The following is a 61,971-nucleotide window of genomic DNA, read 5'->3' as shown; positions in this document are numbered from 1 at the left end:
GAGCTGTCCAGCTCATTCGGTGCTGAAAGGAACCGGATTTGCTCGGGTTCCTTAGAAATCGCCGTCGCAGAGATATTAGGTGCGAATCTCTCTCTCCAAAATATTATTATAATTGGTTTGTTTGTTCTTTTAACTTCAGCTATCAGTCTTCCCAGACCTTTACTCTACTCGAATTGTGTTCGGATAGGAAATTTTCTTGTAAGTAGCAGCACATTCTAGAATACGTAATACACTGCGGTTACAGTTTTATAGCTTGCAACAATACTTTTTCCAGCAAGATTGAGAAAGAATTCAGCTAGGACCAAACGGCACGGGGATGGCTCCATCCCAGATTATACCAAAATCTCCTCTTCTGGAATTCAGTGAGGGGGAAAATGCACGATTATTTTTTTTAAAAAAAATGTTCCCAAACAACAAAATCACCGGGTACACTTCCATGCTTCCCCCCTAAATCTTATAATTTGGCATCCAAAGGTAAAACAGAGGTCTAGACTGGGAAAGGATTTTAAAATATGGGTGTTTGTTGTTGTTGTTTTTGCACAGAAATATCAGTGGCCTCTTATTCTTTCCCTCTGTGTGAGTGAGTGAGTGTGTGTGTGTGTGTGTGTGTGAGAGAGAGAGAGAGAGAGAGAGAATGAAAATTGCGTTTCCTGGAGCGCAGAATAAGAAATTAATATGCCCCCCCCCGCATCTAAAAGAAAACTATTGTTATAAATATGGCTTTAAAAAGGCATAGATTTTAAAGATTTGATTTTAGATGCCTGAGCTTCTCCAGAGATCTGTGTGTGTGTGTGTTTTAAGAGAAGGCAACGCAGTGCTCCTATTATAAGTGGATGCAAATTCAGCAATCAATGAATAAGAGGACAGAAGAAAATGTGGGCATATAGTTCATATTCCAATTTAACCTAATTATGAAACAACAGCAGACGCTTTGCAACTCTGAAAGCCCTCCCAGGGAATCCGAGGCGGCTCCTACATAACTCTTTAAATGGAGTTGTCACATCAATTTGAATTTTTTTTTAAACTCCCTTGGATAGAGTTTAAAACACCATTTGGTTGATTAATTGTCTTTTATTGATCAATCTGCTATTTGGCAGAGGGACACTGTTCGCTGCATAGATTTCAATACATTTCCCAGTCATTAGAAGACACCAAATACTCTTGATTCTTTAAAATATATATACATATACACACATACTGTATAGATACACACACACGCATATACTGTTTGATCCCCGCCTCTCGTTTCAAGAAAAACTGAGCAAGAAATATATATACAGTCCCATCGTTCACTCTGCGGAAATGAAGACGCCTATAATGCAATAGGAGACCCTTTTAACAGCAGGAAAATTGCATTATATCAGTTTAGTCTTTCCCCCCTTCTCCTCCTTTGCAGGGCTTCAGACAAATCACTTGCCCGTTTTTAATGAAATGCAAGTCAAATTTACTGAGAGGCTTAAAAAAAACCACCTGACGTGCAAATCAAGTGATTTATAAAGGGGGAGAATTATTTCTCCATCCTAAATTTCACTGGACCAGATTTGGGGGGGCAACACTGATTGTTTTTAAGGACAATAAAAACCTCCTGCTATTTAATATTTCTCTTTCCCTCAGACTCCAGGCAGACACCATATTTCTCTCCCCTCCCCCCCCCCAACTAATCGAAAGAGGAGAGAGGTTTCAAAATAAATAAAATATACCCGCCCTCGACTAATGGCCGAATTGCTATATTTAAAATATCTCATATATAAACACACACCACATATCGATGTCCCAAACGTCTTCGGAAGCTCTGTTAACAGAATATATTTTTAAGAAATGAAGAGATCATTAGAAATGCGAGCGTGTCAGACAGACGCATTTATTTTTTAATTCCACAATAGTTTGAATTTGCCACGAAATTCTTTTGCACCAATCATTTGGTCTCGAATCACAAAACACTGTAAATAATCTGGGCAGAATGAGCTGGGGTGGAGTTATATATATATATATATATATATATATATATATATATATATATATATAATTATTGGTGGTTTTTCTTTTTTTCTTTTCCAATCAAGAAATCCAAGTCTCTCCGAATCTATATCTATATATCTGTGTTTGAACTTTGGGATGAAAAGAAGAAGAAAATATGATTAATGCAGGAGGCATCAGAGGAGGACCTCGGTGATATTTCTCCCCAGGAAAAATCTGCCCACGCTGGCAATTTTCGTCCCTAAGTGCTCTTTTTATAGGAGAACTGCGGTCTCTCTCTCTCTCTCTCTCTCTCTCTAAATGTATGCAAAATCTATTTAATGGAGATCTTCCTCCCCGCCCCCCCCCCCACTCCCAAAAAAGAAAAGAAAAAGAAAAAACAGTTTACATTTTCAAGGTATAGAGAGATACAAGTTTATAAGCACCAGGTCGATTAAAAAGCAACTCCTCACTAATACGCCTCCCCTCCAAATTCAGCACAAACAGGATCCATCAGCTTACACAAAAACAGCCGGTCAATACTGGCTTACTCGAGAGCAAGCCCCGCCATCCGGTGGCTCCACGCCCAGGATCGGGAGCCTGCTTTTTAAAAAGGCTGCGGTCCTGATCTGCGCTCTTACCTTGGGAGTAAGCCTCCCTTTGGACCGCAATGGATCTTTTTACTCCTGAGTAGGCGAGCTAAAGGATTGCACTCTTAGGGCTCAGATCCCAGGCCCCTTTGCCTCCCTTCCACTGAATTCAGTAGCGTTACTTCTGAGTAATCGGGGTCCCCTGCAGAGGATTCTGTCGCACCTGGATGGGGGGATATTGAATTTAAAGCCATAGCTTTGTTCTAATGGGGTTGTATTCGAGGGAGTTTATTCATTGAAGTGAATGGTCAGCCATGTCTGTTAATTACTCTGAGCACGGCCAGAAATGGGTGTCCTGATTCTTATTACTATTACTATTCTTACATTAATAGAAGCGACCACGACTGGGAAAAAGCCAGACACAGTTATTCAGAGGGGCTTAATGGGTGTTTACTGGCTTAAAGTGTTTGTGTGCATGTATATACAACCATCCTTACACGTTGTTGTTGTATTTCAGAGTTGATCGAGGCCACGAAAGGAGGATTTGAACCCACGACTTTCCCCTGCCACTAACTTGCCGATGAACTATGCCCTGTTAAAAAAATTAAATGGGAATGAAAATTCCCCCCAAAGGTCCTTGCTGGATCAGGCCCTAAACAGTGACAGATTCATAAGACATTGGAGGGGGCGGGGGAGTCGGTGGAGTTTACTCCAGAGTAATTCTGCTTTAGGCTCGCAGCTGGAGGGGTCCTGAAACGGCGTTGGAGCCGCGGTTGCCAATTTCCCCCCTTCCCACAAGCCTCTCCGCTCCCATACCCTTTTCGCAGGGCCTCGATCCGCAGCAGTTCGTGTCGGACTTTCCTCCCTGCGGAGAGGCTTCCTTGCTATAGACCGAGCTGCCAGTTATAAAGGAACACAAGAGCCGGCCAGGGCGTTTTGTCCTGGTCAGTTGGCAACCTTGAAGGCAGTCCAGGCGTCATATTCAGGGGAGAACCCTATTTTTCAAGCGCACTCCCATCGCCTGGACGGTAGCTCCTACTCACGAGGCAACGGGGGAAAAGATCACCATCTTGCTATTATTATTATTATTATTATTATTATTATTATTATTATTATTATTATTCCTGGCAGCGGATTCCCGTGCCTTTCCCATCTGCCTAGCAGGCAGAAATCCAACAGGTTGCAGCTGCCCTCATTCCCCTTCTGGGCGGGGATGCTCACCTGTTGAATTTGCCTGTTACGAGGCTGTGAGACGCACAGAGTGGACACAACGCAGTCATTCTAAATCAGATTTCCGGGGCTATTTTTGACCCCAGCTGTAGAGTCCAAAATCTATTTATTTTAATTTTTAGAAGCCCCCCCACCCTTTAAAGAGCGTTAATTGTTCATAAGCGTTCTGCTTTTGAACCTATCTAGTTTTTGGAATTAAAAAAAGAAGAAGATATTTTAAGGTTATTTCGAGGTCCCGATTTTAGGGACACACATATAACTCTTCTGATTCATTCATTACTATAGCTCCCCGTTCACTTTCACGGTATGTTAGTCCTACTCAGAGTAAACCCACTGTAATAAATGGATTTAAGTAACCTGGTTGATTTCAGAAGCGCTACTCTGGAACGTGGTTGACAAAAACAACCCCAAAACATTAAAACGAGCGGACGTGACCAGCTGGAGTCCATTCATTTCAAAGGACCTGCTCTATCTATTAGATACAAGTAGGTCTCTGCCTCTAGCCGCTTACAATCTTAACATTCCTCCCAGGGGAGTCCACGCGGGTCTGCTTTGTTTACAAGACGCGGGGTCGAGATTTGCTTATCTCTGCATTATATAGGGCAGTTTAAACACATCAGTTACTTGAATACCCTCCAATCCTGACTAGTCAATAAAAGCAGAGATCAATAACGCCTCGGTTTTATTACGGAGAGAGGCCCCCGATCCACCCGTGCATGTTTTCACTCGGAAATAAACCCAGCCAGGTGGGTTTCAAACAGCCACCCCGAGGTACATCTTTCCCTCGACAGATCCGCCACGGAGGAAAGGCCTTCTTCTTTCTCCCCACAGGGGGCAAGCCTGCCCAATGGGGTCTACTCGGGAGTAAGCCCCTGGGCGACGGTCCAAGGGCTACTCCCGAGTAAGGGTGCGCTCAGGACTTCGGCTCGGGTGCTGCCAGGGCCCCCTTAAGGGAGACCCATGGGAACGGATTCGGATTTACTCCCGAGTAAACAACCGCAAGGACCGTGGGGCTTATTTAAGCGCGCAAGGGTTTGAGTTGGGCGGCAGGGAACTCTGTTCAGCGCCACCCTAGGAAGGTCGATCCACTGAGATCCGTGGGGGTTACTCCCAAGAAAGGCAGCCTAAGATGGAAGCTGCGGTCTCTGCCCCGCTGCCCTACACAGTAAGAAGGCAATTTGCTCTTGGGTTTGCAGGGCGGGAGACATATATTTAAGACACATTGTGCCATAGCGTAATCTCTTACACTAACCCATTAGGGTTCCCCTTGCAAATATAAAATTCGATAAAGCACAATATATTTTTCATTAATAGGTAGCGCAGGTGTCAGGATTGGACCTGGGAGAAAGCAGCGTCAGCCGTGAAGCTCCCTTCCTCCAACCGTGGCTCAGTCGCTTTTCCTCTCCTACCTCACCGGGCTGTTGTGGAGGTCAGATGAAGAGGAGCAAAAGATGGGATAGGAATGCAATAAATAGATAAATCCAGTGGCTGTCCTGCTCCTCAGAGGAGACCCGTTGCAGTCAATGGACACGATCCGCTTAGGCCCAGTCATTTCAAAGGGTCCTCTCTTAGGAAGAACTCGCTTGGCTACAACTCAATATATTGACTGACAAACGCAGCGCCGGTTTACGGAGCGACGTGGCTGGTGCAGCAAAGGTCCTCGCCCCGCAACGCCTACAGTCGGTTGAATTAGCAGGGGGAGAACTCGGAGGGGAGGCGATCAGCCTAAGCCAATGCACTTACATTGTAGGACTTGGCAGAGGGGGGGTCGCTGCGTTGGTTGCGGCAGAAGCAACGAAGAGCCTTGTGTTAACCCTAAGGCGGGCGCATTTTATGAGGTTATTATGTTTCCAGGGCTTCCTCGGACGCATGGAGCGTTAACTTGGTTTGAGAGATAGAGAGACAGACAGACAGACAGAGAGAGAGAGAGATAGCTGAGGCTTTTGTGTAAACCGCCTGGTCATAATGAAATAAAACTCAGGAAAAAATGGCATTTATTAACATGGCCGTTTCCCCCGTCTCCCAAAGAGTTTTGGATATCACCAACACCTCGAGTAAGAGAGAGATTTCTGAACCGGGGTCGGGGAGAAATCCACTCCTAAACAATTCGGGTGGTGGGTAGGGGGGCTGGCCTGCTGCCTGGCTTTTATAGGCCTGCGTTGCTTAATTTGGGAACTGAATCCCACCTGAGAAAGAGCTTTGTGCGTCCCGGAAGCTTGCTTACTCTTCCCTGCCAACAACGCGCATCCGCGGAGACAGGACTGTCTTTGCTTGGCGCTGATTCCAACTAGCTGGATGTTTTTAAAATACTGCGTGTTCTCCGAAAGAATGGATGAGCCCGTTTTATTGTTTATCTCAAGTTCCAAGCACGCCATAGATCCGGTAAGAACCTAAGCCTTGCAAAGTAGACCCTTTATTAACAACAACAATAATTCCTTTCCATTGCAGCGCAGAGGAAGACGCTGAAACAGAGTCTGGCCTCGGGTCATTGATCTGAGCTTCTCCTTTATCCTAATATTACCTTTTTTGGTAAATATTTTTAATTTCATTTCACATTGTATAGAAATATCTTAATGCTACTGATCAAATTCCCCGACACCCCTCATAACTAGAATAATTTGCCCATCTCCTTTAAATCTATGGGAAATTTAATAATAATAATAATAATAATAATAATAATAATAATAATAATAATAATAATTTTTATTTATATCCCGCCCTCCCCAGCCGAAGCCTGGGGCATCGCGGCAGTTTTGCCAGCCGACGTGCTTCCCAGTACAAACATATGGTGAGAATTCTGAGTTTGCATGCATAGGATCGCCACGTAGCGCAGCACGATCCTATGTATACTCTCTTGCAGGTTGCTACTGCATGCCTTGGAGACCTCCTCCCTTTACTTAGCGTTCTTAGGATCGCAGCCTGGCGCTGTGATTTACCATCTAGAATTACGAAGTCCGGAAATAGCAACGCCCACTTTCCTTTTTAAGAAGCCTTAATCAAATAAGGGAATAAATTATCTCCAAGCACGGGAGGAAATTTTTCACAGCTCCTAAACCTTCGGAGAACGACGGATGTGGCTGGTCTGTGTCTCTGTGTGCGTGCGCGGGGGCGCGCGTTTCTAAAGAGGGAGAAAATAATAATAATAATAATAATAATAATAATATCTAAACCTGATTAAACCTAATCAACATTATTCAACCTATTCCCAGAAGTATCTCCTCCATGAAGTTTCCCTCGCAGAGAAAAGGAAACGGAAGAAAGGGAGATTGAATTAAAATCCCTGGGTTTGCCAACGCCTTGACAGGCGGAAAGGAGAGAGAGAGAGAGAGAGAGAGAGAGAGAAAGAGAGAGAGAGAGAGAGAGAGAGAGAAGCGGCTGTGAATCATTTTGCATTTAAAAACCGCGAGCGCCTTTTGCAAAGGGGGACGGATTTTTGCAGAGAGTCGGCTGGGTCCCTCCGCAGCCGCCGTAGGCGCTCTCCAAGGTGCTGAGTAAGCGGTGAAATTAACAATCTCCCTTTAGCCAAAGAGGGAAGGAGAAATGAAAAAGGAAGGTGAGTCCACGGTACTCCACTGGGCAGTCCCGTAGGATAGCTCTCTCCCTCCCCTTCTTTTTGCTGGTGTATTTCCACACACCCACACCCACACACACGCGAGATCCACGATTCTTATGGGAGTTTAAAAGTTGACTTTTTTTAAAAAAAGGAGCATCCTCATCTGTCCCCCCCTTAAGTATAAGGGGAGGGGGTTAATTCACAAGGTGGGCTTTTCAGGTGCAGCTCTCTCACACACAAACACATATTAAAGCACAAAACCTTCACATCTCAAGGACTTTACGCTTCTAATTTTGTCTGTGGAGATATATATATATATATATATATATATATATATTTAATTAAAAAAAAGAGAGATGAATATGTTTGGAAGCAGAACTTGGCTTGCAGCCTGAAAGCAGGGAGGAAATTCTCCTGGGCTTCTAACTGAATTTTCTCAGGGTTTTCTTCCGAGTAAATCTGCAATAGGTCTTTCTGCTTTGCTATGATTTTAAATTTTGGTTGGAGGTTTTTTGTTTTTTGTAAGAATCTCCCCTTCTCTTACCTGGGAGCAAGCGCCACAAAAATCAGTGAGCCTTACTTCTGAGTAGACTATATTCATGTCATGTTGCAACCTAAAGCGCAGGATTCTGAACCACAGCATCACACCTCCTTCTCTATCTAAAGCCCTGAATAACTGAAACAGGTGTGCTTTTAATATGTGTCTTAAGGGGGAAAGAGGATCTGAGTAGGTTCCGTGGCTCATATCCACCTTTCTTTTTTCCACCCCAAACTGGCAGGTCAGAAACCTGTTCAGTACCTTTTTGTTTTCCTGCATTTATCTCCTTCGTTTCTTATTGATTGCAATGTGTGCATAACACACACACACACACACACACACACACACACACACACACTGGGCAGAGGAGAAAAAAGATAATTTGATTAAAAGCGTTTGAGATCTCCCCAATTAGAAGACAGGAAGGAGGTGTCTGCTAAGGCAGCATGAAGTTACATATTGGAGGAGGCTCTGGGAGATATTTCCAAAGTAGTAGCAAAGGGGCCCTGTCTCTCCTCAACCTCAGAAGTAATTTTAGAAGGGTGTGTGTATGATTCTATAATTTCTGACTCACATACACAAAGTATTTTCCTTTCCGCAAGTTTCTGCATGCAAGAGAGAAATGAACGACTCTCCCTTTTCAATATCAGGAGCAATTTAAAAGGGAGATTGTATAACTCTCACCCACAAACACACCACTTTCCCTTTCAATGTAAGTGTGTGTGTTTGTGTGTGTTTGTGTTCGAGAGACAATTCTCCCTTTCTAAATCAAGAGTCACTTGAAAGGAGTGTATATATGAATCTGTGTTACGCACAGATTAAAAAAACCCGCAAACCTCACCTTTCTGAAGCCCCGTTTTTAAACCAACATTTTAAAAATGCCAGCTTTGTTTATTTACAGATCAATCAGAAGGTATTATTCAGCCACAGAGCTGTAAAATGCTTACTAGCCTTGTCTCCACCCATAAAACGCCGTTAGGTGAGCCTTCCTGGCTCTCTAGTCATCCATCCATTTGCACACTCATTATAAACGCCAAATCACAACTAGCACTAGTGATTCCCCACGAGCTAATTCACAGATTCTGTAGAAAGGGAGGAGGCACATTATACTAATAAAATATGGCCTTGTTTTAGAAAACTAATTTGGGTGGGATAAGGTGGGTGGGCAGAAGCAACAGAATGAGCTTTGAAACAGGTAGAATTTCTTGGAAGAGATCACCTTGTTGATTAGGGATGAGCTGGGAGGAAAGTGTGTGTGTGTGTGTGTGTGTGTGTGAGAGAGAGAGAGAGAGAGAGAGAGAGAGAGAGAGAGAGAGAGAGAGACTGAGATTGTATCTCCCTCTCTTTGTTCGCTTTCTCTAAAGGAGACCTACAAGATAATGAAACAAATTAAAGGGATGCTATCTTAAGAGTTGGATCCAGTACTAACCCTACTCAAAGTAGACCCATGAACACAACTCATTTCCCATGGGTCTGCTATATGGGTAGAATTCATTTGTATACAGTTCTGGAACAATTAGCTTGGGGACCCAGCCCAGTCTGTGTTCTGTATTGTAAGACGCGCTTACCAATTTTAAAGGAGTTTATTGCTGTTGCAGAAGGATGGGAGAGATGCTCGATTCTTCACCCTGCTCTCAAACCAGATTAGGTCAGCCCCAATGTATTGACGGCTGAATATAAAATATGACAATTTTTCTCCAATGCTTCAGTTCTCAATAGCAGGGAGATTTTTCCTGCCCCTTGCAAGTCAATCTGTTTGTCTATCAATGATCTCCCTCTCCGAAGATTTTATTAATGCAAAAAGAAAAAAAGGAAAGAAAACCCTGCCTGGAAATTAATTTAATTGTATTTGAATGCACTAAGACTGGCACCGTGTAATCGGAACCCTGATTGGCTGGGGAAATTTCATCAAACACACACACAATTGTGTCGAAATGGATCATCAAGGGAAATCAATAGGACCAAAAACACACACACAACATTTATGAGTGCCGAATTAGATTTTTGGACACTTCCCAATCCTGAGAAAAGCCCAGGATTTTCTTCAGTGTGTGAGAGGTTTGCAAAGCCCCTGAAGAAACACAGACACAACCAGTAGTGTGGAAGACTGAATTTCCTCCCATTCAGGTCTCTGCTTTTTGTTTGGTGAGATATATGGTTGACACCTGTCCTGTCGCGAGAAGCAGTCAGAGATTGTACGCAAAGTCCCTTGAACTGTGGCTATGCCAATGGAGATTATTTGTTCTCTTGCTGGAAAAATGCAACCAGCCTCCAGCCATGTTGTAGGGAGATGGTCTTCTTGACCCATTGTGAGAGAGAGACTGGGGAAGAGGAATGGAAGCAGGTTTATAATCAACCTTAGGAACCAGCCCAAATCCAGAAAGTGGATTTATTTGTGTGTCAAGGGAGCAAATCTGAGTGGAATGACTCAAGTGATGAGTGAAAGGAGCTTTTCACATGCTCAGAGACCCTTCCACTATTAAGCTCCACTGATGTTGAATTCAGTAGGTGTTTTAACTGTGTCTCATTTGTGGTCTAATGATTTAAAGGGGGGGAAAGGGGTGTGTGTGCAGGCCTACAGTTAAGAGTATAAGAAAAGCCCACTGGATCAGGTATATGGCCCATTTAATCCAGCATCCCATTCTCACAGTGGCCAAACAGATATAATAATAATAAGAAATAATAATAATAAATTTTATTTATACCCCAGCCTGAGCTGGGCTCAGGGCGGCTAACACCAGTAAAATTACAGTAAAAACATAATAGGGGGAAAAAACACAATTTAAAATACAGGTTAAAATGCAATTTAAAATGCAGCCTCATTTTAAAAGTCAAAACCATAAGGGGAGGGAAACATAAGTTTCAGACTGAGTCAAAACCGAAGGCCAGGTGGAACAGCTCTGTCTTGCAGGCCCTGCGGAAAGATGTCAAGTCCCACAGGGCCCTAGTCTCTTGGGACAGAATGTTCCACCACGTCGGGGCCAGTACTGAAAAGGCCCTGGCCCTAGTTGAGACCAATCTAACCACCTTGCGACCTGGGACCTCCAAAGTGTTGTCATTTGTGGACCTTAAGGTCCTCTGCGGGGCATACCAGGAGAGGCGGTCCCGTAGGTGCGTGGGTCCTTGGCTGCGTAGGGCTTTAACGGTCAAAACTAGCACCTTAAACCTGACCCTGGACTCCACCGGGAGCCAGTGCAGTTGGTAAAGCACTGGATGAATATGATCCCGTGGCAAGGACCCCCTGAGGAGCCTTGCTGCAGCATTCTGCACCCGCTGGAGTTTCTGGGTTAGCTTCAAGGGCAGCCCCACGTAGAGCGAGTTAGAATAATCAAGCTTGGAGGTGACCATTGCGTGGATCACTGTGGCCAGATCAGGGCGAGAGAGGTAAGGGACCAATTGCTTGATATGGCGGAGATGGAAAAATGCCACATTTGCTGTGGCTGCAACCTGCGCCTCCATGGAGAGGGAGGTGTTGAAGGTCACACCCAAGCTCTTGCCCCAAAGAGAAAACCACGACAGGACCTGAGCACCAAGGTCCTGCAGTTCCCAGCGACTGATATGGACTCAGAGAATAGCCATTGTGACTGGTAGCCACCGATAACATTCTCCTCTTCCACAAATTTGTCCAATCCTCCTTCAAAGCCATCTAGGTGGCTGGGCCATCTCTGCCTCCTGTGGCAGGGAGTTCCACTGTTTAACGATGTGTTGTGCTATCATCGTCGCTGACCATTGGCCCATGCTGCCTGCTGGGAGTCCAACAACATACGAAGAGCCACAGGTCGCCCAATCCCTGCCTTGGGCTGGAGAGGCAGACGATGAACCTGTGTGGCTTGTGCCCAGCTCCACGGTTACTATACATCACTGGAGAGAAATGCATTTTTAAAATAATAGCACTGCAATTAGCAGTTGGGGGGGAATGAAAATCCCCCCCCCCCCGTCTGTCCTGACAGATCCAGATCACCAGCAAACCCCACAGTCTGTGAAGCTCCCTGCTTTCTACACTTCCTTTCTCTTCCAATCATTTCTGGCTCATCAGCATGTTAATGAGAAGCTGTCCTAATTAATAGTTTCCATCAGGAAAGCAAGAAGATATGATGCTTGCTGTCGATCATTTCCCCTCTCCTCCCCCCACCCTCAAAGCCCCCACCCCACCCTCCGCTCACTCCATTGCGACCAGCTAATGAAAACAAATACTCTTGATGGGTTCATTTGACAAGCCAATTTAATTATTCCCTAAACCAGATATGAGCATTTCCAGAGTGGAAACGCCGGGAGATTCATTCATCTCACCCTTCTCCTTCTGCTCCTCCTCCTCCTCCTCTGCCTGGCGGTATTTGGCGAGGAGAAAGGTGAGTTTTGTTTCCTGTTAGTTTGGGGATGTGGTCATGCAGGTGTTTCCAGGCATGACAAATACAGGTAGGCAGGTAGACGCAACTTGCGTACGCAGGTGATCGCCTGCATTTTGCTCAGACATGTGCTGGTGTCAGGCAACGTCAATGTGTGGGAAAAGCCTTAGCTTAGTGGCAAAGCATACGGAAGGCCCCAGATTCAAATCGTGGCCTCACAGAATTGTAGAGTTGGGAGGGATCTAGTCCCACCCCATGCAACGAAGGAACCACAGGTAAAATCCTTAAGACTGAGGGTAGAAGCCGCCCCGAATGACAGATCTGCACCGCAGCCCCACTGACACAAACAGGAGCTGTGCAAGATTGAACAGGTGGATCTCCAAGGAAAGGGACGTGTACCTGTTGGATTTCTGCCTGTCCAATGGCTACCAACAGCAACTCTGCCTGTGTGCTGCTTTTATTGACTCTGTGTAGATCTAGACTGCTATTGGGCTTTGCATTTCTTTTAACCTAGCGCTGGCTCCTGTTTGTACTTGGTATTTTGGTTAGCCGGACATTAGCTAGCTTTCAAATTCCAAAAGCATTCTTATTTCAGGGGAAGGGGGAGTTTGCCGTAAAATGGCAAGGCAAAGAAACGTGGCACCGTGGCATTGAACACTTAATCTGAAACTCAGATTTTGAAGTGTCTGTCAAAATGGAGAGTGGTTTGCTCCTTATTGAGAAAACCTGGCTTGTGGTTCTTTGGTTAAGAACCAAGCACCCAAATGTTCATCTACCTGTCAAGAATGCATCTGAAGGCTTTTATCCAGGTGGCAGACCTAACTGGATGGAGTGATGTTGTAAGAAGAGCTCTGCAGCTGGATCAGGTCAAAACCCCATCATAACCCAGCAACCTGTTTCCACAGTGGCCAGCAATATTATTCGTCTCCACTTGTGCTGCTCACCCTCCGGTATTCAGATAGACTGCCCTGAGCATGGAAGTTCCATACAGCACAATGGTCTCCAAGGTGAATAACCGCCTAATTACCTTTTTGAAAGCAATTTGAGCTGGCATCTTGTGTCTGGGAGTTCCACAAACACATTACATTTCGGGAAGAAGGCTGCCCTGGGTTTTATTTTTATTTATTTCTGATCATTTATATACCGCTTTGCTGAAAACAAACAAACAAACTTCAAAGCAAACCAACCCAACCTCAAAGCGGTCTACAAAAAGAATAAAATGATGGAATTATCAGTTTAAAATAAAAAGGCCAGTTAAAAGCAACCATTTAATACATTCCAGAATGAGTTAAAATCAAAGATAAGCTGGAAAACCAGATTAAAACGCGTGACCTCATCCTGCAGATGTAGTTAGGCGTGCCTAAAGAAGGTTTTTAGCAGGTGCCGAAAAGAGTTCAGTGAAGGCCCTTGCCTGGCGTCAAGAGGCGGGGAGTTCCAAAGGAAATCAGCCATGAATCAGCCTCACCAGCTGAGTATTCTCAACACGGACCAGCAGCACTTCTCCAGGTTTCCAGGCGGGAGACTCTCCCGGACTGTCCTACCTGGGAATGCTGGGGTTTGAACAAGTGGCCTACAGCGTGCAGAATGCTTGTTGCTGACCTAGGTTTCTAGTCCTCATGGTTCTGAATAAAGGGCTGGTTTTAAGTAGGAACACAGGGAGCCCTACCTGGACTGCTTCCCCATCACCCGCCACACCTGTGGCCCCAGTTCTCAGAGAGCCTCGGGTGGGGGCTGCATGCCCACAGAATCCCAGGCAATGCGTGGGGGTCCTTTGGTGTGGTGGGTTGACAGATCCCTGTAGCTCTAGGGACCCCCCCTTCACATCTGTTTGCTTCCGCCTCCAGGATTCCTCCAGCTCTCCTGGCCTGGGGGTCCAGAGTTCAAGAGGACGGGTCAGGCCAAGGGGCTTTAATAGCCCCCCGCCAGATGCTGCCCACTGAAACCTCTGCTTCCACCACCATGGCCCCACCTGGCCTCTGCCTCTCTCCCCACACCACCCAAATCCCAGTGGCAGTGACCTCTGGGTCTCCCGCTTGCCCGCCCAATCGGCTGCCCCTCCATCCTCGATGCAGCGGTCGCCTAGGCAACCGTATCTGACCCCGGCCGGCTCCAAGGACCGCCCTATCGATTGCCAAGATAATAAATGGACAGCCAGCGACGTGCCCCTTTCCAAACAGCCAGGCTACCTCTGATCCATGTTTTACTCTTTTTCTGGTGAATCTCTTTGATGGGGTCTCGGGGAGGTGTTTTTTTTTTTCCCATCCTCTGTGTAGGGAGGAGAGGTAATTGGGTTAACTCTTTATGAGCTCCAGGGAGGGAGAGGTTTCGGGTAGGCCGAGGTCTCAAGGAGATGCCAGAGGTCATCCGGAGGGTCTGCGAGATGCTTGGGAACCGGAGCACGGAGGCTGCGGAAGGCATTAAAAATGCCTTGCCGGATTTGGACCAGAGGCGTGTCCTGCTTCTCACGGTGGCCAAATGCCTCTAGGAATCTAGGTAGACTGCCTCTGGACCTGGAGGCTCCATAAGAGCATCAAAAGAGCCTTGGATCAGGGCCCATCTAGTCCAGCTAACCATATGCCCCAATTGGAAGCCCACAAGCAAGACCCAATCAACTCTCCCCACTTGGGCTTCCCAGCACCTGATATGATTTACTGCAACAGTAGAGGGAGAATATAGGACTATTGGCCATTATTGATGGAGAACGGCACTGCAGAATCCAGATTCTGAGGGATGGCTGTGTTTCGGTATTATATATTGTTTCAGAAAGTGATAGGTAAAACTGCTTTTAAATGCAGAATAAATCAGATTTCTCCCCATCTCAAGTGGGCTCCTATGGGCCCAGTTACAGTGGTACCTCGGGTTACAGATGCTTCAGGTTACAGACTCAGAAAGCTAACCCAGAAATAGTACCTCAGGTTAAGAACTTTGCTTCGGGATGAGAACAGAAGTTGCACAGCGGGAGGCCCCATTAGCTAAAGTGGTGCTTCAGGTTAAGAACAGTTTCAAGTTAAGAATGGACCTCCAGAACGAATTAAGTTCTTAACCTGAGGTGCCACTGTACTAGAGCAGGGACAGAGAACAGGCGGCTTTTTAAGGTTTCGGTGGTCGTGATTGCTGGCAACATCAACCTTGCTGTGTGGGAATCTCTCGCAGATGACCGCAGTGCCTGGAGACAGGCAGGTCGGACATTCATAGCAGTGACCAGAGGAGGAATGACCGCTGGGAGGAGGGCAGAGAGAAGAAACGCCGTGGGGCACCTGCAGCAGCAGAACCGGACACCTTCATCTGCACCCAGCTGCAACATAACATGTCTCTCCTGTATCGGTCTCTACAGCCACAGCAGGCGCTGTAACTCCAATGGTTTGACTTCACCTCCGAAGGCACACTCCTCCATTGTCTCACGAGACAGACGGATGCCAGCGACTACAACTCCCATTGGCGGGTGGAGCAGTTTGGCGACTTTGGACACTGGACATAGCAGCCTTTACAGATCACCCCTCCCTCTTTAGAAACCCAAGAGAGAGCAGCCTCCTTGGCAGGACACTAATAATAATAATAATAATAATAATAATAATAATAATAATAATAATTATTATTATTATTATTATTTATACCCCGCCCATCTGGCTGGGCTTCCCCAGCCACTCTGGGCGGCTTCCCAAAAAATATTAAAATACTGTAATACATCAAACATTAAAAGCTTCCCTAAACAGGGCTGCCTTCAGATGTCTTCTAAAAGTCTGGCAGGTGTTGTTCTCTTGGACATCTGGTGGGAGGGCGTTCCACAGGGCGGGCGCCACCACCGAGAAGGCCCTCTGCCCAGTTCCCTGTAACTTGGCACATCATTTATATGGGAGAGCGGCCCCCCCAAATCAGGATGACCAAGGATAAATCTTGGAAGAAATGTTTGACGGGGCCGTGGCACAAATGTTTGCCGCTCTGGGCTCTCCGAGATGCTGGTTCTCTCCCCTTCTACTGATGAGCAGGCTGCCTCCCAGAGCTGTTGAACTAGTGGCCCTGTCGCTTCTCGCCCCGAAAGTGGGCGAATGGCTGCTACACGATCCATTAAGGAAGAAAAGGACCGTGCTAAGCACTTAATTTGCTGTGTGGGGATGAGCAGCCCTCGTCCATTTAGGCCTCGCCACTGGAGGGGGGGTGTTGGAGCCCCGGAGTGGGGTGATGTGGGGAGGAAGGGGGCCCCAAGCATATGACCAGAGTGGCACTCTGGAGATGAAAGGGGCAGCCAGAAAGGTAAGCTAATGGACGGCTCAGGAGAAAAAAGACAGGGTGCCCCCCCATCGCCTGCAGGAAAATGGCACGAGGCCCACTTCAAGGCCCCACTTCAGCCGGCTCCGAAGGCGAAGCGAACATCAAAACTTGCCCTTCGAGAACAAAGCCCTCTCAGAGGCCTTTTTGTGGCTGTTCTGAAGAGCTTTCCAGAGAGGCCACCCAATCAGACGCTCTCTCTTCCGCCTGCTCTCTCGAGGTCTCTTTCTGTCTCCTTCGCTGCCTCCCTGGAGTTTTTTTCATCCCTTCTCAGCGCCTGCTCTTCACGGACACCCCCTGCCCCCTTGCGATAGTGGCAAGAGTGTCGGGACAGATGCTTGCTTGTTCCCTTGCCACCAAAGCAACCTGTTAACTCCAGGCGAAGGATTTTGGGTACTTCAGCTGGCCCTGGATGCTGCAGCCTGATTGCTGGATTAGGACCATTAAGGGGAAGGGTAGGCAAACTAAGGCCCGGGGGCCAGATCCGTCCCAATCGCCTTCTCAATCCGGCCCGCAGACGGTCTGGGAATCAGTGTGTTTTTACATGAGTAGAATGAGTGCTTTTATTTAAAATGCATCTCTGGGTTATTTGTGGGGCATATGAATTGGTTCATATTTCCCCCCAAAATATAGTCCAGCCCACCACATGGTCTGAGGGACGGTGGACCGACCCACGGCTCAAAAAGGTTGCTGACCCCTGGTTAAGCGGAACATGTTGCTTGCCTTGTTAAAACAGCATCGTTGGCTGGGGGGCCATTTCCAGTCACTAGTCAAAGTGCAGGTTATGACCTGCCAAGCCCTTTGTGGCTTGGGTCCAGGATACCTGAAAGATCGTATCCAGCAATGTCCAAAGTCCATTTCGGGGGCCTAATCCAGTCAGTCGGTTTAATTTGGCCCCTGTGGCAGTTTATTTCCTGGAGTGAGATCCTAAAAAAACCTCAACAACTCCAACCCTAAAAAATGGTCAACGAATGGTCAACAACTTTGGTCGGCCCCCACGACCCTTCACGTCATCAAATCTGGCCCTCTTTGAAAAAGGTTTGGGGGCCTCGACAAACTTGCCCGTGCCAAGATCCTCAGGTGAACACCCTTCTTTCAGTCCCATAAGCATCAGAAGCACAGTTTGGGGTGACAAGAGAGGCAGAGCCTTTTCCGGGGCTGCTCCCGAATGAAATTCCCTCCCAAGAGAGTTTTGCCTGATTCCCTCCTTTCCTCCTTCCACCTACGGGCCCAGACCTTCCTCTTCAAACAGGCCTTTGGAAACTGACGTGCAAGCAATGCTGTGAGGGAAGCGGTACTTTAATTGCTGGCTTTAAATGTGTTTTAATGTATTTCAAGTAGGGTTTTTTTTGTTTGGCTTTGCATTTAAAAATGCGTTTCTAAATGTTGTAAACCACCTTGAATCCCAACTTGGGAGAAAGGCAGGATATGTATGTATGTATGTATGTATGTATGTGTATATATATATATGGAATTGCCATCGTCTTATGTTCTGCATCTACAGTCGGAGGCAGGATACTTGCTAGGATCTCCTCTGCACATGCTCAGAGGCAAGTTTGCATGCTGGTATGGGAGCGGCCGAGGGCACTGCTCGTTTCCCCCCTTTCTATGAAAATGTTTAATTGCACCATTACTCCCCTTTTAAAAAATAATAATAATGAAAGTGTTTAATTGCTCAAAGCGGTTTCCTGCCCGCTGCTCAGAGTTTCCCACTTTGGCTCCCCAGCCTACTGTCTCCGTTGACAAGGGACAGCCATGGAAGCAATGAAGGCGGAGCCAATGCAGAGCCCGGAAGATTCTGATTGGCCGGGGGAGGAGCTGGCTGCATTGGCTGCTGGAAGGCCAAGACACGATCTGGTGAGGAGGTGGCGCATACGGTGACAAAATTTGGGAGCATTATGAGTGGAGCCTGGAGGACTTTGTGGGCGGAGCTTGGTAGAATATGATGAATTTCAGACACACACAGTGGTGGTACTAATTGGGCACAGATTTGCTGGTAGACAATCCCCGTTTCCAAAAAAAGTCTCCTGATTTTGCCATTTAAAAGCAAGCGAGCATATTGCGAACCTGTGACTTTAAGAAGCCCAATCGATCAGCAGCCAAAGGGATTGTGACCTCTGAGTCGCTGCGAGGTTAAAGATCAGTGGTCCCTTCTGTTGCTGCAAGGGCCCAGAGTCCCCACCAGATGAGCTAATTAGAGGCACGCTTTTGCTCAGAGGGAGGGGGAATAACGAGGAGGTGACACGTTTGTGTGCGTGTGAAAGAGAGAGACAATGTTCAAAAATTTTTAAAACATCTGTGCTTTTCCTGCATAGCAAAGCTGATTTGAGACACTAGTATCCAGAGGATATCAGTGCCACAGATCCCATGTGCATTATGTAAGGACAGGGGAAGGAATTAAGTTCAGCTTGCACTGAGAGGCAAACTTCACCCAAGTCATACTTTTCAAAGCAAGACATAGGCAGCATCCTTCGAAATTTGCACGCCTCCAGATTTTGCAATGCAGCTCTCCGGCGGAGATGTAAAAGAACATATTTGAAGTTTGCATATAAATGCCTGCACCGGTGGAAAATGTTGTGCCGGAAGTGCATTGCATTAGAACGAATTGTTTTGCAAAGGAAAGGTATGTCTTAGGGGGGAATGCATACAAAAATGAGTATGTTAGGAGGAATTCACACTAAAGTGCTGATTGTTATCATCATCGTCATCAGTGATTTATTCATTGCTTTCCAGACCACTGTCTCAAGGAGATTTGCAATAAGATAATTTTAAAAAGCAGGTGAAATCACGAAAACAAATACATTTAAAGCAAGACTAAAAGTCTAACAACTGGGCCCTTGTGGTACAAACCCAACTTTCACGAGGACGTTAAAAATATATATAAATCACAAATTGATATAGAAATGTGGAGAGCTAAGAGTGGAAAAACAAGAGACTGAAATGGATTGATACTCTCGCTCCCAACTCCAAGGTGAAAATAATCCTGACTCTTCTAACTCTCTATAACTTGCAGACAGAAAAATCAGTTCTACGTGCGCCCGTGTACACATGGATTTTTAATCATAACAAAAAGCCTCGTTCGCTTAAGAGGGAACAAGCCAGCCTGTGTAAATATAGCTATACTCTGCATAAGAGGAAACTAAATTCAGGACTGGGCAACGTCTGTGTCAGCGCTCTGAGGTATCCATATTAGGCATCTCTGCAATAGATACCCTTGATTTCCCTGATTTGTTCTAGGCCTGGGGTAGAAAAGGCTGTGAGCTCAGCACAGCACCGAGATGTGTGAGCTCAGCACAGCACTAAAATCGCTGACGGGGAGACTCACCCTTCCGGCCACCTGGGGCAGTCCAGATGTTTGGGATTACAAGACCCATCAGCCAGCATGGCTGGCTCAGCACTAGGTTGGCAAAGGGCGGCTTACAGATTTGTTTTGTTTTTCCTTGCAAAAAAATAATAATTCCACCATGAGGACTGGAGACTTACATTTCACTTGCGGGGGGAAAGAAAAAAAAGACAGGAAGAGTTTCGGAGAGGGAGATGTGGCCTAGTCTACACATGTAGCAGAACAAGGTAGCAGAATCAGGGACTGTTGCTCAGTTAGTAGAAAATCTGCCTTGCATTCAAAGTTCGTGGGTTCGATCCCCAGCTAGGCTGGGAAAGATTCTGTGCCTGAAACCCTGGAATGCTGCTGGCAGTCAGCGCAGACAAGCTGAGCTACTTGGACAAATTTGGCTTGCTCTTATATTACACCCCAGGGATGCGGGTGGTGCTGTGGGTTAAGCCACAGAGCCTAGGACTTGCCGATCAGAAGGTCGGTAGTTCGAATCCCCGCGATGGGGTGAGCTCCCGTTGCTCAGTCCCTGCTCCTGCCAATCTAGCAGTTCGAAAGCACGTCAAAGTGCAAGTAGATAAATAGGTACCGCTCCGGCGGGAAGGTAAACGGTGTTTCTGTGCGCTGCTCTGGTTCGCCAGAAGTGGCTTAGTCCTGCTGGCCACATGACCCGGAAGCTGTACGCCGGCTCCCTCGGCCAATAAAGCGAGATGAGCGCCGCAACCCCAGAGTCGGCCACAACTGGACCTAACGGTCAGGGGTCCCTTTTACCTTTATATTACACCCCATTCTATCGTCTCGTGATTTGAGCCCCTACTCCCTCCTACATCTGTGTTGACCAGCAGGCCTCACTTTTGCAGCCCAAATATCCGTGCTCATAGGGACTAGAAACTTGAATGACGGGTACTCCCTGCAGACTCCTGCAGACGGGTACTCCCTGCAGACTCCTGCAGCAGAGGAAATGCAGAAGTGTTACAGGCGCACCGTCTCTTTGCAGCCCCACAGCGCCGCGGCTAATCCTGAAATATGCATATAGGATAACGAGAGACCCCCTTATGGCTAACCTCGCCCTGTGGCGGGCGAGGTTATCTGAACGAAAGCCTGAAGCTCTGTAGAGTTAAAGGGGGGGGGGGAGGTTGTAGGGCAGAAAATACATGATGAAAAGAGGGGAATGAACCAGCAAGAGAAGGAATACTCATCCGGAATAAACAGTGTCTGATATTGATTTAGGCCTATGGTTAGGAGGAAGAATGTGAAATTGCCGCGGAGTCCTGAGTGGACAGCAGGCTTTGGCTGAGCTGATCAATAGCCCAATACATCAGTCGTAACCATGGAAACCCAGGGCTGGAGATGGGGTGTGGGTAATGGAGGTGTGGGGAGAGGAAAGGCCGCGGGGCGGGTGGGGGGGGGAGGAGGCAGAGAAGAGAAGCTTCATCCAAGCTTCTCAAAGAACCCTATTCCTTAAGGACAGGTGTTTGTATGAACGGCAAGAAGCAGGCTATAGGGAGAAAGAGTGGGAGGGGGTGAATGATTTTTGGGGTGGGTTCTGCTCCCCATTCCTAAACTGAATTTTTAAAATATATTTTGGTTCTGCTTCATGTGATATAGGTCAAAGAATATATAAGCATTTCAGATTGGGGGCTCAAAGGACATCAGCTTCTGGGTTTCACAGAACTCCTCGTCATGACCTGCAACAAGCATCCTGGGAGGCCCAGAGTCTTGCCCATTTGTATCCGGAGCTAGACATAATGCTGGTTGGTGCCTGAGCTTCTAAAAAAGGGAGAGACTTTTCAAGCGGGATACAAGCTTGCCCAGGAGGTGTGCTCCCCTGGCCTTGAAAGCTGCTATCCCACCTCACTTGACTGGAGCACCTAAGTTGGGGGAGACTCTATAGGCAGGTGCAAAATCCAAACTCTGCAGCCACATGCAAAAGCGATCGGGGTGGCTGCTCCTCAACTTTGAGGCATGGATTGAAAGAGGACTGGGCAGGAAGCATTGCTCTGTCCACGACTGTCACCTCAGGAACGGGCAAATCTCTTGTGGGTGGTCAATTTCATCTCAGGGGTGGTCAGTTTCACTTGGTTTCCATTTCTCACCTTTCCAAGCTTAACTGACTTGCACATTTCTGCATCAGTTTGTTTTATTCATTTCCTTCAATTTAGGTGAAGGTGACCCGGAAACTACAACTAATCCAGAATGCAGCAGCTAGACTGGTGACTGGGACCAGTCCAAGACCACATAACCGCCAAGACCACATAACACCGGTCCTGAGAGATCTGCATTGGCTCCCAGTACGTTTCCGAGCACAATTCAAAGTGTTGGTGCTGACCTTCAAAGCCCTAAACGGCCTCGGCCCAGTATACCTGAAGGAGCATCTCCACCCCCATCATTCTGCCCAGACACTGAGGTCCAGCTCTGAGGGCCTTCTGGCGGTTCCCTCCCTGCGAGAAGCCAAGTTACAGGGAACCAGGCAGAGGGCCTTCTCGGTAGTGGCACCTGCCCTGTGGAAACCCTCCCATCAGATGTCAAAGAGATAAACAACTACCTGACATTCAGAAGACATCTTAAGGCAGCCCTGTTCAGGGAAGTTTTTAATGTATGACATATTAGTGTATTTTTGGTCTTTGTGGAAGCCGCCCAGAGTGGCTGGGGAAACCCAGCCAGATGGGCGGGGTACAAATAATAAATTATTATTATTATTATTTACATAGCACTTGGGGAGACCCTCAAAGTGGTCTACAAAGATTTGCAATGATGGTGACGATTTGCCTAACACACACCATTTTTGCCATCGGTTTCCCCTAACACGACTCCATTATTTTCATTAATGTTTGCGGATTTTAATGCACACTTCTTAAGAGATGCTGTTTGTGTACACATTTTTCCGGGATGTGTGTAAAACTGCAGTGTAAAATTCAGAGTATGGCAAATCTTGAAGGAATAACCGAGATTTTGATCAGTGATTATTTTGAGGAGTGCAGATGAGGCAGGAACTCATTTTTCTCCCCCATTCCCACCGGTCGTGCTTCCTGCATAGAACCTCCATGCTCAGGAGCAGTATAGCAGTGAAGACCAGATGCTTGGGGACAACCAAGAGGGAGGATCTGCTTCCCTTCTGGTCCGCTTCCTGAAGGCATCCGGTTGGGCACTTTTGGGGGGCGGGGGGGGGGGCTGTAGGGAAGGCTCCAGGATGCGATAGACCTTCCTCCTGAACCAACAGGGCTCTTTTTAGAGTAGGAGAATGAGTCACTGCTAGGAGCAATCTGAGATGGTCAGTATTTAGGGAACTGTTTTGGTCACGGTGGTTCTTTAAAAGCTTAATGGATGTTAATGGGAAGGGATCTACATCAACAGCAGGATTTGGGCTTTTTTAAAGTTAGCGGGAGCTGAGGGGATGACTTGCAGTGGGGCCTCCCCACCTAAGTTCCTCATAACTGCCCATTCTGTGATTAATCTCAGGGAGAAAGCTGTGGGTTACAATGGGAATTTTCAAAAAGGTAGTTGCAAGATTTTGGGGGTGAGATTTTCATGGGGGTCACAATCGGGGGGGCGGAGTTTTAACTTCCCCCCCTATTGCACTTAAGGGGGCGGGACTTGCACTTATTTATGTATTTATTTTAACACTGCCAGCCTTGCACACATTCCTCATAATGTGCACTTAGGCCCTGAGCATCTCCCGTTATTAGGAATCAACAGTAATCCGTAACAACTGTACTCATATTTAGAAATGCCACAACTTGAGATTGCACCCGCTTAAATAAACCTCAACCTATCAACCGCATGTGGCGCAGTCTGCAGAACTGCACAGAGATTTGAAGGACAGAGATTGGTTTTGTTGCTCTTTTATCATGCATGCATCTGTTGCCCCCCCCCAAAAGGGGGCGGAGAATAAACCCACCATTGTTGTGGAAGAGGCATTGTCCCCTGTGTGAGAGAGAAGGCAGGGAAGGAATACCTCTTTTTTAAAAACAAAAGGTATTCTACCTGCATGGCAGAGTAGAGGCGTATACCTCTTCTAAAATGGTATTGGAAGAGGCATTCTCATGTCTGTGGGAAGAAGGAATCTTTCTGCCCGTTTTGTTTCTGTTTACCGCTTCCTTTTTTAAAACAATATCGATTTGTTGACCACATTAAAAATTGCAAACATAGCAAAAAAGAAAGAAAACAAAGAATAAAAAATGTAAAGCATCACGGCCAGGAAGGACAAAAGTACAAAGACGTGGGACGCAGCTCTACAGGGATAATCAAGTATTAACTTGTGGAAATATTCCCTTTACAAACAATAAGGATATATTTTTTAAAAAAAGTATTCTTCACCTGTGAGTTCCATCGTTATTGAGAACAAAGGTTCTATAAAGTCTTAAGAGAGCCAGACGTTTGCATATACTTCCATAAATATAAGATGGTGTTGGAAGAGGCCTTCCTAGTGGTCGTGGGGGGAGGTGCGATGCCTCTTCCAAGGTGGTGTTATAAAAGGCATACCTGGGTCACAGGGAGTACCTGTTCCCATACATTGCTTAAAAAAATACAGTTTAAAAAGAAAAATGTGTACTTTGTTTTTTCAGACCCACCACCTACTTAATCTCAAGCAGCTTTCAAGTTTGTTGAAAGAGTTTTAACTTTTTGCTATTTATTCGCAAATCACCTCTGTATCACACTTCACACCTTGAAGCAGGTGTGTTTGTGTCTGTGTACACACACATATTTATTTTCCTCCATTTATGTTCCACCTCTTTTTCTCCAAGGAACTCAAGGTGACGGACAAAATCCCCCCCCCCCCATTTTATCCTTACAGCAACCTTGTGAGGCAGGTTCGGCTGACATACACACTTACCTAATATATCGTTTAAGCGTCGTAGCCTTGCATTGCGATAGGCCTTGAGCCTCTGTGATAATAAGCCATCGAAATTTCAAAATCGGACAACGTACTAGCGATCAACCCCAGTTGTTGGGTGCAGATATCCACCCAGGACTACTCAGCACCCCTGAAAGTATGTATTCGAGGTGCTGAATCACATATAGGTTTGCCCAAGTGTGTGCTGAGGAAATAAGTAGCTTTGCTCCCCAATAATATGTCCCCACAAAAATGTAGGAAAGACAGAGAGATGTATAAGTAAATGTACCAGATGCCATAGAAGCCTCATGTTGCTACCATTTCCCCCCCTTACCCTGCACTTCAAATCTTAAAAATGGCCTGAAATTTCACAGCTGAAGCATTACCTTCCCCCATAGGCACGATGTCAAGGAAATAAACAACTTTCTGACTTTTAGAAGACATCTGAAGGTAGCCCTGTTTAGGGAAGTTTTTAATGTTTGATGTTTTATTTTATTATTATTATTATTATTATTATTATTATTATTATTATTATTATTATGTTCCTCTGTTGGATTTTTGCAGATTGAGTCTCTCCCTCAGTCAACAACTTTCTATCCCAACCAGGCCTTGCAGGACAATTGTTTCTGGGCAACCTGGCTTGACGCAACCCCTGCAAAGTTTTTTGGGGGCTCTCGCTTGGAAATAAATCAGCGGCTCTTGCAGCAGGAAGAAGGACGCCCCCTGCTGACGGCCACAGGCAAAACCTCTCTCACCACAAGGCCTACCACAGCAGCACTTGTGAATGCGATCCCAGGAGCCGTGAAGCCACACATACCAAGAGAAAATAAGAAGAAACGAGGGCGTGCACCATCTGAACTATGCAAGGATGCTGACACGGCGCAGTTTAATTCACGTGGCTCAGCCAGCCCCCCTTCCCCTCCTGTCACCCCGGCAAAACCACCCACCTACCTGGGCCTGGGATGAACCTGGAAGGAGACTCAGCAGCGTGGGACTGGCTGGCGGAAGGCAATGCGCAGAGGATCCAGGTGGAGAAGAAGGCTACAAGGCCGAGGACCGACAGAATCCGGCTTATATACGGCAACGAGGCTAGTCTGCCGGTTCATCTCCACTCATAAAAAAACAAAAAACCAACCCTAATGTTTAAACACACGCAGACAAATGAACACACACTCACTCACTTGGTCCTCCCGGCAAATTAAAACAGCTCCGGCGTGGGGCGTGCGTGCGAGCGAGTGAATCTTCGAGACCCAGAAACATATTGCAGGGTTGGTTATTGATTTTCATTCTGCCCCCCCCTCCACCCCATCCCCTTCTAGCAGATCAATGCAGCCCCAATCAATAAGCCGAGCAGGAGATTCACCCATGTGGTACACACTGGAACACGCTCGCTCTCGTTCTTTCTCTCTCTCTCTCTCTCTCTCACACACACACTCACTCCATATGCACGCCGAGAGAGAGAGAGAGAGAGAGAGAGAGAGCTGGAGCTCCAGATGACAAGGGCACACTTTGGTTTTTGGAGACGTGCCGGTCCCACGCTGGGAAGAAATAATAATAATCCACGCTTCCACAATTCCCAGACAAACAGGAGTCTGCTTAATTGACACAAATGTGAGCAGTGTAGGCCCTTCTATCCCAGCGAGGGCCATATCCTCACACTGCACAGTGGATCTGGGGCACCATTAAAACAGCATATTATTTTATACCCTGCCTCTCCTCCCTAAGGAGACCAGCAAGGTGGCATTGTTCTCTCTGTCCCCGTCCCATTTTATTCCGAACAACAACCTTGCAAGGTAGGTTAAACAGAGAGAAAGTAACTGAACTGAGCTCACCCAGTAAGCTTCATTGGGGGTTTGAACTTGGGTCTCCCCAGACTTTGCCTGATACTCGAGTGTCCAGCTTCGTGCCCCCCAGATATTGTTGGACACCAGTTTTTTCCTTCTTCAAGGCATACAGTGGCTGGATACATGATTTTTGAAGGTGTTAGGGAAATGGAATGGGGGAAACAGTGTACAACCACCTTGTAAGTTGTTTTTAAATGGTGGTAATGTGTGCTTCTAGACATACTTTAAAAAGGGGGTGTTTCCCTTTTAAACATCCACTGGGAAAACAAGACGGACTTAGTCCCATCTCTTCTGATAACTGAGATGGGCCAGTCTTTGGTGGCTCTGTCTGTTCCTACCAGAGAATCAGTCAATGTCCCCTGACCCGTCCATTGTTAAGTCAAGGTGTTAAGGAAGGCCTGTTTGAGGTTGCGGCATCACGGATGGCTCCAAGGAAGCTGCTTCCTCCTGTTTGCCCTGGAAAGTCAGTTGGGGCCTCCAGCACCTCTGCTGCAAGCACCACGGACAGCTCCGAGAGAGAGACACTTTCTCCCTGGGGAGTGTGACAGCCTGCCCTTTCCCAAGCTCCACCCTCATGGCCCCAAGACTGTGGACCTTAAGGAACCAAGCCTATTATTATTATTATTATTATTATTATTATTACCCCACCCATATGGCTGAGCTTCCCCAGCCACTCTGGGCGAATTCCAACAAAATATTAAAATACAGTAATGCATCAAACATTAAAAACTTCCCTAAACAGGGCTGCCTTCAGATGTCTTCTAAAAGACAGATAGTTGTTTATTTCCTTGACATCTGATGGGAGGACGTTCCACAGGCCGGGTGCCACCACCGAGAAGGCCCTCTGCCCGGTTCCCTGTAGCCTCACTTCTCGCAATGAAGGAACAGCCAGAAGGCCCTCGGAGCTGGACCTCAGTGTCTGGGCTGAATGATGGGGGTGGAGACGCTCCTTCAGGTATACAGGACCGAAGCCGTTTAGGGCTTGAAAGGTCAGCACCAACACTTTGAAATGTGCTCGGAAACGTACTGGGAGCCAATGTAGGTCTTTCAAGACTGGTGTTATGTGGTCTCGGCAGCTGCTCCCAGTCCCCAGTCTAGCTGCCGCATTCTGGATTAGCTGTAGTTTTTCAGTTTTGTCTTTCAGTTGGAGGAGAATGAGGAACAGGATAAGTATCACTCAGCTGGGAAGGAGTCTGAGACAGGAATCTGAGCTTAAGCTTCTTGGATTCAAGCACTGCCTGTCTGACGGCCACGTCTGCCCAACAGCACAGGGAGCAAGTTCAGCAGGAGACCCCGTAGAAATCTCTGGGATCCCCAAGTGGGAGAATAATGTGATCCACTGCACATTTTCCCGCCACACTTAACCTAATTCATACTTAGTTTATCTTTTGGTTGCTATTTTGTTAACGCCATTTATATTGTTTTATATATTATAAATGCTGTCATGATTTGTTAATCATATTATGTGATGTTTCCTTTAATTCTGATGTTTAGCTTATGTTCTATTTGTTGCTTTGTTTATAGTATTTTATAGGTTGTAATGGTTTTACTGGTGATTTTTTTCCATTATTCTGTATGATTTGTATTGTATTTGGGATGTTCTATGTATGCTCTACCATGTTATTCTTATTTGTTGTTTGTAAGCCGCTTTGGGATTCATTTGAGCGAAACGCAACGTGTAATAAACCAAATCAATACAGGAGCCAAAATACAGCCATCCTTTGAAATTCACGCTTCTCCGAATTTTGCAATGCAAGTGCTTCAGAGAAGCAACATGTACAATAAGTACAAATACAGGGGTGTGCATATAAATGTGTAGATTAAAGAAAATAAAATTACAGAAATGCATTGCGTTGGGGAAACAGCTTTGCAAAGGTATGTCTCTCAGGCTATATTGACAAGGGGGGGAGGGAATGTACATCATGATAAATCTTCCCTGAAATTCTGGTTTTGAGAATTAAAAAACAAATAAATTCCAAACTGATGTGGAAATGTGGAGAACTGAACTTTAAAAGAGTGAAAAATTGAGAGAAGCTAAAATTGTCAGAAATTGATGGAAATTTGTCAGATATCGGAATCTCCCACAAAAAAATCAGAATGAATTATTATGCAATAGTTGGCGTCGTCCGATCTCCCAGCAAACAAGCACTCAATAAAACAGGTCGTTTATTGTTCTTTGTAAAATGGGAGCCTTTGCTGTCCTGACCAACACAGTGCTAGATTTGGCTCACACATCTCACCTGCCTTGTGGGGTGTTGGGTGGAGGATTTCGGCAGAAAACTCCTCCGAGATGATAGATAGATTTCCCACCCACCCCAATTGTATTGATTTAAAGAGCCATTTCAAGCAAGTCTTCCAAACTATCTCACCCCCAAGGATCTTAAAACGCCTGACAGTTTTTATTTGGGCCCTCAATCTCTTTTAAAATTTGTAGTAGTCCGCAGCGCTTGCGTGTTTGCAAAGCAGGGAAACAAACGACCAGATTAGATTCAGCCGAAGGTCTCCTGGTGAGTCTATCTCTCGGTCTCACTTTTCATCTGTTTCAAAACTCATGCTACGATTTCCTACATGGAAGGAAACACACTCCCATGTCGGAAACAACACACAAACTCCCACGTATACAAGTAAGGATGGATAAATCTGTCATGTTCTGTTTACTAAGTTTTTCATTTCTCCAGTCTTAAATTCGGTTCTCCACATTCCTGCAGCCATTCTCAGTGGAAAAGAATTCTTCTGAAAATTTCCCACTGTTTTGGTGCAAATTTCTCCTAACAAACAAATTTTTGTGTGCAGTTTTGACTGAGATACACATTATTGCAATTGCCCCAATAGACTGGATCCTTGTACATTATTCCCATTAGCGTATTCTTTTTCGTTCATATTTCCCACTAATATATACATTTTGCACATGGTGTTTTGTTGGCTAAGTGCATTACAAAATTCAGAGAAGTGTGGATTTCAAAGGATAACTGTGTTCTGGGTTGAGAAGTGCAAATGAGGTAGTTTCTCATTATGATGCAAACAAATCAGATTTCACCTCCGTCACTATGTACAAACCTCATGCAAAACATTCTGTGTGTGAGGGGGGGGTACGTCTTGGAACAGAGAACTTACTCTTTGCTCATAACACTAGAAGTAGTGTTATGAACGCTGGAAGCTTCACGACAGATAAAAGAAAATCTTTTGTTTTGTTTTTCCAAGCTAGATTTTTATTAACATATAAAACACATACATATACATTTACACAATACACGTACACAACACACTACCTTATTTTCATAACATAAAACATACCTACATTACTCTATATAATACCTACCTATACTATACATATCAACCTACCTACATACCTACCCCACACAGACACCCACCAAGTGACTTGACTTCCAGCCGTTCTTATTACGCTACTTTATTTTTCCAACTAGCTTAAACACATTTCATTATTTCTTTAATCTCTTCTTCTATCTTGACTTTACTCTCGTTTTACTCTAATCATTTTCTGGATTCACTCAGTATCTGTCAGAAATTCTACTTTTTCCACATAAATTTTGATGTATTCCTTAAAGATAGCCCCCTCCTTATTCACTTTTTGTACCATATCTCCTCTTATCCTCCCTGTTAGTTCGGCAATATGGAAGTACAGTGGTACCTCGGGTTACATATGCTTCAGGTTACAGACTCCGCTAACCCAGAAATAGTGCTTCAGGTTAAGAACTTTGCTTCAGGATGAGAACAGAAATTGTGCTCCGGTGGCGCAGCGGCAGCAGGAGGCGCCATTAGCTAAAGTGGTGCTTCAGGTTAAGAACAGTTTCAGGTTAAGAACGGACCTCTGGAACAAATTAAGTACTTAACCCGAGGTACCACTGTAAGGTAAAGGTAAAGGGACCCCTGACCATTAGGTCCAGTTGTGGCTGACTCTGGGGTTGCGATGCTCATCTCACTTTACTGGCCGAGGGAGCCGGCGTACAGCTTCCAGGTCATGTGGCCAGCATGACTAAGCCGCTTCTGGTGAACCAGAGCAGCGCACAGAAACGCCGTTTACCTTCCCACCAGAGCGGTACCTATCTACCTACTTGCACTTTGAGGTGCTTTCAAACTGCTAGGTGGGCAGGAGCAGGGACAGAGCAACTGGAGCTCACCCCGTTGTGGGGATTCGAACCGCAGACCTTCTGATCCGCAAGCCCTAGGCTTTGTGGTTTAACCCACAGCTCCACCCGCGTCCCAATATGGAAGTATTCCATCATTTTAGATAACCAGTCCATTTTAGTTGGAACGCTGCTGCTTTTCCAATTACACACAGTACACAGTTAAACTATGGCACCCACTCCCATTGGAGACAGTGATGGCTACCAACCTAGACAGCTTTAAAAGAGAGTTGGACAAATTCATGGAGGAGGCGGCTATTGATGGCTACAAGCCACGAAGGCGAAGGTCCTGAGCACTAGTCGCTGGGAAGAGTGTGCAGAAGGGCAGAGTTCTCTTCTGTTTGGGTCCTCCTTGCTCCTTTTGGACAGGCATCTGGTTGGCCATTGTGAGAACAAGATGCTGGACTGGGTGAGACATTGGCTTGATCCAGCAAGGCTCTGTTCTTCTGGAAACTCCAGGTCCAGAGGCAGTCTATCTAGATTCCTAGGCTCTATGGGGCACATGAGCGCTAGAACAGCAGGATGCTGGAATAGATGGGCTCCCATTGCCCTGATCCAGCAGGCTTTTCTTATGATGATGTTGTTGTTGTCGTTTAGTCGTGTCCGCCTCTTCGTGAGCCCCTGAACCAGAGCACGCCAGGCACTCCTGTCTTCCACTGCCTCCTGCAGTTTGGTCAAACTCATGTTCGTAGCTTCGAGAACACTGTCCCACCATCTCGTCCTCTGTCGTCCCCTTCTCCTTGTGTCCTCCATCTTTCCCAACATCAGGCTCTTTTCCAGGGCGTCTTCTCTTCTCCTGAGGTGGCCAAAGTCTTGGAGCCTCAGCTTCAGGGTCTGTCCTTCCAGTGAGCACTCAGGGCTGGTTTCCTTCAGAATGGAGAGGTTGGATCTTCTTGCTGTCCATGGGACTCTCAAGAGTCTCCTCCAGCACCAGAATTCAAAAGCATCCATTCTTCGGCGATCAGCCTTCTTTATGGTCCAGCTCTCACTTCCGTACATCACTACTGGGAAAACCAGAGCTTTAACTATACGGACCTTTATCGGCAAGGTGATGTCTCTGCTTTTTAGGATGCTGTCTAGGTTTGTCATTGCTTTTCTCCCAAGAAGCAGGCGTCTTTGAATTTCGTGACTGCTGTCACCAAAGATTTATGCCATTTCTTATGTTAGAAATGGCATAAATCTTAGCGGTGGTATGGATTGGTTCTATTAAGTCAGGGGTGGCGGAGCCTTTCTCAGACTGGGGGCCCCCACATTCCTTTCTGGGCAAGCTTTCTGGGGCCACATACCTATGGGGGCAGAGCCAGAGGCAAAAGTGGGTGGAGCAATGAAGATATATTTTACCTTTGCACAGGAGACCAAATTGTACATACACCCCCGCACACCCCTCTCTCTGCCCTCCACCTGGGCAAGCGAGAGGCATTCAGAGAGCTCAAGGACACACCTCTGCCCTGCAAAAACAAGGAAGGGGCGGAGCAGGATCCATAAGGGGTGTGGCCTGAGAAGAGGCGGGGCTTGGGGACAGTTTCAAAGGCCGAACAGAGAGAATTGGAGGGTCATATTGTGGCTCTGATCTGCGTGGGGTGGTTGCCATCGGAATCACTCTTTACTCCTATGTGAGGTGGGGAGCTGCTCATTGGTGAGGAAAAAATACTCTGCACATGCTCAGAGGGCTTTTCTCTGTATCTGGGCAGAACCACAGATGAGAGAGGGTGGTTCAGCGCATGCAAGATGAATTTTCTACAATGCGGAATCATCCGGCAGCAGCGGGGGACACAATTGTGCAGAGAAATTTCGTCACCCCATCTTAACAGCGTCCTTAATTTTGGCTTAGAAGCGCAGAAACTCCCTGCAGAAAAAGGAACGGGTTCTGCTTGAGACATGGGAAGGTTAGAAAAACAAAAGGCACCCTATTTCATCTGGGGAGATCTCTCTGTCTTTTTCTGTGTCTTCCACCTTGCTGGATATTTTTTTCTTCCAAAAGAAAAAAAAAATTATACACACACACACAAACACACACACATATATATATTGAGCGCTCCCCAGCAGCCAAGAACTTTGGAGCCATCTAGCAAACAGCCCTAATTCTTGTCTTTCCCGTTGCCATAGCTGCAGAGCAATTCCGGGTGTATTGATGTCCCCCCATTGATCGGTGTGATGGTGCGGTGTCTGGACATGCAGCACAGCCATTGTGCCCGGGAAGCTGACAGACACCAATCAATACCGCCCAATCTCTCTCCTGCCGCCCCCCCCCCCGCCATTACCATCCCAACCCCTCTCTCTCCCCCCCCCACCCCCAGAATCCTCTTTTGTGTTGCTATCACCTTAGGTAAGGAAGTGAGGGAGATCCCACACCTGTGATTTGGGCCTGGCGGTAGAGAAACTTTGGGGTTTTTTGGGGGGGGGGGTCATTTTAGAAGCGTTCCGTGGAAGGGGTGTGTAGTTCTGTGGTGGGACGCCTGCTGTGCCTGCAGACGGCCCTGGGTTCATATGCAGGTAGGCTAGGAGAGACCCACGTGTCAGAATCGTGTTTTCAGGGCCATGAGGACTGGAATCTTGTTTTTTTTTTCTAGGGGAGGGTTGCACTGGTGGAGCACAGGCTTTGCATGCAGAATAATAATAATAATAATAATAATAATAATAATAATAATAATAATAATAATAATTTATTATTTCTACCCCGCCCATCTGGCTGGGCTTCCCCAGCCACTCTGGGCGGCTTCCCAAAAAATATTAAAATACTGTAATACATCAAACATTAAAAGCTTCCCTAAACAGGGCTTCCTTCAGATGTCTTCTAAAAGTCTGGCAGTTGTTATTCTCAAAACAAAACAAATTCCTTCCAGTAGCACCTTAAAGACCAACTAAGTCAGTTCTTGGTATGAGCTTTCGTGTGCATGCACACTTCTTCAGATACCAAGGCTCGAAAGCTCATACCAAGAACTGACTTAGTTGGTCTTTAAGGTGCTACTGGAAGGAATTTGTTTTGTTTTGACTATGGCAGACCAACACGGCTACCTATCTGTAGTTGTTATTCTCTTTGACATCTGGTGGGAGGGCGTTCCACAGGGCGGGCGCCACTACCGAGAAGGCCCTCTGCCCAGTTCCCTGTAACTTGGCTTCTCGCAGTGAGGGAACCACCAGAAGGCCTCAGCGTCCGGGCAGAACGATGGGGCCAGGTTCGATTCTCCACATCTCCAGGAGAAACCCTGGAGAGCCACTGTCAATCAGTGAAGACAATCTGACTCCTCTGTGGGAGGAGCTGCCTCTGTTTCTGTTTAAATCAGCCCTTTCTTCAGAACTTCATGAGGACTGGAACCTTAAGGGAAGGGCCATAGCTCGATGGTGGAGCACCAGCTTAGGTAGGGGGCTTAAAAGAAGCAGCACCCTAAATCAGGGGTGGTTAAGCACTCCACCTAGAGCAGGGGTGTGCAACCTTTAAGACAAAAAGAGCCACTTGGACCCGTTTCCGAAGCAAAAAAAACTGGGAGCCGCAAAACTCGTCATTATAAAAATAACTTTTTTGTCACTTTATTATTTCTTTGTTTGACCCCTCAGAATTACTCCTCCTCATAGAAATAAACGTTAAATTAACAAGTTACCTTTTTGTGTGTGTATGTTCTTCACTCCCCTTCAAAACAGTGACCAGCGTACATGCCCCTTACAATCGGGCGGGCGGGCGGGCGGGAAGGTGACGTCAGGACGGTGCGTGACTAACACACGCACCGCCCCCATGTGACGTCACAGCCACTACAGCGCCCGCCACAGTGGGGAGTGTCGGGGCGCATAATGCGCCTCCTCCCCTCGCTAGTATCCGCCCCGGAGCCGTGGCAAAGGTGTAAAAGAGCCACATGCGGCTCCGGAGCCACGGGTTGCAGACCCCTGACCTAGGGGGTGCCTCAGAGGGTCCCAAAATACGTCACACCTTTCCCTGCCCTTTGCCCACTGATTTCCCTGCAAAGGTTTTCTCTTTTTGCTGCTGCCTCTGCCAAAAACCCTGCACTTTGCCTCCACCGCCTTCCCTCCCAGCGACTACGCAGCTGCTAACGATGTTGCTAATAATAACGAGCTGCACATTAAAAACCCATCCTCGGCTTTGGAGTGGCTGGCAGCAGCAGCCGGAGAGAGCCTCCCCCGCCGCACTTTCCCAAGAGCCATCCAGAGAGGGGCCTTCGACGTCAGCCGGGATGCGAGGCGGTGGCGAAGCTGGAGGTGTTCAAAGGATGAGCTTAGGCCAATTATGCAAGGCTTTCGCCCACACACTGAGATCAGATTCTGCGCCGATTAATCCCGAATAAATGCCTCTCCCCGTTCCCGTTGCTTAGAGCACCTGCTTTGCATGCAGAAGGTTCAATCCGGTTCAATCCCCGGAAACTCCAGGTGGAAGGACCCGTGCCTGAAACCCTGGAGAGCCTCTGCCAGTCATGGGATTGTAGCGTTGGAAGGAGCCTCGTGGGTCATCCAGTCCAACCCCGAATCTCTTACCCAATGTTGGGCTCGAACCCACAACCCTGTGACTTATCATGCTCTAACTTAGATTATCCTCAACCAGGGCCAGGGCCTTCTCAGTGTTGGCTCCGACCTGGTGGAATGCTCTGTCCCATGAGACTAGGGCCCTGCAGGATTTAACCTCCTTCCGCAGGGCCTGTAAGACAGAGCTATTCCGCCTGACCTTTAATTTGAATTCAGATTGATAGTTTATTTCCCTTCTCTTCCCTCCCCTTTTATGAAGATTACCCGCTCTGGGATCCCACAGCTAATTCTCCCCTGGTCTCCTCGCTGGCCCAAATAGGACTAATTTAGCCAGCTAGCCCTGGTGATCATCTAATGTTTATTGGACGGATTCCCCCCCCCCCAATTGATTTTTGATTTAATTGTTATTCATGTTTTATACTGCATTTTATGCTGGTTTTTTTTGTAGCATCAATTAAGTGTTTTAAATTTGTTGTTAGCCGCCCTGAGCCCAGTTTTCTGAACTGGGAAAGGTGGGGTATAAATAATAATAATAATAATAATAATAATAAATTTTATTTATATCCCGCCCTCCCCAGCCGAAGCCGGGCTCAGGGCGGCTAACAACATCAACAATCAAACCATCAGATAATCACACATTCTAAAAAATATTACATTATAAAAATCAATTAAAATCAAATTAATGGCAACTAATTAAGCAAGATTCTAAGCAGGTTGCCAGAGGAGGGAGTCAGGCTGCGCCCTGACCAAAGGCCTGGTGGAACAACTCTGTCTTGCAGGCCCTGCGGAAGGATGTCAGGTCCCGCAGGGCCCTAGTCTCTTGTGACAGAGCGTTCCACCAGATTGGAGCCGCAGCCGAGAAGGCCCTGGCTCTAGTTGAGGCCAGCCTAACCTCTCTGAGGCCTGGGACCTTGAGGATGTTATTATTTGCAGACCGTAGGTTTCTCTGTGGGGCATACCAGGAGAGGCGGTCCCGTAGGTACGAGGGTCCTAGGCCGTATAGGGCTTTAAAGGTTAAAACCAGCACCTTAAACCTGATCCTGTACTCCACCGGGAGCCAGTGCAGCTGGTATAGTACCGGTTGAATGTGATCTCGCAGCGAAGACCCCATAAGGAGTCTCGCCGCGGCATTCTGCACCCGCTGGAGTTTCTGGGTCAGTCTTAAGGGCAGCCCCACGTAGAGCGAGTTACAATAATCCAGTCTGGAGGTGACCGTCGCATGGATCACAGTGGCTAGGTCAGGGCGAGAGAGATAAGGGGCCAACTGCTTAGCTTGGCGGAGATGAAAAAATGCCGCCTTTGTTATAGCTGTAATCTGCGCCTCCATAGAGAGGGAGGTATCGAAGATTACACCCAAACTCTTAACGGACGGTGCTGGCACTAATTGCACCCCCGCAAGAGATGGGAGTTGCCCCCTCAATCCCATATCATCCCGCCCCAGCCAGAGGACCTCTGTCTTCGAAGGATTTAACTTCAACCGGCTCCCACGTAACCATCCAGCCACAGCTTCCAGGCATCTCGCCAGTGTATCGGGGGCCGAGTCAGGATGGCCATCCATCAACAGATAGAGTTGGGTGTCATCGGCATACTGATGGCAACCCAGCCCAAAACTCCGGACAAGCTGGGCGAGGGGGCGCATAAAGATGTTAAAAAGCATCGGGGAGAGAATCGCACCCTGAGGCACTCCACACACCAAGGAGTGGCGCGATGACAATTCCCCCCCGAGCGCCACCCTCTGTCCCCGACCAGAGAGAAACGAGCGCAGCCATTGAAGGACTGTGCCCTGGATTCCCACGTCGGCAAGGCGGTGGTCCAGGAGTTCGTGATCGACCATGTCGAAGGCTGCTGACAGATCTAGAAGAATCAGCAGCCCCGACCCGCCTCGATCCAGCTGCCTACGGAGATCATCTGTTAGGGCGACCAGAGCCGTCTCGGTCCCATGACCAGCACGGAAGCCGGACTGGAATGGATCCAGAGCAGATGTTTCATCCAGAAACCTACCAAGCTGTTCAGCAACCGCTCTCTCAATCACCTTACCCAGGAATGGAAGATTCGAGACCGGGCGGTAATTGGATAGATCTAAGGGATCTAATGATGTTTTCTTTAAGAGCGGACGCACCACTGCCTCCTTCAGTTCCCCTGGGAATATCCCGGTGCCAAGGGACAAATTGATGATATCCCCCAGGGGGGCCCGCACCTCGTCTGGACACGCTCTAATCAGCCATGACGGGCACGGGTCAAGAGGACAGGTGGTGGGCTTTCCAGCTTGGAGGAGTCTGTCCACATCGGCTGGAGATATCCGGTCAAAATGGTCCAATACTGGGCCCGAGGACAGTCGAGGGGCCTCCAGTTCCTTTATTGTATCCAAATTGGCAGGGAGGTCATGGCGGAGCAACAGGACCTTCTCCGCAAAAAAGCTCGCAAATGCCTCACAGCTGTGTGTCAGATTGTTATTTAAATTTGGCTGTCCATCAAGGGACGTTAAAGACCGAATTATACTAAATAATTGCGCCGGGCGAGAGCTAGCGGATGCAATGGAGGCCGAGAAGTAAGACTTCTTAGCGGCCTTCACAGCCATCTCATAGGTTTTCATAAAAACCCTATAAGATGTTCTTGAGGCTCCGTCACGGGCACCCCGCCATACTCGCTCTAGCCGTCTGAGGTCCCGCTTCATTTTCCGAAGCTCCTCGGTAAACCAGGGAGCCCGGTTTCTGCGGGGTCGCAGAGGGCGCTTAGGTGCGATCTCATCGATGGCTGCCAGGAGCTGGGTATTCCAGCCCTCAACAAGCTCAGTCAATGAGTCGCCAGGGAGAGCAAGGTCCCGCAAGGCTTGACGGAATCTATCAGGGTCCATCAGCCTCTGCGGGCGTGCCCAAATCGGCTCGCCACCTAAGCAGGGTGGGGGTGGAAAGTCAATCCTGGCTTTCAGAGCGTAGTGATCAGACCATGGCACCTTCATCGAAGGAGACATGATCACATCTATACCGGCACCAAAGATCAAATCCAGCGTGTGGCCTGCTTGATGTGTGGGGCCCGAAACAAACTGGGAGAGCCCTAGTGTCGCCATGGAAGACACCAGGTCCAGAGCCTGTGAGGAGGGAGCGGCATCAGCATGGAAGTTGAAGTCTCCCAATACCAATAGGTTAGGGAACTCCAAGGCCCAGCCGGCCACCGCCTCCAGCAGGCCTGACAGGGTGGCTGCTGGTGCGCTAGGTGGCCGGTACACCAGCCAGACAGCCAAGCTCTCCTCGGAGCCCCACACTAGGCCAACACATTCAATGCCGGGGATCGATGGCGATGGTAGAGCCCTGAAAGAACAATCTTCCCGGATTAATAATGCCACCCCTCCCCCCCGGCCCACAGTCCGTGACTGGTGGAGGACAGAGAAACCCGGGGGCGCCATCTCTCGTAAGGTAACAGTTACCCCTTCGCGCACCCAGGTCTCCGTCACACAAGCCAGGTCGACCCCCTGCGAGGTAAAGAAATCTCGCAGGGTGGCGGTTTTGTTGCCTATAGACCTGGCATTGCACAACACCAGTGAAGGAGGTGAGTAATCCTTGCTCACCCTACCCTCGTCTCTCGGGATGGGGCGCAGATTGGAAGGGGTACGAGCATATCCGTATCTCGATCCCCTTCGCTTATAACATCTGCCCCCACCGCCATACCTCCCTCGCCCCTCCACGGTAGCAATCGCACGCCTCATAGTAACCTCCCTTTACAAAATCAAAAAACAAAACAACCAAAAACAATTGTGCCCAAACAAAAACCAATCCCCACCCCACTCAATATCCCACCCCAAAACAGAACAAGATAGAACAAAACAAGAATACATAGATAAAAACCACCATTCATGGTGGTACAACAAAATAAGCAATAAAACACGTTTAAAACACATTAAAATATATAAAACATCTTTAGCATTTGCTGCAGCAGCACCGTCCTTAAAACTATCAGGGAGGTGAGCCTGGGCCCCACCCCCTAGGCCAGATGGAGTTAGCCTAAGGAGGGAGAGGCCTTACACTCCAAGCACTCACGATGCAGCAGCAGCAATGTCCCTGGCCTCAATGAGGCCTCTTAAAGCCGTGGCGGAGGTGAGCCTGGGCCCCGCCCCCTAGGCCAGATGGAGTTAGCCTAAGGAGGGAGAGGGAGAGGCCTTACACTCCAAGCACTCACGATGCAGCAGCAGCAATGTCCCTGGCCTCAGTGAGGCCTCTTAAAGCCGTGGCGAAGGTGAGCCTGGGCCCCGCCCCCTAGGCCAGATGGAGTTAGCCTAAGGAGGGAGAGGGAGAGGCCTTACACTCCAAGCACTCACGATGCAGCAGCAGCAATGTCCCTGGCCTCAGTGAGGCCTCTTAAAGCCGTGGCGAAGGTGAGCCTGGGCCCCGCCCCCTAGGCCAGATGGAGTTAGCCTAAGGAGGGAGAGGGAGAGGCCTTACACTCCAAGCACTCACGATGCAGCAGCAGCAATGTCCCTGGCCTCAATGAGGCCTCTTAAAGCCGTGGCGAAGGTGAGCCTGGGCCCCGCCCCCTAGGCCAGATGGAGTTAGCCTAAGGAGGGAGAGGGAATTTATTATTATTATTATGCTCTACCAAGTGAGCATATTTATTATTATTATTATGCTCTACCAAGTGAGCATAGGGATGCGGGTGGCGCTGTGGGTTAAACCACAGAGCCTAGGACTTGCCAATTAGAAGGTCGGTGGTTCGAATCCCCGCGACGGGGTGAGCTCCCATTGCTCAGTCCCTGCTCCTGCCAACCTAGCAGTTCGAAAGCACGTCAAAGTGCAAGTAGATAAATAGGTACCACTCTGGCGGGAAGGTGAACAGTGTTTCCGTGCGCTGCTCTGGTTCGCCAGAAGTGGCATAGTCATGCTGGCCACATGACCCGGAAGTTGTACGCCGGCTCCCTCAGCCAATAAAGCGAGATGAGCATCACAACCCCAGAGTCGGCCACAACTGGACCTAATGGTCAGGGGTCTCTTTACCTTTACCTTTACCCACTCTGGGATCCCACAGCTAATTCTCCCCTGGTCTCCTCGCTGGCCCAAATAGGACTAATTTAGCCAGCTAGCCCTGGTGACCATCTAATGTTTATTGGATGGATTTCCCCCCTAAATTGATTTTTTATTTAATTGTTATTCATGTTTCATACCGCATTTTATGCTGTTTTTTTCTAGCATCAATTAAGTTTAAATTTGTTGTTAGCTGCCTTGAACCCGGTTTTCTGAACTGGGAAGGGCGGGGTATAAATAAAAAATTATTATTATTCTGCTCTACCAACAGAGCCATCCCGACGGGTCAGTGTAGAAGATGGACAAATAGTGTGGGGGCAGATCCACACGGTGCGTTCAAAGAGTGTCCAATGTGTGCTTAAAGCACATGACTTCACCAAAGAACCCTGGGAACGGTGCTTTGTGAAGGGAGCTGGGAATTGTTGCCAGAGGCGTATCTAGGCTCATTTGCACCCTTGGCAAGGAGATGCGTTGGCTTCTCTAAAGCCGTCATCTAAACCCTGGCGAGGGGGGCCCAGAGAGTTGCTGCAATAGCCCGTGCCGGTGACTGGATGCCTCCACCGAGGGAGTGCGCAGGCAGCGTTGACCGACTCCTAGCCACTCCAAGCAAGAATGGAGAGGCGTGGTTGTTTTGCTCCTCCCTTGACCTATGCCCTTGGTGGGGGCCAACCTAGCTACGTCCCAGATTGCCACTTTGCAAGGGGCTGAGCACAGTTCCCAGGATTCTTTTTTGGGGGAGGGATCATGTGCTTTTAATGTGTGGCGACAATAACGGACCAGCATAACAAGCTACAAGAATCTGCTGAAATGGCGCGGTTGACAAATAGCCTGAGAGGCAATTCGAAACAAAAAATTATGAGAAAGTGGGACAGATATAAGATATATGCTCAAAAATACAGTTATGGTTCACTATCTATGCTAGCGTTCGACTGACGTTGGAGACTGAGTTGAGAAAGAAGACCAAGGGTACGTATTGATATAAGAATGTATTAGATAAAATGTAAAGAAATATACAATAATACGAGTACATTCATTTGTAAAAAAGGAATATACAACGGGATAGACAGGAAGTCCAAAGTGTTGGTATATACAGTGGTACCTCGGGTTAAGTACTTAATTCGTTCTGGAGGTCCGTTCTTAACCTGAAACTGTTCTTAACCTGAAGCACCACTTTAGCTAATGGGGCCTCTTGCTGCTGCCGGCTGTCGGAGCACAATTTCTGTTCTCATCCTGAAGCAAAGTTCTTAACCTGAAGCACTATTTCTGGGTTAGCGGAGTCTGTAACCTGAAGCGTATGTAACCTGAAGCGTATGTAACCCGAGGTACCACTGTATATGATTTTGGAATAGTTTTTTGCCCTTGTTTTTTCTCTTTCTTTTAGTATATAAACTTTGTATACATGTTGAAAATTATAGTATAATAAGCCTTGTGATATGATAATGTTTACCGATGTAACATAAGAACTTCAATAAATAAATAAAGTTCTAAAATAATAATAATAATGTGTGGTGAGGATCTGAAAGAGAGCGATAGGCATGTCTAGTTCACCGTTCCAGTTTCCCCAAATATTTCCCTCGGTTTGGACCTCCCCCCACACAGCTGCGCATGGAGGCAAGCCCCCTTCCTCCTCTTAACCCCCTAGCACACAGTGGCCCCTTGCTTTGCAACCAGAAACCTTGCCTGGCTTGGATGCCCCCCCCAATTCAACTCTGATGACTTGCTTCCCTGGAGGGGGGGGGGATACAGAGGGGTGTAGCTAGAAACCAGGCTGTTGCTCAGATGTAGTATTTATATCCATTGCCCTGGGCCTCAGCCACCACTGAGATGTGGCCCCCAGCAGGTTCCTTGGGAGGTAATGCGGCCCTCAGGCTGGAAAAGATTCCCTGCCCCTGAGACAGAGGGAGGCTGACCTCACGACTGGGGAGTGAAGGACTCCCTTTCTATCTCTCTGTCTCTCTCTCTCTCCACTTACAGATCGAGCTAAAGCGAAAAGCCCAGGCAGAGATCCCTGCCTGCTTCGAATTATTGAAGGAGTCTAAATTTAGGAGCTCGGCAGAGCCGCTGTTTAGCCGCTTGACTCAACGTTGCCCTGAATTATTAACTCCACTTTCTATCTGCCTGGTTGGGCTTGCCTGGTAGCCCACTAATAGATGCCTTTTAATTTGTGTCTGTCTCAACTCTGGGAGGATGAAGTTTCTCATTTTGGACAACGGGAAACCCCAGCGTTCCAAAAGGATGCTGGCCCCCTCTTGTGGAGGATCCTCCAGCTGCAGCCCTGAAGAGGAAAAGGGCTGCCGTGGCGGATGTTGGAAGCTGCCTCATAACACAACTCAGATGGTAGCTCAGTATTGTCTACACTGACTGGCAGCAGCCCTGCAGGGTTTCAGGCAGGGGTTTCTCCCAGCCTAGTGTTGGGATGCCTGGGACCAGGCTTAGGATGTTCTGCGTGCAAAGCAGATGTTGTTCTTTAGTCGTTTAGTTGTGTCTGACTCTTCGTGAGCCCCTGGACCAAAGCACGCCAGGCCCTCCTGTCTTCCACTGCCTCCCGCAGTTTGGTCAGACTCATGCTGGTCGCTTCGAGAACACTGTCCCACCATCTCGTCCTCTGTCGTCCCCTTCTCCTTGTGCCCTCCATCTTTCCCAACATCAGGGTCTTTTCCAGGGAGTCTTCTCTTCTCATGAGGTGGCCAAAGTCTTGGAGCCTCAGCTTCAGGATCTGTCCTTCCAGTGAGCATTCAGGGCTGATTTCCTTCAGAATGGAGAGGTTTGATCTTCTTGCAGTCCATGGGACTCTCAAGAGTCTCCTCCAGCGCCAGAATTCAAAAGCATCCATTCTTCGGCGATCAGCCTTCTTTATGGTCCAGCTCTCACTTCCATACATCACGACTGGGAAAACCATAGCTTTAACTAAACGGACCTTTGTTGGCAAGGTGATGCCAAGATGCTCTGTCAGTAAGTGGTGGGCCTTCCCCCTAAAACAACGCAGGATTCCAGTCCTCATGGTTCCAGACAAAGGGCTGGTTTAAAGAAGTTGCCCTTCTACTGAGTCAGGCCATTGGTCCATCGATCTCAGAATTGCCTACACTCACTAGCAGTTGTTCCCTGGGGTTTCAGGCACCTCTACCTAGAGATGTCAGCTACTGAACCTGGGACCAACAGCTATGGCTGTTCCTTTGATGAAATTTCATTGAACCTTTTAAATTAAAAAATAAAAATAAAATTGGGAGCATGCTTCCTGGTTACATAAGGCAGAATCAGTAAACATCAGGCAAATTTCGCTAAGCGGATGTTTAGCTGCACATGCCTGCTATAAGGAGTAAGGAGAACTTGTTTTTGTACGTTTGCAAGTTGACGTTGTTATACTGGGCACACCTCCCTCAAATAGCAAACTCGGCTGTTCAGCACCGACAGAACTGGAGGCAAAATGGGGCCAGTGGGGTGGCAAACAGCCCCTGTGCCGGCGAGAAAGTGTCCTTTGTTTTTACTTTGTAGGGTAAAATGCAGTCAGAGTATGTTCCAAGGCCGCTTCTTCATGGGGCTGTCGGTCTGAAGATATTTGTAAAAACTTCTTTCTTTTCTCAGACAAATCAAAGGCAGCAGAGCCAGCGATTAAATGCAGAAATATGTGGAGGTAAAGATGGCAAAGTGGGTGTCTCTCTGAGGAGGGAGTTATGCTCAGAGGATATGCACTCTGCATACATGCTCAGAGGCATTTTGGCCTGAGGTCAGGGGGATGGAGACTAGTCTGCTGGGCACTCTGCATATGCATCAGAGACATCTTGACCTCAGGTTACTTTAACACATTTGGTATGTGCATTTAGCCCAGAGGTCATGGTTAAATTGCCTTTTCCTGATGGGAACATGATCTCTGCATGCTCAGAGGCACCTGGACCTGAGGTTATTCAAACAAACTTGACCTACTCAGCGGACAAGCCCTCTGTACACCCTCAGATCCACTTTGGCCTGAGCACTTTTTATTTTTTTAAACCACTAACTCTGCTGCCTGGAAACGAACACTCTGCACGGGCTTAGAGGCACCATTAGTAGTAGTAGTAGTGATAATAATAATAATAATAATAATAATAATAATAATAATAATAATTTATTATTTATACCCCGGCCATCTGGCTGGGTTTCCCCAGCCACTCTGGGCGGCTTCCAACAAAACACTAAAATACAATAAACTATTAAACATTAAAAGCTTCCCTAAACAGGGCTGCCTTCAGATGTCTTCTAAAAGTTCGGTAGTTATTTTTCTCTTTGACATCTGATGGGAGTTCCACAGGGCGGGTGCCACTACCAAGAAGGCTCTCTGCCTGGTTCCCTGTAACTTGGCTTCTTGCAGTGAGGGAACCGCCAGAAGGCCCTCAGTGCTGAATCTCAGAGTCTGGGCAGAATGATGGAGGTGGAGACGCTCCTTCAGGTATAATGGACCGAGGCCATTTAGGGCTTTCAAGGTCAGCACCAACACTTTGAATTGTGCCCGGAAAAGTACTGGGAGCCAATGTAGGTCTTTCAAGACCGGTGTTATGCGGTCTCGGCGGCTGCTCCCAGTCCCCAGTCTAGCTGCCACATTCTGGATTGGTTGTAGTTTCTGAGTCCCCTTCAAAGGCAGCCCCACGTAGAGCGCATTGCAGTAGTCCAAGTGGGAGATAACCAGAGCATGCACCTCTCAGGCGAGACAGTCCGCGGGCAGGGAGGGTCTCATCCTGCGTCCCAGATGGAGCTGGTAGACAGACAGCTGCCCTGGAAACATTTACTTTTAACACATTTAGCCCAGAGGTCATGGTTAAATCTCCTTCTCCTGATCTCTGGATGCTCAGAGGCACCTGGACCTGAGGTTATTCAAACAAACTTGACCTGCTCAGCAGACAAGCCCTCTGTACACCCTCAGATCCACTTTGGCCTGAGCACTTTTTATTTTTTAAACCACTAACTCTGCTGCCTGGAAACGAACACTCTGCCCGGGCTCAGAGGCACCTTGACCCCATGTAAGTCACTCTGTAGACCCTAAGTCGCATTGGGCCAAGAAGTATTTTTTTAACTAGCACTCTGCACACGCACAGAGAGATGTTGTCATGAAAAAAACCTTGTCCTTCGGGGCAGGCGAATAAACACTCTGCGCATGCTCAGGCACCTATTTCCTCAGGCGCCCGTTGGTTTGCCAATCCACTCTTACGATTGGATTGGCTCTCTTGCCAATTGATCCCTCCCGAGGTCATAACCGGCCGCTCCCTCATTGGCCCAACGGGCCCCCTCGCTTATTTCTATTGGCTACAGAAGATGCCCGTCTAATTCGAACGTCTCGCCTCCCGCTCGTTTCCCCCCTCCTTGTTCTTTCGGCTGTCCTGTCACTCGTCGGACAAAGCCGCACCCGATTGGTCGGCCGAGACGCCGCCCGCCTCCTGGCACTCGGTTCCTGATTGGGCCCGAGATCCGCCGCTCACGTCAGAGCGGGGGATGGGGCGGGGCCAAGCTTTAGAAAGGGGGCGGTGGAGGCGGCGGCCATTTTGGCTCTGCTGTGGAAGAGACGGGAGAGAGCGGCGAAGAGGGCGCCGGAGCAGGAGCGCCGGCCTCGCCTGGCCCCAGCGCCTCACCGTCTCGCCCGCCTGCCTCTAAGCCCAAGGCCCCGTCATGTCTGACCCGCTTGGCGGCGGCGGCGGCGACGCCCGTTCTGACGAGACGGGCGAGGAGAAACAGGTGAGGTCGGGGAGGGGGAGCGAGGGAGAGCTCTGTCTCTGGTGTGTGGGTCTGAGTCCTGATTGGTCCGCCGGCTCTCGAAGCTGCTTCCGATTGGTCGCTCCCGAGCGATGCTCGGCGCTCATTGGTTGGCGCCTTCCAGGCAGGTGCCCTTTCCGGTATGGGAGGCCGTTGGAACCATAGAGATTCATTCTGAACTTCCGGCTTTTTTCAGCAACCCCCCCCTCCCCCAACCTGGATTCTCTCTCATTTGGGCATCTCTGTGGTTAAAAAGCCGCTATTTTTAATTATGCCCTAAAGAAATGCATAGTTGACACTGTAAAGGGAAGAGGGGATTTGTCCGTTGCTGGGAGCGCGTTGCCGTTAAGTCGACCAAAAATGTCACAAAACTGTGCAAGCTTTTGGGTCTCCCAGATCTCTTCGTGAGCGTGAAAGGCAGGGCTCTTCCTGCACATGGCTTTCCCGCTGAGGAGTTTGGAGGGGCTTCGCTTGCACGCTGTTTTGTAACATTTCGGCTGGCCTTGTTTAGTCGCTTAGTCGTGTCCGCCTCTTCGTGACCCCCTGGACCAGAGCACGCCAGGCACTCCTGTCTTCCACTGCCTCCCGCAGTTCGGTCAAACTCATGCTGGTCTCTTCGAGAACACTGTCCCACCATCTCGCCCTCCTCTGTTGTCCCCTTCTCCTTGTGCCCTCCATCTTTCCCAACATCAGGGTCTTTTCCAGGGAGTCTTCTCTTCTTGGCTGGCCTATTAAAAGTAATTGGGGATGCGGGTGGCACTGTGGTCTAAACCCCTGAGCCTCTTGGGCTTGCCGATCAGAAGGTCAGTGGTTCAAATCCCCACGGCAGGCTGAGCTGTCGTTGCTCAGTCCCTGCTCCTGCCAACCTAGCAGTTCAAAAGCACATCAAAGTGCAAGTAGATAAATAGGTACCACTCCAGCAGGAAGGTAAACAGCGTTTCTGTGCGCTGCTCTGGTTCTCCAGAAGCGGCTTAGTCATGCTGGCCACATGACCTGGAAGCTGTACGCTGGCTCCCTCGGCCAGTAAAGCGAGATGAGCACCGCAACCCCAGAGTCGGTCACGACTGGACCTAATGGTCAGGGATCCCTTTACCTTTACTAAAAGTAATGTTCACATGTGAGTAAGGAGCTCAGGAAAGCTGTTGATGCCCTGGTTAGCTTGGTATTGCCCTAAATATGCATTTTGACTGATTTTACATTTGAGTGGAAATCTAGTTCCATTTGAAACCGGAAGAACATAAGAGGAGCCTTGCTGGATCAGGCTGAGGACCCATCTAGTCCACTTCTTACATTGGTCAACCAGATGCCTGCTACGGGGTACCCCCAAGCAGGGCTTGAGCACAAGAGCAACTCTCTCTCCCCTCCCATGGTTCCCAGCAACTCATCTTCAGAAGCATTGCTGCATCTGAGTGCGAAGGCAGAGCCTAGCCATCATGGCTAGTAGCCACTAATATAGCCTTATTTTCCATAAGTTTCACTAAGGACTGGGATGGTGAGTGACTAGAAGAAATTCTTAGCTCTACATCTTGAAAAACGGGAATTGGTTCAGCTCTTAAAGTAGAGAATCATGGGGTACAGATTCCATGCTCTTGAACTTGGATCATTGAGGGGGGACATATTTGAGCTAGGAACTGGGGAAGGGGAACAACTGTAAAGCTGGTTTTCAACCTTAGATGCTAGGAAACTGTGCGATACCCATTTGCAGACATGCTTTCTGTGAATTTCTGTAACAACTGGCCAATCTTACTAGGACTGTGTTGCACGGCTACTGCGCCAATGCTGGTGGGTGTGAAATAGAATGGCGAGGCTTGTGGGACCTGTCACTCTCATAGAACAGGAGTGGGAAACATCCCGATATTCTCAGAACACAGCCCCCATCATCCCTGCCAATTGACCATGTTGGCTGCTGGGAGTTGGAGTTCAAAACATCTGGAAGATGTCAGGTTGAGAGAGAGGCTGCCCTACATGCTTTTAAGACTAGGGCCTGGGCAATTCAAATTCCCACTCAGCCTTGAAGCTCACTGAGTGACCTTGGAACAGTCGCTTTCTTTCAGCCTAACTTAGTTCACAGGTCTGTTTAGGATAAAATGGGGAGACGAGGACCATGTATACACCTTGTACTCTTTGGAGGAAAAAGGTTGGGATAGAAGTACAGTCAATAAATAAATATCTGATGGAGCTCAGATAAAATCAGCCCTTCATATTTCCAAACAAGATTTCTCTCCTCCCCTTGCTCAAAATAATGTGGTTTCAAAATTAGCAAAGAGAACATAAAGTTCTGGGTACGTCAAGAAGTAGGGCTACCATACATCTGGATTTCCCCTGACATTACCGGGATTTCAAAGGCGGAATTGACGTCTGCGGGGAATTTCCTATCGGGAAGGATAATGAGATCAAATCCTTTGTGGTTCCAAGACAGTACATTTTCTGATATTTTACAATGGATATTTACAAGCAGGAACATGTCAGGAGAAGGGTAACAAAGTTGGCATGGGACTTGGAGATCAAAATCCTATGAGGAAATGTAGAGGTGGAGTGGTTGGCCACGTTTAGCCTGGAGAATGCACCATTGAGAAATGCTACGGTAGCCATTTTCAAGCATTTAAAGGGACAAGTCCGAGAAGATGCAGCAAATTCATTTTCTGTTGCTCCAGGAAGGTAGTATCCCAGCAGGTTCAGAAAGGGGTTTTGACTGAACAAAGTACTTCCTGGTGGAATGAGCTGTTCGATGGCAGATCAGTTTGCTTCGGACATTGGTAGGCTCTTACTCACTGGTGACTTATTTAGATGCTGGGTGACCATCTATTAGGGCTATTACTGAGGGCTCCTTCCAATACAGCTGCATCATTCAGAGTCCGAGACCATTGATCTGGGATGGCCTGCAATGTCTAATGTGCCTCGCCGTCACCCACCAAGGTCTGTGGCAGAAATCTTTAGCTCCCAGCCCTGAGCTGGAGATTGAACCTGGGGGCTTTTGTGAGTCAATCATACACTCTATCCCTAAGCTCTAGGCCCCTCTTTCTGCTTGTCACAGTTGGAGGCAGGGTGCTGGGGCTCAGACAAGCAGCTTGTCTGAGAGTATGCAAAGGAGTCTCTTGACAAAGGTGGAACATGTCACCCATTTGAACCTGGCCCCTCTCATTTTCAACCGAGGACCCCTTTTCATCCTTATGTGGTTAATTGGGATTTCTGCCTCCAAAGCTATCCAGGCAGAGCTGAAGGGTGTGTGTGATCTCCCACCTGATGGGGCACATCAAGCTTGGGTTACTGGTTGCCCCAAATAAACGGCTCAGGACTGGTGTCTCTGCCAAGCTCAGATTGGCATGGGGAAAAAGCTTTAGCAGAGCGACAGAATTTTAGGAAGCAAGAATCACCGGTGGGGCATCCAGCTTGGCATCGCCCAGATAAGTGATGTCTGTTGATCTCTGTTGACATGTTTTTGCAGGGCTCTGCAAACATAATTAGGTTGGCTTGGGTGAGATCTAGGTTGTGTTGCTGCTTTTTGAAGAAGAACAATATTTATCAAGCTGAGGGTCTTGATCCTGTAAAGGTAAAGGACCCCTGACAGTTAAGTCCAGTCGCGAACGACTCTGGGGTTGCGGCACTCATCTCACTTTACTTGCCAAGGGAGCCGATGTTTGTCCACAGTTTTTCCAGGTCATGTGGCCAGCATAACTAAGCCGCTTCTGGCAAAACCAGAGCAGCACACGGAAACGCCATTTGCCTTCCCGCCAGAGTGGTACTTATTTATCTACTTGCACTTTTTGGGGTGCTTTCAAACTGCTAGTTGGCAGGAGCTGGGACCGAGCAATGGGAGCTCACCTTGTTGCAAGGATTTGAACCGCCGACCTTCCGTTTGGCAAGCCCAGGCTCAGTGGTTTAGACCACATCACCACCCTTGTCCCCTTGATCCTGTACCTTCCTCTTAATTGTAATGGGATTTTTGAGTTCGTGGAGAAGCTTGAAAAAGTCCCAAGTTCTTCTCCTGAAGACATCCTGCAAGGCAGTGGAGGTTTAGGATCAGAGTTTTCCTTCTAGATGGACTCCCTCCCCAGGCTGATGAGCCACACCTGTCCCTCGCTTCCCTCTACAGCGCGAGCAGAAACCGGCTTCTTGACATTCGGACCCACTATTGGTCTTGCCGGCTAAGTTTTTCAGAGCCTGTATTCACATGCAGGGGAAGTCCCTAACTCACAGAGGGTTTGAGACCCATCGACTATCCTCACCTCACCTGGTTTAGCTGGGCAGTTGAAGTTGCTTCCTGGGGTGTGGCCTCTGTCACATGCCGACAGCTTCTTGGAGCCATAGGTGAGCTGAGTGCAGGGTGGGGACTGCCAAAGGTGAACAACCTACCCCAGAAGGAACATGTGTCCCCCAGCCAGAGGTACCGCCCCTCCCCCCTAGCACAACTGTTCTTGTACTGTCTTTTACATTATTATTCTTGTTATTACAGTGGACGCTCAGGTTGTGAACGTGATCCACGTGGGATGCGCGTTCGCAACCTGCAGCATTCGCAATGCGCGGGTTGTGATTTAGTGCTTCTGTGCATGTGCGACTGTCGAAACCCGGAAGTAACCTTTTCCGGTACTTCTGGGTTTCTGCAACCCGAAAAAACGCAACCTGAAGCGGACGCAACATGAGGTATGACTGTACTACTGTACTAATTTATTTTTCTGTTTACACAATAACATCATCACCAACTCTCCCTGAAGTACAGAGACAGCGTTAAAGAAACCTGCATTGGAAACAGGGCTTGGAGTGATGCTGTGTTCTTATGTTCTTTTTTAAAAAAAGAGAATCTTTTGTCAGCTTGAATCTGAGTCACAGAAGCTGCAATCCAAAGAGCAGAATTAGCTGCAGATTTATTTATAATGCATCTATACTAGCCGGCACACCCGGTTCAAAAGTGGGAAAGGCAGGAGCCCTGCCCTGGAGGCTTAGTACTGAATGCTGCGCTGACGCACATCGCCCCCCCCCCCCGAGCGGAGGATCGCTTGCTGCGCTGACATAACACTACCAAAAGCCATTCTCCCTCATCCCACATAATTCCTCCACACAAGTATTATTTTCGCCCCTTGTTTTGCCTTTCCTGTGTCATCCACTTTCCTGAGTCATCCACTTATTGTGAACGCTGCCCACAGATTCTGCTCTTAGCTACCGCCTGGTAATTTAACCATTCAAGCGTTCTGTCTTTCCCAGAGACAGTGTTTGCTTCCTCCTAATGCACAAGATAAAGAGGCTTTTAAAAAATAATAATAATAAAGATAGTACAGAGCATTCATAGAATCATAAAACTGTAGAGTTGGAAGCGGCCCCCATGTGCAAGAATTATAATTAATAATCCCTGATGGGTGGTCATCCAGCCTCTGCTTAAAAACCTCCAATGAGGTAAGTTTTTCATCTTCCCAGGCAGTCCACTCCGCTGTCAAGCAGCTCTGTCAGAAAATTATTCCTGCAGAGAGATTTCATGATGGGCTTTAAAAAAACAAAATAGCTGTGAAGGCCCGTCACCATTGGCTGAAATGCTGTGATGTCATGGAGTGCATCTGTCAGGCACAGGATATTGACAGGCCATGAAGAGAGCGAAATGTGATTTTGCTGCGGGCAGGCGCAGTGGAGAAATAGGAGTTCCTTAAAAGCTAGGAGGAACAAAGCAAATAAAGGTGGGCAGCTGTGGACTTGAGAGAAGGAAGGTTAAGTAAGGCAGGTGCCTGAGGAAAAGAGTGAGAGCAAGGCATGTAAAGGTGGGGTGGAGGAAGAACTGAACACAGGCCCGGGAGGGCCTGTTGGTGGGAAGCTGTATAAACAGGGAAAGGGGTGTGTTGAATTTACATATGGATGAGTCTTGAGGGATAGACCTCTTGGCTGTGCATTCTCTTGTTCGAACATTAAAATGATGAACTAAAACCTTGCCAACAAAGGTCCGCATAGTTAAAGCCGTTGTTTTCCCAGTAGTGATGTATGGAAGTGAGAGCTGGACCATAAAGAAGGCTGATCGCCGAAGAATGGATGCTTTTGAATTCTGGTGCTGGAGGAGACTTTTGAGAGTCCCATGGACTGCAAGAAGATCCAACCTCTCCATTCTGAAGGAAACCAGCCCTGAGTGCTCACTGGAAGGACAGATCCTGAAGCTGAGGCTCCAAGACTTTGGCCACCTCATGAGAAGAGAAGACTCCCTGGAAAAGACCCTGAAGTTGGGAAAGATGGAGGGCACAAGGAGAAGGGGACGACAGAGGACGAGATGGTGGGACAGTGTTCTCGAAGCTACCAACACGAGTTTGACCAAACTGCGGGAGGCAGTGGAAGACAGGAGGGCCTGGCGTGCTCTGGTCCAGGGGGTCACAAAGAGGCGGACATGACTAAATGACTAAACAACAACAAAGCACCACAAAAGCAGGACTTCTTTTTTTTTTTAATAATATTTATTAGAAATTTCCAATTACAACAAAATAAAAAGAACAAAACATCCCAATTTAAAATCTTATTTTCAATAACATCTTTCCAGGACTTCCCCTCCCTCCCCCCTCTTGTATTCCAATTCTTATAAATAAATTCAGCAAGTTCTTATCCCAGATTTTGAACTTATTATCATTAGCCCAATTTTAAAAATATTTTCCCATCCCCTAAAATCGACCTGTTCCCTTCCGCGCGTTCCCTCCTTTAATATACAATACAGATTAAAATAATCAAATATAATTAATTAAAATAAAATTATAAAATATAATTAAGATAATCAAATATAATTTTACACCCTTTGGATTCCAAATTTCCCTCCCCCCTTTCCCGGTTGCGTTCCCAATGTTCTTCAACGTCTGATGTCTTCCTGGAGCTCCCACATCTATCTAGGCCATAGTCCTTTACCAATCATCTTTAATTTCGAATGTCCAATCTTGGAAGGAGTCTATCTCAAAAAGGCCCATTTCTTCCATCCAGATTTTTATATTTAGGAGTAAAGGCTCCAATTTTATTTCTTTAGACCTTTCAAATCTGGATGTCCCAAATGTTCCCACTTCCAACTTTGTCCAATTCCTGTTGTTCTTGTTGATCTCTCTCCTCCTTTTTTTTTTTTTTCCTGCTCTCCTGCACAAATGTTCTAATTCCAAAAGCTTCTAATTCCTCTGCAGAGGCTCTGTTATTCAGGAACAAAACATTATGCCAAGTCCCTTCCATTCTTCAATAGATAAATCTATTGTCTCCTTTAGTGTGTAGACCTCTGTAGACAAAATAGTGTTCCATTTCTGCAGTTTCCCAGGAGATAAAAAATTCTATTCAAGTTCCAAGCCAACAATACTTGTAATATCCCTCAGCTCCTCTAGGTGAATTGCAATAACTCAATTCCCTTCCAGATCACGCCCACCAGTCAAAATAACTTGTTATTCCTTGTTTTAAACAATTTATATCCAATTTATAACAAATGTAACCGGCAAAGTCCTCGTAACAAAGTTCTCTTTTTTGTTCTTCCGCTTTGACAGCTCTTTGACAGCTGTCAAAACCTCTCTTTCTCTTCTCCCGGTGCTCTCACAAATCGCTCCCAGGATTCGGGGGGGGGGGTGTTACTTTTTAATTCAATTCCACTTTTCTCCTCCAGCTCAGTCTTATAATTTTCCATCGCGAAGTTAGTAACTTTGTCAAAATAGGGTTATGCTCGATCTTAGTTGTCAAATCCTTTACTTTAACGCCTCTACGACGGGGGGGGGCTGACTTCCTTTTTGCGCCTCCCCCGCTCGCTCCGAATTTTTTTAAAAAAATTATCCCCCTTTTTAGTCCAGGTTCCAATTACTCACGGGTTATTCTTTTAAGTCCAAATTTTCAATAGAAGAAGTCGGCGCTCTCCGTCGAATGGCATGCGGCTTCGCTCGGCAGGGGAAGCGGAGGACTCAAAGCACCACCCCCCCGTCACCCGTTCCGCAGCCTTTAAAAAGGCTCCTTCGCAGGTCGGGGGGCGCAAAAGGTGCCAGCCGAGTCACCATGTCCATGGGTTTCAGCGCCCATGGTTTTTGAGGGTCCCCGCGTCGCCAGCGCGGTAGGACCCAGCCCCTGCCGAGCAGGCTCCCTCCGGAGCTCAGAGGGAGTCCGCCATTCGGCGATGGCGCCAACCCGGAAGTCCTGACAAAAGCAGGACTTCTGACCCTGCCTGCTCAGTGAGGGTTTAATGGCCGGTGATGGGATCTGAACTCTGACCCAGTGCTCCTTCCAGTGATCTCTGCTAGGAAGTGTATCAGGAGAGCCTGAGGTGGCCTTCCAAAGTTTTTCTGAGCTCCGACATTCAAATGCGGTTTTCCAACTTGGAGGCAGAGGCCCTTGAGCTGAGCTCAGCAGCTTCCAGCGCCAGGTGTGGAGGCTCCGAGCAAAGAGAGAAGGGAACTCTGTCTGCAGACGTCTTCCCATGAGGATGAGCAAGAGAATGACTGGGATGAAAGCATGGGAGCTCTCAGAAATGCTTCTTAAGCAGTAAATAATAAGTGAGCACCTTGAGGACTAGAAACTTGGGTTGATTTGTTTTTTAACAGGTTCTTCTTCCCTCAAAAAACCACACACCTGGCCTTGTTGTGTTGCAGCAATGTAATATCTGTTGCTAAGGTTTGTGGATCCTACCTCCCTTGTCGTTCGGGATGTTGGTCTAGAATCGTAGAGTTGGAAGGGACCCAAAGGTCATCTAGTCCAACCCCCTGCAATGCAGGAATCTCAGCTAAAGCATCCATGACAGGTGGCCATTCAACCTCTGCTCAAAAACCTCCAAGGAAGATCTAGATGTGTCTCTGCCAGTTCTGTGTTTCAGTGGTCATGGAAGGTGCCTCATCTGACACCTTGCAGCCCAAATCTATGGGAAAATTGATATTTAGCCACATTACAATTGCCAGCTTGCCTCACACATCTCTAGCATAGCAGTTACGACTGGCTTCTTTCCAAGTGGAACGGCTTCTAGCCTGCTGGCAGAGAGACCTGGGTCTCCCCGACCCCTCCTTGGTTTACGGACCTGGCTTGTACCGTCTCCTCCTTGGGTCAATAAGAGAGCTGGGGTGTAACTTCTCTGCAAGTGAGTTTTTTCCTTTTAGACCGTGTAGTCGTGATTTATTTCCATCCCAAAGCCTCCTGACAGGTAGCAGCATTTCCCAAAAGTGTTCCCTCCCTTCCCGCCCCCCACTCCCAATTAAAACTGAGGAGCAGTGGTGTGTATTTTCCTAAAAATGTTAGAACGAGCTGGGTTTACGGGACAAGGGCAGTGCATTCGGGAGCATGGCTGCCCTCTGGCACATGCTGGTCTGAAAATAGTCGGATGTTCCAGATGGTGCTCGTGACTCAACAAAGGGCATCCTGGCCTGGAGGTTTATAATGGAACAGGGACTCAGCAGAAGTCAATAAAAGCTGAACCTACCTCTCTCCCCATCTCTCTTTCGTGCTTGCTCAGTCTCTCTCTCTCTCTCTCTCTCTTCCTTTAATGGAGCAAAGCAAAAACTAGCATTGCCCCTATATTACTCCTTTATATCCTGGCATTGTTACTGTCAATCAGATTTCTTACCTGCATGAGGTCCTAGGTCGAGTTGTAACCATTTAAAAATATATTAAAACAATTAAAATTAATGTATGCCCAACTTTCCTCGAAAGGAGGTCAGGGTTACATACATCTTTATTTTGACAATTTAGATACCACTTGGATTAAACACAAAACTCACAGCACAGATTAAAACACCTTAGCTAAACCACAAATACTGTTGTTGCTATTGTAGTAAATACTGATGTTGCTATTGTAGTAATAACAGTAAGGGTGTTATATATATGCTGTTGTGTTTTGTTCTGTTATGTCATTGTGAAATCGTTTTTGCACTGTTTGGTTTTTGAAATGCATTCGTTTTCTTGTGGTAAGCCACTGTGAACGTGACTTTTTGTTTGTATGAGAAATAAAATGAATGAATGAAGGAGGTGAGGGTTAATTTAACTTAACTCAAAGGATGAAAATCTCAGCAACTTAGAAGGTCCACCTTTTTCCTCGCATTGACCCTGTTTGCTAGGTTAGGCTGAAAGGGCGTGACTGACACCAAGGTGAACATTAAGGCAGGGCAAGGATCTGGAACAAGCTCTATATAAGCCCCGGGGCCCTGCTCTCCTGCTGCAACTGGTCCCAGGATGATTCCTATATTTGACAAGCGTTGGGGGGCACCCATCTTTTGGGCCAGCTGGACTCCCAAATCAAATGTAACTGCTCTGAGAAATGAATCGGCATTGAGACAAGGGGAGTTGTGCATCTTTATGCAAATAATCAGCAGGAGAAACATGCATTCTCTTCCCCGTCTGCAAGAGAAGCTGGTTTGCCGATTGGAAACATCTGCTCTTCCCAGCGCACACCTCTCCTTGCCCAAGCAAATAGTCCCCTTTCCCTTGTTCACCTTTCACAGGCGCAGGTGTGAATGGTGGTTCGTCCCAGCCTGGAGTCCCCACTTCAAAAGCGCAGTTTTTGCTTTCCAGGGAAGCGTTGCTCACAGTCAGAGAGGAGCCAAAGCAGTTCTGTTTGCTCAAACGGCTGGGTTTCATTGCTTGCGGGTTTTTCTTTCTTTCAGGACTCACAGGAGAAGGAAGCGGTCATCCCCGAGAGAGCGGAGGAGGCAAAACTCAAAGCCAAATACCCCAGTTTAGGACTCCAGAAACCCGGCGGCTCCGACTTCCTAATGAAAAGACTCCAGAAGGGGGTATGTGTGCCGAGAGGGAGAGAGTTCAATTCTGACAGCTTACAGCACGGCTGCAAAGGGCTAGAGCCAGGGGCAGTGGAGAATATTAATATTAATAATAACAATAATAACAATAGCGATAAAAGATCAAACATTAAAAGCTTCCCTAAGCAGGGCTGCCTTCAGATGTCTTCTAAAAGTCAGATAGTTGTTTATTTCCTTGACATCTGGTGGGAGGGCGTTCCACAGGGCGGGCGCCACCACCGAGAAGGCCCTCTGCCTGGTTCCCTATAACGTGGCTTCTCACAGTGAGGGAACCACCAGAAGGCCTTCGGAGCTGGACCTCAGTGGGCTGAATGATGGGTGTGGAGATGCTCCTTCAGGTATACTGGGCCAAGGCTGTTCAGGGCTTTAGAGGTCAGCACCAGAACTTTGAATTGTGCTCGGAAACGTACTGGGAGCCAACGTAGGTCTTTCAGTACCGTGTTATGTGGTCTCGGCGGCCGCTCCCAGTCACTAGTCTAGCTGCCGCATTCTGGATTAGTTATAGTTTCTGGGTCACCTTCAAAGCTAGACCCAGATTCTAAACATACACATTTGTCTCTCCCGCTTTTCAGCAAAAGTACTTCGACTCGGGGGATTACAACATGGCAAAGGCCAAGATCAAGAACAAGCAGCTGCCAACCGCAGGGACCGACAAGAACTTGGTGACGGGAGACCACATCCCAACGCCCCAAGATCTCCCGCAGAGGAAATCCTCCCTCGTGACCAGCAAGCTGGCAGGGTAACCTGCGCTCCTCCGCCTCCTGATGAGTTTTCTTCTTTTTTTTTCCTTTTGGGTTTTTTTTGATTTATTTTTATTATGTATATTTTTTTTTTGGTCAGATGGATTGAACTTTGCTGTATCATAAGGCTGGGATAATGCAGGACTCGTTTTAGCCGTCGGAAATATTTATACAAATCCCAAACCAGGAGCCTGGCACGTGGACGTGGTTTATTCTTTGCAGTTCTAAGCTGATGTCCTTTCCTCCCCGCCCTCCTTTCTCTTGATGGGCACTGAAAAGAGGTTCTTAAATTTCGCTCACCCGTCAGGATGAGTTAAGAACCTCACTTTCAAGTGGGGTGGGGGGTGTCCTGCCGGGCCAAAGCCAGATTTTTCTATGCTGCCGTTGCTTGTTCCTGCGACGCTGCGGAAGGCCAGTGGAATAGCACCAGCCCCACCTGTGAGTTTCCCCCCGCTGTGAACTCTGAAAGCGAGATCCGGAACTGCCAGTGGCGTCGGAGAAAGCCTAAGAGCAGGATCATAATTAAGAATAACACTAAGTGTTTTTATATAACATGCCCGGGTGCACACAGCCATTGTGGCAACAGCCCTATGAAGGTAGTCCAGGATGCTTGCCCCCACGTGGCAGGTGGTGAGCCAGGGCCTTGCGGCCGAGAGAGACAAGCTATTTACAGGGGTGAGATTAGAACTGGGGGCTGCTTGAGACACGGCACAGTTTCTTGAGCCTCATCACTCTGCCAGCTGTCATAAGAAGAACCCTGCTGGTTTTTAGACCAAGATTCAGCTAGTTCTGCGTGTTGTTTCCCTCTGGGGTCTAAAGCATCATGGCTCTGGTGTTCTGAGCCCAACACCTGGCACGTCCGAGGGTGCCATTCAGCATCCCTCCTAGCAGGGGCTGATGGGAATTGTAGTCCAAGACATCTAGAGAGGGCTCTAGGTTGGGGAAGGGCTGGTTCCAACAGGATTTTTTGTTTCATTTCAATATTTTCTAAGCTAAGATGGCAAAAGCTTGATGGACTTTGGTCCGTGACCTTGTGGGTGAGCTAGGCTGCTAAAAGTCTCCACGCAGCGGGTTTTGGTGGACGCTGTGTCTCTTTGGCAAACTGAGGAGGGGCAGGGGGCAGGCTTCTTCTCACAGAGCTCCATATCCCACCCCAAAGGCCGCCTGAGCCGACTTTTGGCCCAATGTGGCTTTTAAGGGGTAGGCGGTCCGTTATCAACTTACAGAGGATTTGGGGTGCTGTGTTCGTTTCAAAGCAGAGTTTTGAAAAGCGTTTTTGTCAGACCAACTTTAGGCAGGTGTAAAGAATGTGGAGAGTTTTAAGTTTCACATGGCTCTTCAGCAAACAGGCAGGCCGCCACTGTCGCACTGGTCGGCATCTAGCTTTTCCCCGAGGGCCCTTTGACAGAGTGGCCGTGGGTGGCTCAAAGTCCCAGCACCCCACTCCCCAAATGGCTGTGCTTCCCTCGTGGATTTTTTAAAAACCACAACATGAAATTCTGTGCCAATGGAGGCAGAGGGTCGGTTATCTGGATCAGTCGAGGAAATTGTAGGGGCCACAGAGATGTTTGCTGCTTCTCAGTCCTGATTATTGGGAAGGAGAGATCTCAGCCGATCTGGCAGCGCTCATCTTCTGACATTGCAGCAAAATATATTGCCCATGTCCTTTGGAGGCTTAAGGACTAGGACCTTGGCTTAGTTTGTAAACGGGTGCTGAAATCCTTGACCTACAGAGTTTCCCTCTCCATCGCTGCCCTCTACCAAACTGCAAGGTATTCTGTTCACGGGGTGTGATGCTGCCTTGTTTGGAAGTGACCTTGATTCCAATGTTGTTCTTGACAACTTTTAACTCTTCCCCCCCCCCCCAAAAAAAAGCGTTTAGAAAATGGACACAAATCCATCCCCAATGCAGTCAGTGAGCATAAATAAAATAACTTTTATGCCTAAGGAAAGCAGGTCGGATTTCTATTTGAGAAAAGAGAATTGGTAAGAGAATCATGATCACTATAACAGAAATCTTTTAGCTTTGAATTCAAGCATCTGGGTCCCGGGTGACAAATTTGAGGGTTTTATTTGGCAGTGGCCATTTGGTTCCACAGACATCAATATACCTCGATGCTCAGCTCTGTTTGAACCTCCCAGGGTCTCGTTGTGTGAAAAACCTTTTCCTTAAAAAATGTTGAGCTGAGTTCTGCCATTCAGCACCTCCAATCCCTTGACTCCCCCCCCCAAAAAAAAATTAATTGGATTTTCAAATTAACAAAATTCAGTGCCTTAAGTGGGATGAGCTACGGCCAAGTTAGCTTGACCTTAAGAGTTGGCTCAGCTTCTGGCAGACTTCGAAATGAAATCTCTCATCCTTTAGTTGATTTCCCACTGTCGCCCACACTAAATCTCTGGTTCTCCACCCACTCAACAAATTAGGATTTTATTGTCTCTTCGTGTTTAGGACATCCTTTGCCAAATAGGCCTTCCAGATGCGTCAGACTGCAAATCCCATCAGCCCCAGACAGCACAGGCTCATGGGAGTTGTAGTCCAAAACAGCCCGAGGGCAGCAGGTTGAGGACAGCTGGCTCAGGGAAACCAATCCTGTAGCAAGGAGCAAGTTTTTCCCGATGGCTGTCCTTGAGGCTTCTGGAATAATACTGCACACAGCAACTGGCAGAGCTGAACTTATCCTCTAAAAGAAAAGAAAAAAGCACAAAAGATTAATTTGCTGCTGCTGGAAAGATTTAAAAACAAAATCTAGCATCTTGCTTCTGCCCCACCCATCTGTGTGGGTCCTCGCAGCCTACAACAGAGTTTGTAATAATTAATTTGGCTCCATTTGTTACAGGGCTGTGAGGGCGAATGAGAAAGTAAAAAATGGCGGCAGGGGGAATCTCTGTCCTAGCTACTGTCCTGGGCTTTGCCTTTCGATGACACCCGAGAAAGTTCTCTGCAGTATCCATAGAACGAGACCCCCACCTGTTAAATGTTCTGCCTTCTTGAGTTGACAGCTCTTTGGTGGGGCGGTGTTGCAAGAAAAACGCAGCAGAGTGTTTGTGTGAAGCCTCTTCCCCCTGTGACCTTTGGCAATCTCGTCCCGCCTCATCTCTTGGCTTGAGGGATTTCACCAAGCATTCCTTGCTAGTAATGCTGATCCTGTGGTCTTAGAAGGCTAGAAACTTCAGGAAAGCTGGAAGTCCCCGGAAGCCCTGCTCTGCTGCCAACGCCTGAAATCCACGCTGCTCTGCATGTTTGAGCTGCCTGGTCCTCTGCTTCACCACCGAACTGGCGACGAGATCCCAGAACCTCTGCGAGCCTGCATTTAAAAACATTTTTTACCATGCTGCATCTCCTGGAAAAAACACATCCCACTATCCTTCCTCCGCTCCCAGGAGTTTTCTCTCTGCACTTCTGACACAGGAATGTGCCACTCTCCCATCTTTGTCGCCCTCTGCCTCTGTCATTCTGGGCTGAGAAGAGAATTTGGGGCTGTCAGATGGGTTGGAGTAAAGACAAGGGGAGGAAAGGGCAATGTAAAAATTAAGATGGATGGCTTCACGTATTATTATTTTTTAAAACTGAGCGGTGACCATCCGAGTGTCTCTCTGTGTGTGTCTTTTCCAAGAGGAGCTGGCAGGCCGAGGCGGCAGAGACGGTAAAATATCTGACAAATGATCTGACCGGTTGCACCTCCGACTTCCTCTCACTGTCTTGCCAGTTGATGCTTCAGGGGTTACAGGCCCAGCGGGGAAAACAAAGCCCACCTTGATTTGAGGGCAGTCGACACCAGCTCAAAATTGTCACAGTTGTCAGATGAGTGCAGAAAAAGGTGCCATCAGCAAGACTTCGCTGGCTAGAAAGCTTGTGGGGTGTGCCCACCTTGGCACAAGCTGGTCAGTGAGGACGGAGGACTCTCAGGAGTGAGTTAGGCTCGTTTCCTCTGTGTTTAGGTATCTGTGTAGCCGCTGTCCCTTCCGTTCCGCTGCCCACTATGCCCACTCCCTGGGCGGTGGGACTGAAACGGCAGGGCGTTTTAGAGCGGGTTGTGTTTGGCGGCGGGCTGTCCTTGGAGTCAGGTTCCTGTTTCCTTCTCTTCTGCCCTTTCAAAAGACTCCTCCCCTCAAAGTTCGCTTCCGTTTCTCCCAGATGAACTACCGTACAGCAGGGGTGACTTAGCACCCTCTTTTGGGGCTCAGGGGCCATTTGAGAGCCGTCAGGGGGCTGCAGGCCAGTGGCGATGGAAGGGCGTGTGGCCAGTAGGCACCCCAGAGCATCCTTGCAAACGGGCAGCGGTGGTAAATTGAGCTGGGGGCTGGCTTTCCAAATCTGGCTCTTGGGCCATCTCTGGCCTGCAGGCTGACAGTTCACAACATGGATATATTTCTAGCCTCCTATTCCTATACTTTCCCCCGCCTCCTAGCCATACTGTAAATAGATGTGAATCATATATATATAAATATATATATATATATATATACATACATATATATATATAATTTTTTTACATCATCTTCATCTCTATCTTCTGGTGTTTGCTTTTTTTCTAAATAAATAAATAAATAAAAATAGTCAAAAAGACGCATTCTCAAAAACACGCAAAAAGCGCACCACCCCACATCTGTCGCACATCACTGGCCCACCTGTCAGCCGTTCCACTGAGACCTTGGGTGCAGCCAAGATTTTGGAGTTTTGAAGCTGCT

The 61,971-nt window shown here is 47.7% G+C and overlaps 1 protein-coding gene and 1 long non-coding RNA gene across 2 annotated transcripts in view; both read left to right on the top strand.

Moving 5' to 3' along the window:
- The first annotated feature begins 7,120 nt into the window (after positions 1-7,120).
- On the top strand, positions 7,121-22,512 carry LOC309330214. Its single transcript, XR_014151385.1, has 2 exons — positions 7,121-7,153; positions 22,085-22,512. It is a non-coding gene; the product is annotated as an uncharacterized lncRNA (long non-coding RNA).
- A 23,104-nt stretch (positions 22,513-45,616) lies between these two features.
- Positions 45,617-61,971, top strand: part of ENSA (endosulfine alpha) — a 16,544-nt gene continuing 189 nt past the window's right edge. Inside the window, exons 1-3 of the mRNA XM_081841479.1 lie at positions 45,617-45,815; positions 56,390-56,518; positions 57,115-61,971. The exon at positions 57,115-61,971 is cut by the window's right edge and continues 189 nt beyond it. Of these exons, the coding sequence (XP_081697605.1) occupies positions 45,750-45,815; positions 56,390-56,518; positions 57,115-57,285 (366 nt within the window). The 5' untranslated portion in view covers positions 45,617-45,749 and the 3' untranslated portion in view covers positions 57,286-61,971. The remainder of the gene's footprint in view (positions 45,816-56,389; positions 56,519-57,114) is intronic.

This window comes from Podarcis erhardii (genome assembly GCF_964252035.2).
Source record: "Podarcis erhardii genome assembly, chromosome: 15".
Taxonomy (NCBI): domain Eukaryota; kingdom Metazoa; phylum Chordata; class Lepidosauria; order Squamata; family Lacertidae; genus Podarcis; species Podarcis erhardii.
Note: the sequence above shows the minus strand (reverse complement) of the source record. Positions and strands in the feature narration are given on the sequence as shown.